This window comes from Peromyscus maniculatus, chromosome 9, assembly GCF_049852395.1.
Source record: "Peromyscus maniculatus bairdii isolate BWxNUB_F1_BW_parent chromosome 9, HU_Pman_BW_mat_3.1, whole genome shotgun sequence".
Classification (NCBI taxonomy): Eukaryota; Metazoa; Chordata; class Mammalia; order Rodentia; family Cricetidae; genus Peromyscus; species Peromyscus maniculatus.
In genome coordinates, this window is record NC_134860.1 from 43054293 (window position 1) to 43115297 (window position 61005).

At 40.9% G+C, this 61005-nt stretch overlaps 2 protein-coding genes and 1 long non-coding RNA gene across 10 annotated transcripts; 1 reads left to right on the plus strand and 2 right to left on the minus strand.

The window, feature by feature from the left end:
- Positions 1-1984: 1984 nt before the first annotated feature.
- LOC102921505 (glucosamine 6-phosphate N-acetyltransferase) lies at positions 1985-15676 on the minus strand. Of its 4 annotated transcripts, none has more exons than XM_076544828.1 (6): positions 15569-15676; positions 10222-10389; positions 8789-8851; positions 6544-6671; positions 5643-5704; positions 1985-3251 (listed from the first exon to the last, which is right to left on the minus strand). In XM_076544828.1, the coding sequence occupies exons 2-6, from the start codon at positions 10373-10375 to the stop codon at positions 3104-3106; spliced, it is 555 nt and encodes a 184-aa protein (XP_076400943.1). In that variant the 5' UTR covers positions 10376-10389; positions 15569-15676; the 3' UTR covers positions 1985-3103. The 4 variants fall into 4 exon arrangements, with proteins under 4 accessions (XP_076400943.1, XP_076400944.1, XP_076400945.1 ...); XM_076544829.1 differs by having other exon boundaries at positions 15579-15666; XM_076544830.1 differs by having other exon boundaries at positions 15574-15660.
- LOC143267355 (uncharacterized) lies at positions 14125-33767 on the plus strand. Of its 2 annotated transcripts, XR_013042352.1 has the most exons (4): positions 14125-14831; positions 14921-15052; positions 28460-28553; positions 30404-33767. It is a non-coding gene; the product is annotated as an uncharacterized LOC143267355 (long non-coding RNA). The 2 variants fall into 2 exon arrangements; XR_013042351.1 differs by having other exon boundaries at positions 14198-15052.
- An 865-nt stretch (positions 33768-34632) lies between these two features.
- On the minus strand, positions 34633-49853 carry LOC102909736 (glucosamine 6-phosphate N-acetyltransferase). Of its 4 annotated transcripts, none has more exons than XM_076544825.1 (6): positions 49676-49853; positions 44779-44946; positions 42980-43042; positions 39084-39211; positions 38137-38198; positions 34633-35746 (listed from the first exon to the last, which is right to left on the minus strand). In XM_076544825.1, exons 2-6 carry the CDS (start codon positions 44930-44932, stop codon positions 35599-35601), a joined length of 555 nt encoding a protein of 184 aa, XP_076400940.1. In that variant the 5' UTR covers positions 44933-44946; positions 49676-49853; the 3' UTR covers positions 34633-35598. The 4 variants fall into 4 exon arrangements, with proteins under 4 accessions (XP_076400940.1, XP_076400942.1, XP_076400939.1 ...); XM_076544827.1 differs by having other exon boundaries at positions 49671-49843; XM_076544824.1 differs by having other exon boundaries at positions 49666-49806.
- Between the last annotated feature and the right edge of the window lie 11152 nt (positions 49854-61005).

Below are 61005 nucleotides of genomic sequence, written 5' to 3' on the forward strand. Positions count from 1 at the left end.
CGTGAAGTGCCTATCCAGCACGATATACTGGAGATAGTCTCACACACTCGAGACTGCCATCGTGTTGAGCACAGTTGATGTGAACAGTGAGGTTCCTTCTTTCCTAAGAAGCCTGCAAGTTTCTTGTTTTCTTCCACTGTGTTTACTAAGTAGCTGTCTTAGGTTCCATTTCCAGTGATGTTTGATAACAGCCAACTATGATAAACTTAACCAATCACGTCTTAGTCTCTAGAACTGAATAATGAATGTCCACCCAGTTTCAACACTAAATATGTAGTCTGGGTTCAGAATTAAAAGTACATTTTTATCAAAACATAGGGAACTTCATTATCCTCATTTTGAAAGTTTTGAGATAGATACTGGAAACTTTGGAGTGGGGGTGGGTCTTCTCTTAGTTTGACTGGTTCCTGCTAATTTCTTGTCTAGTAGATGTTGACTTGTACCAACTGTGGTAGGAATGTTCAAGTGTGATAGCTTTGCTATGAACTTTCAACCACTAGCAGAGCAGAATATTCATTTGCAGGGGTATGGGGTTGTGCTTAATCTGAGTCTAGAAGTAATGTCAGAAAATGCTTAAGCATGTCCTTTGTAAGAAAACATAAGGTTCCTAATTGTTTAATTACTATGGTAATTCAAACTAATTAGAAGTTTTTAAGTGCAATCTTGAATTATGAAGTTGAGATGTATATATTAGGATCTCAATTTGATGTAAAGTAAATGAGCAGTTACCTGACGGATTTTTTTTTTAAACTGGTTTAATCCATGAGTCTAAAGCATAGCTTCACTTCAGTATTTACATTATCTTTGTCCATTCAACACCACTCCAATAAGGAAATGATAGGAAATAGCTGAGACTTACACAAGGATTTTATTTATTTATTTTTTTAATTAGGAAAATAAGTTTCTAGAGTCTTGAGTGCTGGATATTCTTTGTCTTTCCCATTCATGGCAGCTAAAGAAAAAAAAATCACTCAAAATATTCAGGTTTACATGTTAAGCTCTCTCACAGGGAGCTGCCATACCTCACAGTTCAAAGTGTTTTCTCAATCAGTAACATGATACTGACATGTAATTGCAATTTACTATGCAGCAAAAAGTGATTCAAGAAAAATAACATACAGTGTCTCTTTACCTCTGTATAGGCAATGGCTTACATTACTCTGCTTTTAACATTTGTACTCAGATGCTTCTGTATGTATAGGAATGTCACAGATGCAAGATGCTGCTAGCCTGGGCACAAAGTATTAAAATTATTTTGTGAAGACTGGTGGTTGTATTAAAACTGTTGTGCCATTGTACCTCAACAGATGATTGAGAAGCTCTTTCATACTCCTTATGCCTCAAAACTTCTTTGCCTTCTGGGTAAAAGTAACCCAGCTTTACTCCCACATATTAAGAAGGGTGAGTGAACATTTAATATTGAAACTGTTTTCAGTTGGTGACATAATACAACTGTTTCTGTAAAGGGGGTTTAAGAGAAGATCTCAAAGACTCCATGGGATTATTGAAATACTAACATAGTAGATGGTTTTACCCCAGAGTTTGAAGGTAAGCGATAGAGTAAGATACTCAGTTTTCACTTTGGGGGAGGCTTATTTGACATGGGTAAAACTTAATGAAGCCCTGTCAAGGTTACAGGATTTCTGAAGACAAAACTTATTTTCATTAGTGACAGGTCACTTAGTTCACTGAACTTACTGTCAGAGATAAAGTCTGTAGCCAAAGTATTTCTATTTTGGAAAATCAACCTATTGATTAGAGGGAAATCCAAATCCAATTGAAGTAACCAGCAAAATACTAAAAACTAACTAGGCTGTTATAAGCCCTATCTTAACCTCAGCGACTCAAGCCGATCATGGTGGTGCATGCCTGTAATACTAGCTCTTGGAATGTGCTTGGGAGTTCAAGGTTCTATCTTCTATTACGTGGTGAGCCTGGGTTACAGATTACCCTGTCTCAACAAACAAGAAAACACAAGACAAGATTCTAACATGAGAAACTATTCATATAAACAAGTTTAATGTAATAACATGGAATGCAAAAGATTAGAACCATTGTTAATAAAGTATCTACATCTTCTACTTTAAAAAATTAAAATATGCCAGGCGATGGTAGCACACGCCTTTAATCCCAGCACTCAGGAGGCAGAGCCAGGCGGATGGCTGTGAGTTTGAGGCCAGCCTGGGCTACCAAGTGAGCTCCAGGAAAGGCGCAAAACTACGCAGAGAAACCCTATCTCGAATAAAAATAAAAATAAATCATTAAAATAAATAAAACAGGACATTGATCAGAATAACAGTACCATTATAATCACATTAAATAGAAAAGCTACTGTTATTTTAAGGATGTATCAAAGGCAGTACCATACATATTTTGTGACTCAGAGGCTTCAGATGGCCATGATAAACCAGGGTAAAAGTACCCCATGGACAGCTGCTCACTCACTGAAGAAAAGAACCTTGGTTCTCAAGATCTGCCCTTGGATGATTCTAACATCATGTGACAGGTGAGACAGGTGGGTGGGCATTGTCTGCACAGAACTCTACACTTAGTAAAATAGTTACTTAAACTGTTGTACCTTGTCACAGTTTTCATTTCTCTTGTTTCTTTAAAAGACTGTCCAAGTTGTGTGCGATTTTAGGTTCAACCATGTTTACACGTGCAGATATGTATCTGGTTGTAACAACAGATGGGTCTGACTCCCTGTGATGTGAGAAACGGTGCACCCTTAAGTCTGTTTAGATGTATGAGACTAAAATAATTTTGTGATAAGAAACAGCCTTATTCAATATATATACATATATTTAAAAATGAGCAGTAAGGAGCAGACATAACTACTCATACCCTTGACAACCAGGAAATGACAATAAACTTTAGAAAAATACAATGCAAGAAGATATTCAAGTTGAAAATATATTCCTTTGGCTAAAAATCATCCCCTTTGTGATCATTTATACTCTTAACTCAGAGCAAGTCCAAGCAGCTACAGGCATGCTCTTGTCACTACTACATTGCACACTACAGTCTAGGGGGTATGGAGCTCACTGGCTGCAGCAACAAAAATGAACCGGAAAGCCTTGGAGCATCATCTTGATGGTCATCTTTACTTCTGGTTCCTCAGACACAGGTACTTTTCTTCAGATACTGTATAGCCAAACTTTTTGTAGAAGCCCACGTTTTGTGGTAGACATTCAAGGGTGATCTTGTAACAGTTCAGCTTCTTGCTTAGCAAAGTGAGAGTTGATAATAACCTGAAATTTTGAAAAGGGAAGTGTGGGAGACAGTGTGAACCAAAATGGGCCTTGATGATGCTACAGATTAGTGATATATACAAATAAAACTAGTATTTATTAAGCACTCCTTTAAGTATCAAATGATGAAGTTGATAAGCATTTAAATTACTGAAGCATTTCTGTCTTGTTTCCGACACCACCCCCAGCCTATTAACTAACAGCCGACACCTCTTTATGGGAGGAGGGCTCCAGTGCAGCATGGTGGGGGGCCGTTTTGCAGCTCTCCTTTAGATGGGCTCTAGAAATCACTGCAAGTGCGGTCACTCTCTCGCCCATCTCACCAGCCTCTGAACATTTTTTTGTGTGAGGGGCTGGAGAGATGATTTTCCAGAAGATGGGTTCAATTCCTAATACATACATAGTTTCTAACTGTGTCTGCATTTCCAGGTGATCTGGAACCTGGCCTACATAGGTACCAGACTTATAAGTGGTACACAGACATACATGCAGGCAAAACACCTATATGCATAAAATTTAAAAAAATTCACATGCAGGACTAGAGAGCTGGCTTGGCATTAAACGAAGCACACTGGCTGCTCTTGGATCTGACTCCTGCTTTGGTTCCCAGCAACCACATGGTAGCTCACAGCCATTTGTAACTCCTGTCTCAGGGCATCTAATGCTGCCGTCTGCCTTCTGAGGTACCGGGAACGCAAGTGATACACAGATATATATGCAGGTGAAATACCCACTGAAGTAAAACAATTTTTAAAAGTTCACACGTGAGCATAGGTATAGTGAGTGGCACACTTGTAATTCCACCATCTGAGAGGCTGAAGCAGGAGGATTGCTGTGAGTTCAAGGAAGGCCAGCTAAACTAACTGCACACATGTGTAAGACAAGCACAGACTCAGAGACTGGGGTATAAAAATACCAAGGACTGAGAAAGCAGCAGTGAGGAGTGCTTGCCAAGCATGTGTGTGAAGTTCTAGGTTCAATCCTCCGTACTGGGATTGCAGAACCTGAACACAGCCAAATAAATAACTAACAACACTTTTTTTAAATACTAAAGACTATCAAATTGTGAGAACAATGACCCGAATTATTTTTATGTAAGGACTCTAACTGGCTGTGGTGTTACACCTGTAACAGCACCTAAGAGGTGAAGGCAAGAGGGTCTGGAATTGAAGGCTCTCTTCTACCATAGCAAACCAGATCTTATGTCAAAAGACAAACCCCAAAATATGTTTGTGCCAGGGGCGGGGGATGGAACTCAGCGTTCAGGTTTGCCTAACATGCAGAATGTCCTCAATTCCTTATGGAACACTGTAAGGTTGCAGGTGGGGTGCCTTTGTTCTAAATGTACCCAAGTAAACACTTGCCATGTTCACATATATGAGTAAGTAATAGGTATAGTCTTGAAACAGTCTCCTATAGCCTTGGCTGGCCTGGAACTGGCCATGTAGACCAGGTTAACTCACAGAGATATGCCTGCCTCTGCCTCTTATGAGCTGGGATTAAAGGTATGCCACCATGCCAAGCTTCATTAATCACCTTAAAAGCTGATTTTTGAAGATGTGGGTCAAATAAACTTGATTAGTCTGAATAATACATGTATGTATTATTCAGAAACCATCTTACAAAGCCCAAGGAATAAGAATCCTGCATAAATATGTAATCTAAGGTGGGCCATGATGGTGCACACCTTTAATACAAGCACTCAGGAGGCAGAAGCAGGCAGGAAAAAAAAAAATCTAACTGCTGTAAGATATTAAATACACCAAAGGTGCTAACTAAGAGGTTTTCTCCTGTTGTGTGTGCTTGTGCATTTAGAAAGATCTTGTCATTAAAAGTTAAAAGAGGTTACTTTCCATAAGCCAGGCCTATTCTCCACTACTCCAGAGGCTGAGGAAGGAGGATCACAAGTTCATAGTCATTCTGAACTTAATGATACCCTTGTCTCAAAAAGAGAAAAAAGCCAGGCGTGGTAGTACATACGTTAACCCCCACAGTGGGGAGCAGAGGCAGGCAGATCTCTGAGTTCGAGGTCAGCCTGGTCTACAGAGTGGTTCCAGGACAACCAGGACTACATAGGTAAACCTTGTCTCTAAAACAAAAAGGTGCGCAAGTGGGGGCGACTAGTGACATAACTCAATGGTAGAACACAGTTCGATTACTTGCTACTCTGATAAATGGAATATGTTTTCAATTCTCAAACTTGGGGGGGGGCTAAAAACTAATGGCACTATAATTTTTTATTAAATTCAGTCTAAGATATAAAGTGAGAATGAGTTCAGAAACCAAAGGTCAGAAATAACAACCAGGAAGACCTTATGAAATAAGTTTCTTGCCAAGAGACCAAACAGGGACAGGCCATCCTGTCTTCCAGGGTTCCAGGTGCCTACTCACAGTTCGCCAAGCTGCTTCCCTCTGCCCTCGTCACTAATGACAAATTCTTCTATTCTTCCCCTCTACAAAAAAATCACAGTGGGACAGGATGAGCGTTCAGCCTGTTTTCCACTAAGCTAGCAATACCAGTTATAATTATAGTCTTTATCATAGAGAAAACAAAAAGTCAGGTGTGCCTCAGATTTTTAGTTATATCTCCAACCTCTCTTCTGTTTAAAACTCCAATCCCAATCATCATAATGAAATCTTGTCATAAATACAGTACATCCAAAGTTGCTTACTAACAATTTACCACTTTGAAGTGCTGAAAACAAAACCCATAACCTACAGATCTCTCTCTGTCTCTTTGTCTCTATCTCTCTGTCTCTCCATCTCTCCCTCTCTTCCCTCTCCCTCTCTCTCCCTCTCTATCAAGGGTTTTGGGTGACTCTGTGTAGCCGGGGCTGTCCTGGAACTCACTCTGTAGCCCAGGCTGGCCTTGAACTCAGAGATCCACCCGCCTCTGCCTCCCGAGTGCTGGCCCCACCACACCTGACCAGAGAACTTTTCTAAATGCTCCTTTTTTCCTACATTCAGAGAGCTTGTGTGTGAATGGCTTAGGGCATCTGTGGAGGTCAGACTACACCTTGTAACAGTTCTCTCTCCACCATGTGGGTCCCAGGGATGAACTTGGGCGGTTCGACTCGGCACCGACCTTTACCACTTGTGTTATCTCACTAGCTCATCTGTCTGGTTTTCATTGATTTGTAACTCACAGAAACTTGAGGAAAGTGTCTTCTGCTGAAGAATTCCAGCAAAGAAAAATTATGGGAAAACCGATTTTTTCTAATGAAGCTTCTAAGCTGGTTTCATTAGAAATCATCTCTGCACTTTACTCGTAGGCATTAAAGTGATCACATACCTTAGCACATGAATGGATAAATTTATGTTCTATGATCAGAGTTGCTGTAGCAACAATTTGTCCTAGGGTCACATCTTCCACAACTATAACATAGTAATCCCCAGTCTTCTTCTTGTGCTCAAAAGAATCTGGGGAAATGTTAAAAAAGTGTTAGATGGTAGACAATAAAGAAAAGTTCCAGGCTTGTCTGACTTCATCTTTGAATAGTAAAGCTATTTTGCCATAGGGCTTTAGTGTCCATGTTAAAAAAAAAAAAATACAAAGCAAGTGAAGTAAATTGAGCATAAGATATTTGTTTATTGACACAGGGTGTCACTATTTCCCTCTGGCTATTTTAACATTCAATGTGTAGACCAGACTGGTCTCAAACTCAAAGACACCCACCTGCTTCTGCCGCCCTAGCGCTGGGATTAAAAGTATGTGCCATTGCCAGGCGATGATGGTGCACACCTTTAATCCCAGCACTCGGGAGGCAGAGGCAGGTGGATCTCTGTGAGTTTGAGGCCAGCCTGGTCTACAGAGTGAGTTCCAGGAAAGGCGCAAAGCTACACAGGGAAACCCTTCTTGAAAAAAACAAACAAACAAAAAACAAAAAAAATTATGTGCCACTACACTCGGCTAGTTTAAACTTGTAAAACTACTCTGTTATTTAAAATACCAAGGAGTTGAAATACCATCAATTAGCACTGAATGGTCCACACATAGAGATGTAACCCAGAGGGAGGGCTTGCCTCTGTGCCCAGAAACACACACATAAAATCTAGTAGCAAAGTAAGACTTGGGTCTTTTAGGTGAACAACACTGTATTACAGATAAATAGTACATGTAGCCAGTTGTGTGACTAAATGTCAATATCTGCCGATTTAATATACATTTATTTAAAACTAATACTCAAAAATACTCAAAGAACATAGCTGCAGGTTTTTACAAGAGCCCATTATGGGTGGGAGGGATGGCTGAGAGGTTAAGAGCACCTGCAGCTCTTCTAGAGGTCCTGAGTTCAATACCCAGCAAACATTGGCTCACAATCTATAATGGGATCTGGTGTTTTTTTTTCTGGCATGTAGGAATATACGCAGACAGAACACTATACATAATAAATAAATCTTTAAAAAAAAAGATGAAGCAAGAGCCTATTATATCCACGATTCACAGTCTTGGTTTCAAAATATTTTGACAAAACAGTTTTCTGTTTGTTTTTCCTATGTTTCAGGATTACATGTTTGTTCTTTTAGAAATAGGATCTTTGTTTGCTTTGAAAGCACCTTACAAAGATAACACAGATATGTCCCCATTTAAGCAGTTTTTCCAAAGTTATACAACAAATAAAAGCAAAGCTGTGTTCCTGCAAATAATGTTTAGCACTTTATATTGCTGGGAAAACTACAATTTTCATCTAATCTGATATGTATGCAAACCCTAGGAGTTTAAAAGCCAAGTTATGTAGTTCTCAGATACTGTTTAGTTTCAAAGTCTCACTCTATATAGGTCTGAAGTAGGAAAAAAAAATTCAATAAAGGAAACTAAACAGTAATGTAGATGTCATTACATGTAGCCTGGTTGGAGAAGTTACCTACTAAAGGAAGGGCATTAGTAGGAAATGGGAACAGGCTGTGTTGAAGAAGAGAAGAAGGTTCCTGCTGTCCTTCCAGTGATTAACTGTAATCTTGGGAACGCTTCTCTCTGGGAACCCATTTTCTCATGTCTCAAAGCAGGAAGGGGATTGTTAGACTAACTCTTAAGATGCCTGCCAACCCTAAGTCCAACAAACCTTTAAACATTGAGGAACAAAAAGAATAGGAACATAAATTTTTTTTTGTAGTTATTTGCATTTGGTATTTTGCCTGCATGTGTATCTGTGTGAGGGTGTCAGATCTTGGAATTGGAGACAGTTGTGAGGTGCCATATGGGTACTTGGAGTTGAACCCAGGTCCTCTGAAGGGCAGTCAGAGCTCTTACCCACTGAGCCATGGCTTTTGCTGTCAGAACACAAACACTGAAGTTTTTTTGTTTGTTTGTTTCTAATTTCGTAATGTAATTTCTGTGCTTAACATAACCACATAGAAAGAGATAACCACAATAAACGGAAGTAACCCTATAGTGGTCCCCCAGTAACTATCAAGGTATCGTTCAAACATTAGGATTCTATAAATGAGGATTGCTAGTTCATAATTTTCAGCTCTTTGAATAAGTGGGTACTGAACAGAGTTCTAACTATACAGACAAGGTACCCCATGGTACTTACTCATGAACTGCTCAGGGCTGACGATGCCAATCTCTGTCAACTGACCCAGTAACTTAAAAAAACCTAGTTTTAAAACATTTCAAGTCAAGAGAAAAGCAAAAGAATGATTAAAATATGTAAAGAAGTAAAATGTTCACTGGGTAGGTTTAAGGAAATTACTTTTTCAAAACTCCATAATCATGTTTCCATTATAATCCTTAATCAAGTTTTTGTTGATTAAACATGCAAATTTCCAACAGAGTCTGCAGTGTGCATTCATTGCATATAGTACTGAATTACATAAGGACATTTTTATACAAGTACCTATTGCATTATTTTTATTAAACTTCAACCTATTCTTTTTATAATCAGAAAGCAAATGACAGCTCTCAACAATATTTGCATGATATTTTAGAATAATGCAGACCTTACTATCAATAATTACAAAACCAGCATATACATTGTTCATTGCTATTAAAGATTTATGTAAGGGATACCACATTTTCCTTAACACTTGAAGTGCAAGATTCTCACTTCCACCGATTATCATTTGTAAGCTACAATGTAACTGATACAACCCGGTTGAGACAACTTTCTAAATTTCTAAATTTACTAAAGTTAATGCAGCCAAGGCGTAGTGGTGCATGTCTTTAATCCCAGCACTAGGGCGGCAGAGGCAGGCAGATCTCTGAGTTCAAGGCCAGCCTGGTCTATATAGAGAGTTCTAGGATAGCCAGGGCTAAATAGACCCTGTCTTTAAACAATAACAAAAGACCCTAATAATAATGCTAAAAGTACATTGAGAACTCTGAGTTATAATTTTTCTCTTTTTACATTTTCTTTTTTTTAGATTTATTTATTATGTACACAGAAAAGGGTGTCAGATCTCATTATAGATGGTTGTGAGCCACCATGTGGGTGCTGGGAATTGAACTCAGGACCTCTGGAAGAGCAATCGGTGACCTTAAACTCTGAACCATCACTCCAGCCCCGAGTCTTAATTTTTCAAAATGCAGTAATTCTAACCGAAGTTACCTTCCTCAAATACCTCTGAAGAAGAAAATAGTCTGGTAAAATGTTGATTTTAAATCACCAAAGTTTCAGAAAATTATTTTGGATAATTTAGATATTAAAGAATTACATTGGAGTACATAAAACCCCTTCAATTTGTGAATATTATCTGCATATCTAGCTTCTTAGAGAAAACTCTTTTCCATGTGCTTGGACAGTATAACTTCATTTTTGTTTTAGAGGCATCCTTTTGGAAGGAGTACTACTGTATTTAGTTATTTTAAATACATCATAGGAGTATCCTGCCTCCATGATACATACCTATTACAACTGAGTGCTCCAGTCATTACAAGGACAAAATCAAGTACTCTGTAAGTTAGCATCATGCTTAGGAAGAAAGCATGGATTTCTAGTCAGGTTTGCAAACTAAATTGGGCCCATACCTTTATTCAAGTCACCAGTACAAAGAGGCCTCAAAACCAAGCCTTCTCCAGGATTCATTGGAGAAATGGCTGGAGAAAATGTAGCTGTATTCTGACTCCAGTCCACTTCTTTGAGCAGACTTGGGTCAAACATAGGTGTTTCGTTGGGCTTCATCTTTCCAGTAAAGTCTAAAATAAAATTTCAAATGTTAAAAGGCTTTATTAGTACAGAAAACGTGTGCTGGATGTGGAAGTTAATTTCATATAAATGGATTCTATAACATATGAGCTACTTTAACTTTAGCTACCTAGACTACAACTGTAAACATGTAAAAAAAAAAAAACAATTTTACTATCAGATGAAAAATGTGTTGAAACTAAGGGTGACAATAATGGACAATAATAAGAAGACAATATAATAATAAAAGACAACAATAAGAAGTTGAACAAGAAGAAAACTTGGAAACTCCATTTTCCAGGTCACTGGAGACATTTTATCCCCGTGGGCTGGTGCCACTAGTGCAGTGGTTCTCAACCTGTGGGTTACAACCCCTGTGGGGAGCCACGTGACCCCCTCATAGGGGCCACATACCAGATAAGCCTGTATTCCAGAGACCTACATTACGATCCCTACAGGAGCAAAATTACAGTTATGAGGTAGGAACAAAAGTAATTTTGTGGTTGGGGTCAGCACAGCACGAAGAACCAAAAGGTCACTGCCTTAGGAAGGTTGAGAACCAGTGCTCTGTCTGTGTGACAGTGACATCTTGTGGATCGTGTTTGCACGATTCCAATCCTGCACTTTATTACTAGGCTCAGAAATCATGTGGTATCCCTGCACTAAAGACCCACTGGAGTATGTGAATGTGACTTGTTTCTGTCATGTGAACCACGAACAAGATAACTGGGCAGTTATTCAAATGACTTCATTATTCTCTACAGTCACAGTAGTATTTGTCCTTAGCCATGACAGATACTGAGTGTCTGCATTTTGTTTTCATGACAGTTTTCTAAAAAGCCTATGTTAGCTGCTTCTAAACATTTTAAGAATAACGTGTGTGTGTGTGTGTGTGTGTGTGTGTGTGTGTGTGTGTGTGTTTGATGCTGTGGACCAGACACAGTGGAGCATGCTTGTAATCCCAGAATTTCAGGCACCCAATGAAGAAGTGTTTTAGGTCAGTCTGGGTATGTTGTGGATTACTGTCTCAAAACACACATATGACAAATGTGATATGAAACCCTGTCTCAAAACAAATTTATGAAGTCATAATAAATTTTAACTAGTTAATAGTTTCAGTTTTCTGTACATTTCTTTAGATTATTCTATTCTGTGGATAATCATAAAAACATGTAATATTAATTTGGTGAGTACTTTATATTTGTTCATTCTTTAACAACAATAAAAGATGTATCCTGATTTATCCCCAGGATAAAATAAACAGACCAGGCAGTAGACAGGAGCTTGCTCAAGGCTCCTGGGTCAATAGGAATAACAAGGCAACGGATGGCTTTACATGTGCCAGTGTGGAGGTTACTCTGTTTAATGCTTGCTATTTCTAACCCTGAGCTAGCTCTTCATTTGATTCTGTACATTACCACGTTACATCACTGAGGCAGAAGGATGTCACCTCCTTAACTACTAGGCTAGTATAGTTCAATTCTGCATGCCATTGTTGTACAAGAGTTAGACCAGCACTTGTAATCTCTATTTTGGAAAAGAGAATTTCAGACTAATTAAAAGTGTAATAAAAGTATTCTGGAAAGACCTGGCACTAGGGAAGCAGAGGCAGGCAGATCTCTGTGAGTTCAAGGCTAGCCTGGTCTACAGAGTTAAGTTCCAGGACAGCCAGGGACACAGAGAAACCCTATCTGAAAAAACCAAACCTAAAGAAAAAAAAAGTATTCTGGATAGAACTAAGAACCAGTTGTCCAGGCACCAAGAAATAACTATTGTGTTGTTTTAAGAAGGTGTTTGCAATACAGAGGCAGGTACATTTGGGTTCACCTGAATGCTCTTCAAATAGTAAAACCCTCCTGGTGCCCAGGGAAGGGGATGATGTTGGGAAAGGGAAGGCAAGATGTGATAGACACCAGATCCCCAAAGGGTTATCAATAGTTGATTTCCAAAAGAAATGTCTTGAAGGCCCCCAGATAAAGCTCCACTCTCACTCAACTGCCTAGCTCGTGTCATCCCACAGTTAAACCTGCAGCTCCCAGGTAACTAACACATGGAGATTCTCAGGGGGTGGGCCTGCCAGGAAGGCATGCATGCTGTGTCCCTTCCCCCTGGCCCCACCCTGCAGTTCTCTCTGGGGCTCTTCCCCCGTGGCTCCCACTCCCCACCTCCCTTTGTCCTTTGCTAAAGCCAGTTACCACCCATCTGAAAGGCCATCTTAGATAAGCTACCCTCCTGGCAAAGGTCAGAGCTCAGGGAGCAAGCAGATATGGCATCTCATGATAGGCATGGCAATTTGGAGCCACCCATGTCCAAAGTCAGTGGGTGAGAAAGCACATTATCTACAAGGAAGCCACATAAATGATGAAGGAAGAACTAAACAAACGACATGATCATCACTTTCATCATGTAGCTTAGGTTGCCTTCCCACTCTTTGCTGTATGTGTGCACATGTGTAGGCATGTTTGCATGTGTGTTGGGTACATGTGCACATGCATGGCTGTGAGTGTGGAGGCCCATGGTTGACATCAGGTGCCCTCGATCACTCTCCACTTTAATTTTTTTTTTTTGGTTTTTCGAGACAGGGTTTCTCTATGTAGCTTTGCGCCTTTCCTGGAACTCGCTTTGGAGACCAGGCTGGCCTCGAACTCACAGAGATCCTTCTGGCTCTGCCTCCACATGGAGATTCTCAGGGGGTGGGCCTGCCAGGAAGGCATGCATGCTGTGTCCCTTCCCCCTGGCCCCACCCTGCAGTTCTCTCTGGGGCTCTTCCCCCGTGGCCCCCACTCCCCACCTCCCTTTGTCCTTTGCTAAGCCAGTTACCACCCATCTGAAAGGCCATTTTAGATAAGCTACCCTCCTGGCAAAGGTCAGAGCTCAGGGAGCAAGCAGATATGGCATCTCATGATAGGCATGGCAATTTGGAGCCACCCATGTCCAAAGTCAGTGGGTGAGGAAGCACATTATCTACAAGGAAGCCACATAAATGATGAAGGAAGAACTAAACAAACGACATGATCATCACTTCCATCATGTAGCTTAGGTTGCCTTCCCACTCTTTGCTGTATGTGTGCACATGTGTAGGCATGTTTGCATGTGTGTTGGGTACATGTGCACATGCATGGCTGTGAGTGTGGAGGCCCATGGTTGACACCAGGTGTCCTCGATCACTCTCCACTTTATATACTGAAACAAGTTCTCTCCCCAAACCCTGGACTCACTTTTTAGGTTGGTGTAAATAGCCAGTTGACTCAACGGATTTCTGTCTCCTGGTGCTGTAATTCCCAGCCCACCCTACTTCTTTACATGGGTTCTGGCAATCAGTCAAGGAATTCTGGTCCTCAGTCTTGCAAACGATTTACCCTCTCAGCCACCTCCCCAGCCTACCTGATTCTGTCTCCATGTTCCCCACGTTGACCATGTTGAGAGTACAGAAGTGTTCCACCATACCAGACCCCTGAAGCAACCTTAAATCAGTTTCTAGCACCCATTACTAAGTAGAGGGGGACAGCCATTGGTCCAGTTAAACCCAAAAGATCTGAAAGCAGTCAAACTCCTTTTAAAACAGGCTTCTTCCTCTTTGAGGTTTTTTAAATCCCATCTTCCTAGTCATAAAGACATGATGCTGACAGAGGTCATGCCTCATTACAATCTAATAAAAATTCAGGTGAGGTGGCTGACACCTGTACAGTACACCCAGTACTAGGGAGGCTGGGGCATGGGCTGGGGCATGGGCTCTGGGAGGTCAAGGCCAGCAGGGCTACCACAGTGGCACCTGCCTCAAAGAACAACCCACACACGAAAACTAACTATGGAAACTGGAGTAATCGGAAAATTCTTTTTAAAGTTGGTTTTAAGATATCCCCACACCCACCCTACACCCGGGAACTGGGTGGTGGAAATTTAAGGCTAGCCCTGGCTACATGAAAACTTCATTCTTTAGCACTTAAAGATTCATCACCAGCTAACTAAAGTTCGGTTATATAAATAGAAATATACAAAATGTAAACTCTAATTCAAAGCACCGTCCCCCCAACCTGTTGTGTGTAACTGCTAAATAAGCGTTCCTTTACAAGGCTGGAGTACCGCCTTGGCCCTAGTCTGGTAAGTCTCTAGTCAATGAATAATGAATGACGTGAGGTCTCGTTTAGCAATCATATTTCAGAAAGGCACAAAGAAAAAAGACTGCCACATTGCCACTAGTGACAACACAAGTGTCATACATCAAACTATGTTTATAATAGTACCGAGGGGTGGTTTTTTCCCCAAATGAATACATTTTAGAGACCATTTCAAGTTTGGCTTTCCAGCCTCTGAATGAGATTGGATACAAATGGGAAGCAGCTGCTTCTAGGAAGACAAAACAGAGCAACAAGTAGTGAACACTGAAGACCAAGATTTACAAATTTCTAAACATCATCTACAGCCATATCAAACTCTCTGTGATGGGTGACCGGTAGGTAGATAGCTCTCAAGTGTCTTCAATGCATGAATTATTTCTCGATAGTGTATTTGATCTACACAATCTTTTTATCTCCAATCTAGTTGGATAGTTGGAGCTCGGAGTTCCCAAGACAAGCCTAAAGGTCAAATGAGCAGCCTGTGATGAGGGTCCTCTCGTTTTTCCCGTTAAGTTCTACAGCAGAAAACTCAACAGATGACAATCTTTGCATCACGGTATCTGTTTCTACCATACGAATCCTGCCTTAAAATATCTCAATTTCCTGAGACCCATTCTTGGATTAATTAAGGGCTGATTACCCCAATAAAACGAATCCTTATGTATTTTTACTTTAACAAATTTTGCGTTTGCCTCACATAAACATTAGTTCCTGCACACAATAGAAACCACACAGTGTTTCTAGGGGTACAAGTCCCAGGTCCCCCACCCCAGGCTTCATACAGTCTGTGCAGGGGTTCTTTAGAGCTGGAGCCAGTCTTCAGCCGCTCTGACCGCTGGACCGGTAAAAGGGAACCCAGGGTTAGCGCCGCTTCACAGCGAAGGCGGCAGAGTCCCCAAGTCCCACGCCACGGACACTCCGGTCTCTAGGCCCTCCAGGACCCTGCCCGGCCGGACCGCGGGCCACCGTGCCTAGGAGCCAGGCTCCTGAGCAGGGGCGTTCCGGACTCCGGGGTCTGCAGCCTCAAGGCGGTCCCAAGCCCGCCCTTCCTCCTGTCCCAGCCCCGGGTCACCTCACTGCACCGAAGCGATCCACGTTCCCCTCCAGGCGCGTCAGTCTCCACGCCGGTCACAGCGCTGTATCTGGATCCGGCTGCAGCGCCAGCACCACCCCCTTTTGTACCCCACTCCCTCCTCGGGCCAAAGGTGACAGGACCAACGCCTTTGCCCTGCCCCGCCCTCACGCACGGGCTGCACAAGCACAGTGCAAGCCACACACTCCACTCTGGGACTCCCTGGGCAAGGGTCAGTCTCAGGGCTAAGGGACATGCCTCTGAGGTGCAAGAGAGTTCGATGGGGCGGGGCTCCAGGGTGCTTAGGGGACTCTGGGGTCTGGGGCAAGGACCAGGGCAAAGCTTGAGATGCCAGTTACCTTCAATCAAGTCCTCTTTCTTTCTTTCTTTCTTTCTTTCTTTCTTTCTTTCTTTCTTTCTTTCTTTCTTTCTTTCTTTCTTTCTTTCTTTCTTTCTTTCTTTCTCTTTCTTTCTTTCTTTCTTTCTTTCTTTCTTTTTCTTTCTTTCTCTTTCTTTCTTTCTTTCTTTCTTTCTTTCTTTCTTTCTTTCTTTCTTTCTTTCTTTCTTTCTTTCTTTCTTTCTTTCTTTCTTTCTTTCTTTCTTTCTTTTTCTATCATCAGCTTGATACAGTACAAAATCTTGTCCTAATAGTGAAATGTTTCACTGAAGCTTGCCCAGTGATTGAGTAAAACCAAAACTTATAAGCCACAGTCATCTTAGGGTCTCCCCTGCTAGGTAGCCTCCCTGGATCTGTGGGTTGCAGTCTGATTGTCCTTTGCTTTACATCTAGTATCCACTTATGAGTGAGTACATACAATGTTTGTCCTTCTGAGTCTGGGTTACCTCACTCAGGATGACATTTTCTAGTTCCATCCATTTACCTGCAAGTTTCATGCTGTCATTGTTTTTCTCTGCTGAGTAGTACTCCATTGTGTATATGTACCACATTTTCTTAATCCATTCTTCGGTTGACGGGCATGTAGGTTGTTTCCAGGTTCTGGCTATTATGAATAATGCTGCTATGAACATAGTTGAGCATGTATTTTTGTGGTATGATTGGGCATTCCTTGAGTATATGCCCAAGAGTGGTATGGCTGGGTCTTGAGATAGATCGATTCCCAATTTTCTGAGAAACCGCCATACTGATTTCCACAGTGTTGTACAAGTTTGCACTCCCACCCACAGTGGAGGAGTGTTTCCTTTGCTCCACATCCTCTCCAACATAAGCTATCTTCAGTGGTTTTTGATCATAGCCATTCTGACAGGTGTAAGATGGTATCTCAGAGTTATTTTGATATGCATTTCCCTGATGATTAGGGATGTTGAGCAATTCCTTAAATGTCTTTCATCCATTTCAGATTCTTCTTTTGAGAATTCTCTGTTTAGCTCTATAGCCCATTTTTAAATTGGATTGTTCAGTATTTTGATGTCTAGTTTCTTGAGTTCTTTATATAATTTGGAGATCAGTCCTCTGTCAGATGTGGGGTTGGTGAAGATCTTTTCCCATTCTGTAGGCTGTCTTTTTATCTTATTGACCGTGCCTTTTGCCCTACAAAAGCTTCTCGGTTTCAAGAGGTCCCATTTATTAATTGTTGCTCTCAGTGTCTGTGCCACTGGTGTTATATTTAGGAAGTGATCTCCTGTGTCAATGCATTCAAGAGTACTTCTACTTTCTCTTTTATTAAGTTCAGTGTCGCTGGATTTATGTTGAGGTCTTTGATCCACTTGGACTTGAGTTTTGTGCATGGTGACAGATATGGATCTATTTTCAATCTTTTACATGTTGACATCCACTTATGCCAGCACCACTTGTTGAAGATACTGTCTTTTTTTCCATTGTATAGTTTTGGCTTCTTTGTCAAAAACCAGGTATTCATATGTGTGTGGATTAATGTCAAGGTTTTCAATTTGATTCCATTGGTCTGTATGTCAGTTTTTATGCCAGTACCAAGCTGTTTTTATTACTATAGCTCTATAGTAGAGCTTGAGGTCAGGGATCGTGATGCCTCCAGAGGTTGCTTTATTTTATAAGATTCTTTTTAGCTATCCTGGGTTTTTAGTTTTTCCATATAAAGTTGAGTATTGTCCTTTCTAGGTCTGTGAAGAAATGTGTTGGGATTTTAATGGGGATTGCATTGAATCTGTAGATTGCTTTTGGTAAGATTGCCACTTTTACTCTGTTAATCTTACCTATCCATGAGCATGGAAGATCTTGCCATTTTTTGATATCTTCTTCAATTTCGTTCTTTAGAGCCTTAAAGTGCTTATCATACAGGTCCTTCACTTGTTTAGTTAGTGTTACCCTAAGGCATTTTATATTATTTATGTCTATTGTAAAGGGTGATGTTTCTCTGATTTCTTTCTCAGCCCTTTTATCATTTGTGTATAGGAGGGCTACTGATTTTTTTGAGTTGATCTTGTATCCTGCCACTTTACTGAAGGAGTTTATCAGCTGTAGGAGTTCCCTGGTAGAATTTTTGGGGTCACTTATGTATACTATCATATTGTCTGCAAATAGCAAAAGTTTGACTCTTCCTTTCCAATTTGTATCCCTTTGATCTCCTTTTGTTGTCTTATTGCTCTGGCTAGAACTTCAAGTACTATATTGAATAAATATGGGGAAAGTGGACAGCCTTGTCTTGTTCCTGATTTTAGTGGAATCACTTTGAGTTTTTCTCCATTTAATTTGATGTTGGCTGTTGGCTTGCTGTGTTCTTGGATTCAGTTTGCCAATATTTTGTTGAGTATTTTTTACATCAATGTTCATGAGGGAGACTGGTCTTTAATTCTCTTTGTTACATCTTTGTGTGGTTTGGGTATCAGGGTAAACTCTAGTCTCATAAAAAGAGTTTGGTAATGTTCCTTCTGTTTCTATTGTGTGGAACAATTTAAAGAGTATTGGTATTAGCACTTCTTTGAAAATCTGGTAGAATTCTGCACTGAAACCATCTGGTCATGGGCTTTTTGTTTGGAAGATTTTAATGACTATTTCTATTTCCTTAGGGTTTATTGGTCTATTTAAATAGTTTATCTGGTCTTGATTTAACTTTTGTATGTGGTACCTATCCAGAAAATTGTTCATTTCTTTCAGATTTTCCAATTTTAGGACGTACAGGTTTTTGAAGTATGAGCTGGTGATTCTCTAGATTTCCTCATTGCCTGTTGTTATGTCTCCCTTTTCATTTCTGATTTTGTTACTTTGGATTCTCTCTCTCTCTCTCTCTCTCTCTCTCTCTCTCTCTCTCTCTCTCTGCCTTTTGGTTAATTTGGATAGGGGTTTGTTTATCTTGTTGATTTTTTTCAAAGAACCAACTCTTTGTTTCATTGATTCTTTGTATTGTTCTCTTGGTTTTTATTTCATTGATTTTAGCCCTCAATTTGATTATGTCCTGGCATCTATTCCTTCTGGGTGAGTTTGTTTCTTTTTGTTCTAGAGCTTTCAGGTGTGATGTTAAATCATTAGTATGAGATTTCCCCAACTTCTTTATGTGTGCGTTTAGTGCTATGAATTTTCCTCTTAGCATTGCTTTCATAGTGTCCCATAAGTTTGGGTATGTTGTACTTTCATTTTCATTGAAATCTAGGAAATCTTTAATTTTATTCTTTATTTCTTCCTTGACCCACTTGTGTTTCAGGTGGGCATTATTCAGTTTCCATGAGATTGTAGTTCTATAGTTTTTGTTGTTGAAATCTAACTTTAAGGCATAGTGGTCCGATAAAATACAGGAGGTTATTCCAATGTTTTTGTATCTGTTGAGATTTGCTTTGTGACCGAGCATGTGGTCAATTTTTGAGAAGGTTCCATGGGGTGCTGAGAAGAAGGTATATTCTTTTGTGTTAGGGTGGAATGTTCTGTAGATATCTATTAAGTCCATTTGAATCATAACATCTGTTAGGTCCTTTATTTCTCTTTTTAAGTTTCAGTCTGGTAGATTTGTCCATTGGTGAGAGTGGTGTGTTGAAATGTCCTACTACTGGTGTGTAGGGTTTGATGTGCAATTTAAGCTTTAGTAATGTTTCTTTTATGGATTGGGTGCCTTTGTCCTTGGGGCATAAATGTTCATAATTGAGACTTTATCTTGGTGGATTTTCCCAGTGATAAATATGTAATGTCCTTCCCAATCTCTTTCAATTGATTTCAGTTTCAAGTCTATTTTATTAGATATTAGGATAGCTATACCAGTTTCTTAAGTCCATTTGATGGGAAAAAAAAAGGCTTTTCCCAGCCTTTTACTCAGAGGTAGTGTCTGTCTGTGAAGTTTAGGTGTGTTTCTTGTATGCAGCAGAAGGATGGATCATGTTTTCATATCTTTATTATTATGTTAGCCTGTGTCTTTTTTTTCTTTTTGTTTTTGTTTTTGTTTTTGTTTTTGTTTTTGTTTTTTCAAGACAGGGTTTCTCTGTGTAGCTTTGCGCCTCTCCTGGGACTCACTTAGTAGTCCAGGCTGGCCTCGAACTCACAGAGATCTGCCTGGCTCTGCCTCCCGAGTGCTGGGATTAAAGGCATGCGCCACCACCGCCCAGCTAGCCTGTGTCTTTTTATAGGTGAATTGAGACCATTGATGTTGATGGATATTAATGACCAGTGATTGGTAATTCCTGTTATTTTTTTGGTAGAAGTGTTGTGTTTCGCTTCTTTGGTATTTGTTGGTGTAAGATTTTCTGTTGCCTGAGTTTTCATGGATGTGTTTAATTTCCTTAGGTTGGATTTTTCCTTCTAGTGTTTTCTGTAGGGCTGGATTTGTAGACAGGTATGGTTTAAATCTGGTTTTATAATGGAATATTTCTAATTAATTAATCAATCAATCAGTTAATCAGTTAATTAATTATGTATGTATGCAGTATTCCGGCATGTATGCCTACACACCAGAAGAGGTGTGTCAGAAGAGGGCACCAGATCTCATCCTAGATGGTTGTGAGCCACCATGTGGTTTCTGGGAATTGAACTCAGGACCTCTGGAACAGCAGCCAGTGCTCTTAACCTCTGAGCCATCTCTCCAGCCCTATCATGGAATATTTTGTTTACTCCATCTATGGTGATTGAGAGTTTTGCTGGGAATAATAGTCTGGGTTGGCATCCGTGGTCTCTTAGTATCTACATAACGTTTGTTCAGGACCTTCTAGCTTTCATAGTCTCTAGTGAGAAGTCTGGTGTTATTCTGATGGGTCTGCCTTTATATGTCACTTGGCCTTTTTCTTTGTGACTCTTAATATTTTTTTTTGTTCTGTATGTTTATTGTTTTGATTATTATGTGGTGAGGGACTTTTATTTTTATTTTTTTGGATCCAGCCAATTTGGTATTCTGTAAGCTTCTTGTATCTTCATAGGTATTTCTTTCTTTAGGTTGGTAAAGTTTTCTTCTATGATTTTGTTGAATATATTTTCTGTGCCTTTGAGTTGGTATTCTTCTCCTTTTTCTATCCCTATTATTCTTAGGTTTGGGCTTTTCATGGTGTCCCAAATTTCCTGGATGTTTTGTGTTACGACTTTTTTGGTTTTAGCTTTTTCTTTGACTGACATATCTATTTTTTCTATTGTGTCTTCAACGTCAGAAATTCTCTGTTCCATCTTTTGCATTCTGTTGGTTATGCTTGCATCTGTAGTTCCTGTTCATTTAGTCAGATTGTCTATTTCCATCATTCCCTCAGTTTGTGTCTTCTTTATTGTCTTGATTTCAATTTTTAAATCTTGAGCTGTTTCCTTCTCCTGTTTAATTCTTGGCTTTCTTTCATTTCTTCCATTTTTTTGTTTTGTTTTTTTCTTCCATTTCTTTAAAAGATTTTTCATTTCCTCTTTAAGGGCCTCTATCATCTTCTTAAAGTCACTTTTAGGATTGATTTCTTCTGCTTCTTCTGTGTTGGTATGTTCAGGTCTTACGGGTGTAGAATCACTAGGTTCTGATGTCATATAGGTCTTTGCGTTGTTGCCTGTATTTTTGCACTGGTGTCTACTCATCCCTGGGATCCCTGTAAAGGTAAAAGAGAACTAGCTCCACACATTTGTACTCTATCCTCCACATGTGTGCTGTAGCAAGTATGCTGCCACATGCATGTACATATAGACAAGAATAATAAATACAAAAAGATTGGATTAAACAAAAGTGGTAGCAGAGGGAAAAGAGATGAGGTACTGGGTTTATTTGAAAGCATTGCTAGCTGGCAGGACTTGATATTTGATGGATATAAGTTCTGAGGGGGTGAGGATAAAGATGAATCTGTCTTTTGATTGAACAACTCCAAGATGGCTCATCAATGTTAGAGAGAGAACAAGGGGTGATTTGCAGAGTAAAATCAGGAGTTGGAGTTTTTTGGTTTTTTTTTCCAGTAGAGAAATGCATTTATTAGTCATTGATAAGGACATTATTATGAAATTATAATACTTCATGGTGTTTATCAGATTAAAATTCTCATTTCTTCTCTTCCTTGGTATTTGCTTAATAGATACACACTCTTATGTGTATAAAATGATCTTATTGGGGAAGGACAATTGAAATGCTATAATCATAAGAGATAAGAATGTCTGTTAACAAGAAACTGGTTAAACAAAACATGGTGTATGCATAAAATGGAATATTATACAGAAGACAAGGGAAGGTTTTTAATGAAAAGATTTTATGGATGTTATTGTTAAGTTTTAAGAAGTCACAAAAGGTTATTCATAGCACAATATCTTATTTGTATGAAGAAATGAAAATACATATAAAAAGGAATATATACCTTGAAATGGTATGTAATAAATTTATAATGGTGGCAACCTTCACTGGAGGAAACTAAGTTTCTAGAACAAGGGATAAAAATCAAACATGCTACCTCATTGGTACTCTTTCATGTGATATTACATTCACTCTATCATCTATTCATACAACAAATCAATTTTTGATTAAGAGATAAGATGTCTTTAAGATATTCAGGCTACTCACTGACAAAACCAACTTGAAGTATGTTAGAGGGTTCCTTGCAGTTTAAGTGTTGGGAGCCTAGAATGCCAGAGATGTTGTGTTTTCTGTCCATATGCGTATGGAACAGGCTAAAGTCAAATAATGTCGAGTTATTAGCAACTGAAATATAGATGAAGATAGAGTGGATGAAGAATTGCCTGTGAGCTATTGGTTTGGATTTTTATGATCCTCAACCTAATTAAGCTTACAAACTCACCGTTCTTCAAAAGTGTACATATGAATACATACAACACCATCATGAGACCATTAAGATAGAATCATAGGAAATGTTCTGTTAAACAGATCAGGAAAAGAAAAGAGGAAGAAAAAGAAAAGGCCATCGTAGCCAAACTTATGAGAAGCATATGCGTGGCCTCCGGTGGGCAGTCCTCCTAACTTATTTAATTACTTATTTTGATGACCACATGGAAATGCTTTCCTTGTCTTAAAACCAGTTTTAAAAATAAGGGCATATTTCTCAAGATTGGATTATGTGTTGAAGGAAATACTCGTTTGAAGGGAACTGACAGAGAGCTATTTAGCACTCCGTGGCAGAGATGGTTAACTGTCTTCACCGTGGCTGTGCGGTATGTAGGCAGGTATTACTCCATGCCAGCTTTCAGAACAATTCAACAGCTTGTCCTTGGACCACACTGGCTTTGTTGTTTGTGTCCCTTCACAGGCTGACCTTTGGCCTACTGTGGGAGTGCTCAGTTGAAAGATGTTGGGGAAGACAGTGCACTGCTGAGCCAGCAGAGAGCTGTCACTGAGGATCACAAAGGTCAAAACAGTCCTCTAAGTATTTAAGAAACTGTGACACACATGCTTCTCTATTAGAACACCATCCAGAAGTGGCAAAATATCCAGCAAAATGTCAGAGGAGCGAAGCCCACACAGTCTTCAACGCTCTCAATTACCAGACATGATGTGAAAAATAACTTATTTCTAATGGTGACAAAACCACAGCTATTATGGATTCTGCTGTGATATTTATTTTTGTCCATGACTGAAGTAAATTCCAGTTTTCTAGAAAGCATAAGTATACAACATTTTCCCCATCAAAGGGCTCAGATCCCCCGAATTCTATCCATTCACTTTCCTTGGGTTTGAAGTCCTTGAATTAAAGCCTCCCTGTCCACTTCACCCCCCCACCATCCCTCGACTCCTCTGCTTCCAGCTGTCTACAAGGGAACAAGAGAACCAGGAATACTGTCCAGGAGGTTTCAGAGGCAACAGCCGCAGTGTATGTGACTGCTGATCATACTCATAGACCAGAGCTCATTTTCAGGGTCCTACTTGCTGCAAGGGAAGATAGAAAATGCAGCCTAACCGTGTGTCAGTGAGGAAAGGGAAATAGTTGGGTGAATGTTTACACAGTCTCTGTCCTGGGAGACCTCATGATTGAAGATGATGGAAGACAGTCCTGAAATGACACTTACTATACATTCAAAAAGAAATATTCTTTATAAATTACAAGCCTTTTTTGTAAGTGTTTTGATTTTTTATGAGAAATTATTTTGTAATAAATGAACCTAATTAAAAAAGTAATTTAATCTCTGTTTGGTAATTTAGCACCAAGGAAATTGTTTCCTGCTGTCTTCACCCATTTCTTGAAATTCTGAGCCCTGGAGGGAAGGTTCTCTGCATGGTCCTGTTCATCCTCTGCTGATGGTCATCCTCTGTAAGGTCTTGGTCATCCTCTGCTGATGGTCATCCTCTGCATGGTCCTGGTCATCCTCTGCTCATTTGAACTAGCTTTCCTTTGGTTCTCTTGTCTACTCCTGCTCTGTGGCAGAACCTGCTTCTGAAAGCATGAGTAGTTGATCTGGGAGTAGTGACTCCATCTTTATAATCCCAGGACTCAGGAAGCAGGAGCAAGTGGATTTCTGTGAGTTTGGATCCAGTCCTATCCTACATAATAACTTCCAGGCCAACCAGGGCTTTGTAGGGAGACCTTGCCACGTGGCTGGTGGCTTACCGGCGTCTTCACATGCTGCTTCTCCTGGCGGTGGCTGCAGTGTCTCCCCCCCGTTTTTTGGTTTTTTATTTACTTGGTTTTCTGGTGCAGAGCATTAAACTGATAACCTTCTATGTGCTAGACAAGTCCCACACTCCTATCCTAGCCTCTGAGATTTTGATTCTATCAGGGTCAGAAAGAATAGAGAGGAAGTACACAATTACGCGCATGTAATCAGAAGACACACTCCTGTGTGTAAGGATTGGATGAAGAGTTAAGACAGGAATAGCTAGTGGTAGCCTGCTTCTGACCTAGCTTGCTGGCATGGACAAGGCTTCAGGTTCAGATTCCAGTAGCAGGGTAAGGAGTGTTTGATGGAGTTGCATTTGCCATGCTCATACACCTGAAAGCCCAGGAGGAGGGAGGGTCAGATTTCAAGGCCAATCTCAACCAAATGGCACACTGGAAGTCAGCCAGGGTTCTTTGCAACTCTGCCTCCAAAACAAACAAACAAACATTTCAAAGGCAGAACACTAGGGCATTCAGGCATGCAGAGGATGAGGAAATCAAACTAACAAAGAAAGATCCTGGTGGTCTGCTTTCAGAGGTGTTGGGTGAAGACTGCAGAAGGAAGGAGTGGTCCCCTACTTCAAAGACTTTGAAGTCCCTGTGGGACAGTTTGTTCAAGGAAAACTAGGAAAGGAGAATTTTGTTGTTGGTTTTTTTTTTTTTCAGCCTCAAAATTTATTTTGGCTAAAGATCATATGAATTCATATATATTCAGATGCTTTTTAGTATGTGTTTTTCCAGAGCCTCAACATCTACTGTTATATTCAAAGGATTTAAGAGATAAATTGTGCACTAGAAATTTTACAGGTATAAGGTTATTCTGTGTTGTGACTAGGCTTTACCACATTTTTTTTTCATTCATAGTTTTTTCTCCACTATGTGTTCTCTCATGTATTTGAAGATTACTTGATAAACAAAGGCTTTACCACATTGTTTACATTTATAGTGTTTCACTCCAATATGTGTTCTTTTACGCACTTGAAGATTACTATGATCTGCAAAGGATTTGCAACACTGATTATATTCATAAGGTTTCTATCCAGTATGTTCTTTCATGCATTTGAAGATAACTGTGTTGTGCAAAGGCTTTACCATATTGATTACACTCATTGGGTTTCTCTCCAATCTGTGTTCTTTTATGCATTTGAAGAGTATTGTGTTGTGCAAAGGCTTTACCACACTGATTACATCCATTGGGTTTCTCTCCAGTATGTGTCCTTCTATGCCTTTGAAGATTATTGTGAGATATAAAGGCTTTACCACATTGATTACATTCATAGGGTTTCTCTCCAGTATGTGTTCTTTTATGTAATTGAAGAGCACCATTTTGTGCAAAGGCTTTACCACATTGGTTATATTCATAGGGTCTCTCTCCAGTATGTGTCCTTTTATGCACTTGAAGAGCACCATTTTGTGCAAAGACTTTACCACACTGATTACATTCATAGGGTTTCTCTCCAGTATGTGTTCTTTTATGCACTTGAAGAGCACCATTTTGTGCAAAAGCTTTACCACACTGATTACATTCATAGGGTTTCTCTCCAGCATGTGGTCTTCTATACATTTGAAGATTATTGTGACATACAAAGACTTTATTTACCAAATTGGTTACATTCATAGGGTTTCTCTTTAGTATGTGTTTTTTCATGCCTTTGAAGATCACCATAACATAAAAAGGCTTTACCACATTGATTATGTTCATAGGGTTTCTCTCCAATATGTGTTCTTTTATGAATTTGAAGACTTTTGTGATGTGCAAAGGCTTTACAACACTGATTACATTCACTGGTTTTCCCTGCAGTATGTAGTCTCTTATGCCCTTGATGCTGCTTATCACATCCTAAGTCTTTACAACATTGAGTATATACAGAAGGTTTCTCCCCAGGTTGGCTTCTTTCAAGCCTATAAAGATAAGTGGCTCTTGTAAAATCTTTACCATAATCAATATGCTGTTGACTCTTTATATCTCTAAGAATTAATTTTACAATTTGTTCCAACTCGACAGAGGAATCCGATTTTAAGGTTTCACCACTGTGTTTACACTTATGTGGTATTTACACCATCCTAGAACTCAAGACTTTTCTACAGAGTGAGTTTATTGATATATTAACAATGAAGCTAGAAAATGAATTATTTGTATACTTAAATCAATTTTAACAAATATATTCAATGTGGGGACTGCTACTTTTCTTCTAACTGCTCTGAGAGAGAGAGAGGCATCTCATGTGTTTCCATATTCCTATGCCCATATGGCTTGTATACAGAGTGACATATGATATACCTATTAAAGGAATAATAACAAATAAAAGATTTCCACTTTGAATTCAGTTCGACTTTCTGCCCGCATAAACTTGTGGTATAGGAATTAAAGTTTCTCCACAATTTTGCTTGATTCTTGACTAGAACTGCTCCTCTAAATAAACAGCACAGTCACAGCAATTATAAGAGCAGTAGTAGCTTTAGTATGGACTTTTTGCTTACTAGAATGTTTTAAAGATATACTTATCACCTCTTCACTGTGTATAAGTTTTATAATATGAGTAGGATGAAACAAATAGATTGGCAGTTCTATAGCATATCTCTTACAGTGATATGATTCAAATGGTTACATCTCAACCATTTTTTCCTTGTCTTCTTTATTAAAAGAATGGCTTGCAAATACAATTCACATACCTAAAATTGAGGTTTATGCTTTTGTGAGAATTTAATGATCATCCACGCACTTTAAGTGGTTCTTATTTACACTGATGCTTTTGTTTAAATCTTCCAGGACATGTTACAATTCCTTCAGAGGCACATTTGTTTTAGATTGAACATAAAAATTACCTTTCATGTCTTCTAGTGCTTTGACAATATTCTCTGATATTGAGGTCTTTCCAACTGTATCCTATAATGGTGAGGTTCCTGTAGGTCTCCAGCATCACATCTTTGCAGAGATTCTTCTGGGAAGAATCCAGCAAAGTCCACTCTTCCCAAGTGAAACCAACATGCACATCATCATAGGTCACTGCATTCAAGTGATGGTTTCCCAGCTTGGCCATGCTCTCGGCTCAGCTCACTGAAGCAGGACTCATAGCACACCACACAAAACTGCTGGAACCCGAGAATTTTGTTTTTGTTAATTCTTAGAACCATTTAATAAGATTACAGATTTAAGTTTTAGGTCCCTCTACCCTTTGTACTATTATAACATAGAATTAGACCATTATAGCTAATGCCCCAGTGGCAGAACTTCCATTCTGTCTGGCAGTGAGCTATTGGCACTACTGAATTTCTAATGATCAGTAACCGACAGTTACCAGGTAGGAATTGTGAACCTTCATTGTAGATGTAACGGTCTTACTAAATAAGAAACACAGAGCCAAATACAGAGTTAAAAGCCCAAGAGGTCAGAGCAGTAGCTAAGAGCTGAGACTAAAACCCTTTCTTATCCCTTGCTGCTGCTGCTGCCTTCCTTTCCCTCTGAAAGAGACCTACTTCCTGTGTGTCTGTCATTTTATTGACTTTCTGTTCTGCCTTCTCATTGGTTGTAAACCCAACCACATGACCTCCTTGTCACTGGCTGTGTGTACAGACCTCCAGGTCTGTATGGTTGGTATTGAGATTAAAAGCTTGTGTCTCCATGCTGGTGGTGTCCTTGAACACACAGAGATCTGCCTGTCATGTGATCGGGGATTAAGGGCGTGTGCTACCACTGCCAGACTTCTGCTATGGCTTGCTATTAGCTCTGACCCCAGGCACTTTTATTTATTAACATACAAATAAAATCACATTTCAGCACAAATAAAATATCACCATACTTCATTCATGAGACTATGGTACCAGTCCTTTGGCTGTAAACTAAGAATACAAATGTCCACATTAACCATTGTTTGGGTATTTAAGAATATAAATGTATATCTGAACTAATGAAGGTATTATTTTTAGGAATACGAAGCCATCTACTTAGCAAAATTAACAATACAGATGATGTCACCACTCCAGATAGAAAGGTCCTTATCTGTTCATTCTGGTACCACAGGTAAGGGTGTTTCCTTTTTCAGAAAATTGAAGAGAAAGGTATTGGTGGGGAATAGAAAAGCATCTGATAAATGTTCAATGTACTACTGAGCAATGTAAGTTGTTTAGAAATGCTGAATAAACTATTTACAGTTTCAAGGATTAGCTGTCTAGTGAATAAACAGTATATGTACCTCTAATGTGCATAAAAGGGTTACCATAGCCGTTGAAGAGCATGTATCTCCTGGACCACATGGTACAGAGAGAACTGCCTCTACCTTCCAAGTGCTGGAATTAAAGGTGTGTGCAACCATACCCACCTACTCCTTTGCTCTCTCCTCTGATCCACTTATTTCATAGGTAACAGTCTAAGCAAACTCTCAACCTTTTATCTTCTTTTCCAAGTTCTTGCTGCTCATTTGTAACAGTTCTTGTAAGATTAGAGCAGGTTATGTGCCTATTGTTGAGCTGGCATTGAAGCACAAGTCCAGAATGCACCATTCAGGCCAGATGTTCCTTTCTTGGGCTCAGCTTCCCAGTTATCCTTGACTCTTTAATCTTGACCCTCCCTCCAATCACTGTTTCAACACTGTAATGTTTGCCAGAATCTTTAAAGCACACTTCCTTCCAAATAGTACTTTAAACAAAGGCTAGTTAGGTCAACACGAGCCTCTGAACCAGATTATCCTGGTATATTCTGTACATTGTGGTCAAATTTATTTTCTCACTTGTAATGATGTTTTGTTTTGCCAAAGACTTCATTGACTGTTCTCGAAGAAGTGTAGACTGGGAGATCTAATGGTTCTCATGAAGAGCCACAGGTAGCAAAGGTTCCCATATGTAGTAAAGCCCTTCTGGCTTTTCAGTTTGTGTTTCATTGCTCCTCTTAGTGTCTACCCTCCAAAACACTAAGTGGATGGTCTCCTGCAGTGGTTTTCTTGCTGTGCGTAAGATTCATCTTCTCTGTTCTTCCACACAGCTTAGATGCCATCTCCTCAAATGAGGCAGGGTTAGTGCACTCTTCTCCAACCCCTAGTGGGGACTCCTGGAGAAGTGCATCACTGCACCTGAAACTCCTATCAATCACCTGTATTTAGCTTTAGGACTTTCTTTCCACTTTTACTCTGTTGATGCTATATTTACACCTGGTTAGAATTTGCATTCTGAATTATATTATGATTTACCACAACTCTAAATCTACAGCCAGGCTGTCGTTAGTCACAGAGCACAGCCGACTGCCAGTTTAACTCTTCCTTCAGCTTTCCCTCCAGGAGACCCCTTTCTCAATGTAACTGCAGCCATGTAGAGATAATTTTCTTTCTTTGTGGGATGTTTCTGTACAGTCGTCTCTGGTGTAGGAAATCAGTCAGATCTCTTTATCTGCTATATACTTTCCTTGCTCCTAACCCATCAGTCTGGATGAGAAAGCCACAGCTTTAGCAGAAATATATCTTCAACTGCTCTTCTTCATAACAGCCACTATGTGAACAGAAAATTATATCTAAAAATCATACAAATGCAAACTAGCCTACTAGATGTGGTGTCCTACGACATATTACGCGTTGCCTCAACAGCATAAAGTTGGTGATAAGCAGATTTAATGTACCACTGACTCTTGAAAAGTTCTACTTTTCATTCTATTTTAAAACGGATGTTTATTATGAGCAATACCTAAGACATTAAGTTGCCAATGTAACTTTACTTTATGATGCAACATAAAGAACTGACTAAAGTTTGCCCTAAATTCAAGCATGAAGTTTTTGTGACACTTGTACATATCACATAGTGAAAGAACAGATTTTTGCTGCCTGTAGTCTTAACATGAGCTCACATAAGTTTTCCCTTTATTTTATATCACTCGGCAACCATTAGGTAGTCTGAAGAGAACACATGAAGAAGACGATGATTTTGGAAACATGCAAGTGGCGGCAGCACAGAATGGCTGAGCTCTGAGGACTGTTCCACGGATGTGAATTTCCATTTGGACAGGAGAGAATCCTAGTGATAATTGTAAAGTGGTAAAAACACAGATAGTTTCTTTTCAATTATATGTTGCTTCCAGACATATTTCTCTGCAACTTGTTGAGCAACACTTAAGATGTTGGACTTCTACAGTAGATGGCGCTGATGGGTGATGGGTTTACTTTACAAACAACACAAACAAAACAAAACAAAAAAACCACTTTACGGTTTTATTGTAAACCAAGAATTTTGAACTTGCAAAGAGGTATTATTGCAATAATGCACTTTTCATACTTGAAATTTATTTGTATGATATAAAGTTATTACTTTAAGCAAACTGCAAGTTGGGGGGACTTGTTTATAAATTTTGGATAATTTATAACAAATTTCCTAATGTTTCCTAAAAGCTCATTTTGTGTTATATATATATTACATTTAAAGTAATTTTACAGTTCACTTTTCTGATGGAGCCTCTTACAGAAACATTAACAAAATGTAGAACTTTCACATTTTTTAATATAATTCAGTAACTTAATTACCATTTTTTGAAATTTCTTAGCCCTTTATTTTTAAATCATGACTTTTGCCAACTACTTTACTAATCCAGTGAATACTTCCTTTCCAATTGCCTTCCTTATTCTAAACAAGAAAAAAAAGTTGTAATGATCAAAGAAAGAGGTCTTACTTCCAAAACCAGATACTCAAATATAAGGGTAGTGTTCTATTTCCATCTCCATTTTTTTCTTTTTGTTGTTTGTTTAAGCCAGAAGTTGACTCGGTCTTTTCAGAGTTGCCCAGCCCTTTTTACCTTTGTCCAAAATGGTTCAAAGTCGACTCTTAAGAAACCAAACTAATGTAGCACTGTTTCTTCAATATGAAACCCCCAAAAGAAAAAGTGCCTTGAATCAACAATTAAATCCTCATGACCTCTAAATTAGTATCTAGAGCAGTGAAAAGCTATTCACATTTTCTGTAATCTGTTTTTAAACCATAAATTAAACTGAATCTGTGAAGCTTGAAGAAAGTCGGTGATTTGGAAGGAGACATTTACTTCTTCGTTTCACGTTGTCTTGCTTCTGTGAGGCTGTTCAGCTGACAGCTTTGCCTAGAAGATCCATTGGAGAAAGCAGTTTGTGGATGGCTTCAGGGTATTGTAAATTACTGTTTTGACTTGTTCTTACATTTGTTCAAACTTACCCCATAATTTGCATTAGCAAAGTAACTTGATGGCTCTTTAGTTTTCCATGTTTTTATCTATATGTATAAAAGTTGTTCTACAAAACCCATTTTGCTATTTTAAGTGTGATGTGCAGAAGAGAGAAGTGTTTTTAACCTTTTGTATCTGATGACTTTAGGGTAGCACAAACACAGCTCCTTTATAGTTGACATTTCTCAGTCCTCTCTCGAGGTGCTTTCTTGTTGGGAATGAGAGCTATCCATTTCCAGGGTACCATGAGGCACTGTGCAGGCAGCCTGTCAGACTTAGTTAGTTACTGTAACAGTACGGAGAAGGCTCAGTCCTGCACAGTGGGAGCCTGACTATAAACCAGAGTTACTGTTAACTAGAGTTACTTCCTCTTTGGAGTTTGCATCCCATCTCCTACCTTTCCCCCCTAAAACCAGCATTGGGATCCACTCTTCTGCTGTGTCACTGGTGTGCTGGGCTAGTAGAGTCAGGATTACATTCGGCGTTCAAAACTTCCTAAGTACCCACCATCAATGGACAGGTCAACAGAAGATCTCTCTTGCAGTCAACTCATAATCTAGGACTCATTGAACAGAAATTGTGCTTAGAGTAATCTCCATATAAAATGACTTTTCAAGATGAGACATTTGAAATATTCTTAATTTTCATAAAAATATATGCTCCTCTTTAGGAGTCTGGCCAAAAATACAGAGTAGGCTATTGATAGTAATTTGTAGCTGGTAATCTTCCATTTTTCTAACCAGTCATTTTTATGTTCTCACGTGAAGTGCCTATCCAGCACGATATACTGGAAATAGTCTCACACACTCGAGACTGCCATCGGGTTGAGCACAGTTGATGTGAACAGTGAGGTTCCTTCTTTCCTAAGAAGCCTGCAAGTTTCTTGTTTTCTTCCACTGTGTTTACTAAGTAGCTGTCTTAGGTTCCGTTTCCAGTGATGTTTGATAACAGCCAACTATGATAAACTTAACCAATCACGTCTTAGTCTCTAGAACTGAATAATGAATGTCCACCCAGTTTCAACACTAAATATGTAGTCTGGGTTCAGAATTAAAAGTACATTTTTATCAAAACATAGGGAACTTCATTATCCTCATTTTGAAAGTTTTGAGATAGATACTGGAAACTTTGGAGTGGGGGTGGGTCTTCTCTTAGTTTGACTGGTTCCTGCTAATTTCTTGTCTAGTAGATGTTGACTTGTACCAACTGTGGTAGGAATGTTCAAGTGTGATAGCTTTGCTATGAACTTTCAACCACTAGCAGAGCAGAATATTCATTTGCAGGGGTATGGGGTTGTGCTTAATCTGAGTCTAGAAGTAATGTCAGAAAATGCTAAGCATGTCCTTTGTAAGAAAACACAAGGTTCCTAATTGTTTAATTACTATGGTAATTCAAACTAATTAGAAGTTTTTAAGTGCAATCTTGAATTATGAAGTTGAGATGTATATATTAGGATCTCAATTTGATGTAAAGTAAATGAGCAGTTACCTGACGGATTTTTTTTTTAAACTGGTTTAATCCATGAGTCTAAAGCATAGCTTCACTTCAGTATTTACATTATCTTTGTCCACTCAACACCACTCCAATAAGGAAATGATAGGAAATAGCTGAGACTTACACAAGGATTTTATTTATTTATTTTTTAATTAGGAAAATAAGTTTCTAGAGTCTTGAGTGCTGGATATTCTTTGTCTTTCCCATTCATGGCAGCTAAAGAAAAAAAAATCACTCAAAATATTCAGGTTTACATGTTAAGCTTTCTCACAGGGAGCTGCCATACCTCACAGTTCAAAGTGTTTTCTCAATCAGTAACATGATACTGACATGTAATTGCAATTTACTATGCAGCAAAAAGTGATTCAAGAAAAATAACATACAGTGTCTCTTTACCTCTGTATAGGCAATGGCTTACATTACTCTGCTTTTAACATTTGTACTCAGATGAAATGCTTCTGTATGTATAGGAATGTCACAGATGCAAGATGCTGCTAGCCTGGGCACAAAGTATTAAAATTATTTTGTGAAGACTGGTGGTTGTATTAAAACTGTTGTGCCATTGTACCTCAACAGATGATTGAGAAGCTCATTCATACTCCTTATGCCTCAAAACTTCTTTGCCTTCTGGGTAAAAATAACCCAGCTTTACTCCCACATATTAAGAAGGGTGAGTAGCCGGGCGGTGGTGGCGCATGCCTTTAATCCCAGCACTCGGGAGGCAGAGCCAGGTGGATCTCTGTGAGTTCGAGGCCAGCCTGGACTACCAAGTGAGTCCCAGGAGAGGCGCAAAGCTACACAGAGAAACCCTGTCTCGAAAAAAAAAACCAAAAAAAAAAAAAAAAAAAGAAGGGTGAGTGAACATTTAATATTGAAACTGTTTTCAGTTGGTGACATAATACAACTGTTTCTGTAAAGGGGGTTTAAGAGAAGATCTCAAAGACTCCATGGGATTATTGAAATACTAACATAGTAGATGGTTTTACCCCAGAGTTTGAAGGTAAGCGATAGAGTAAGATACTCAGTTTTCACTTTGGGGGAGGCTTATTTGACATGGGTAAAACTTAATGAAGCCCTGTCAAGGTTACAGGATTTCTGAAGACAAAACTGTTATTTTCATTAGTGACAGGTCACTTAGTTCACTGAACTTACTGTCAGAGATAAAGTCTGCAGCCAAAGTATTTCTATTTTGGAAAATCAACCTCGTGATTAGAGGGAAATCCAAATCCAATTGAAGTAACCCCCAAAATACTAAAAACTAACTAGGCTGTTATAAGCCCTATCTTAACCTCAGCGACTCAAGCCGATCATGGTGGTGCATGCCTGTAATACTAGCTCTTGGAACGTGCTTGGGAGTTCAAGGTTCTATCTTTTATTACGTGGTGAGCCTGGGTTACAGATTACCCTGTCTCAACAAACAAGAAAACACAAGACAAGATTCTAACATGAGAAACTATTCATATAAACAAGTTTAATGTAATAACATGGAATGCAAAAGATTAGAACCATTGTTAATAAAGTATCTTCTTCTTCTACTTTAAAAAATCATTAAAATAAATAAAACAGGACATTGATCAGAATAACAGTACCATTATAATCACATTAAATAGAAAAGCTACTGTTATTTTAAGGATGTAACAAAGGCAGTACCATACATATTTTGTGACTCAGAGGCTTCAGATGGCCATGATAAACCAGGGTAAAAGTATCCCACGGACAGCTGCTCACTCAATGAAGAAAAGAACCTCGGTTCTCAAGATCTGCCCTTGGATGATTCTAACATCATGTGACAGGTGAGACAGGTGGGTAGGCATTGTCTGCACAGAACTCTACAGTTAGTAAAATAGTTACTTAAACTGTTTTACCTTGTCACAGTTTTCATTTCTCTTGTTTCATTAAAAGACTGTCCAAGTTGTGTGCGATTTTAGGTTCAACCATGTTTACACGTGCAGATATGTATCTGGTTGTAACAACAGATGGGTCTGACTCCCTGTGATGTGAGAAATGGTGCACCCTTAAGTCTGTTTAGATGAGACTAAAATAATTTTGTGATAAGAAACAGCCTTATTCAATATATATACATATATTTAAAAATGAGCAGTAAGGAGCAGACATAACTCTTTACTACTCATACCCTTGACGACCAGGAAATGACAATAAACTTTAGAAAAATACAATGCAAGAAAAGATTCAAGTTGAAAATATATTCCTTTGGTTAAAAATCATCCCCTTTGTGATCATTTGTACTCTTAACTCAGAGCAAGTCCAAGCAGCCACAGGCATGCTCTTGTCACTACTACATTGCACACTACAGTGGTTTTCCAGTCTAGCAGGTATGGAGCTCACTGGCGGCAGCAACAAAAATGAACCGGAAAGCCTTGGAGCATCATCTTGATGGTCGTCTTTACTTCTGGTTCCTCAGACACATGTACTTTTCTTCAGATACTGTATAGTCAAACTTTTTGTAGAAGCCGACGTTTTGTGGTAGACATTCAAGGGTGATCTTGTAACAGTTCAGCTTCTTGCTTAGCAAAGTGAGAGTTGATAATAACCTGAAATTTTGAAAAGGGAAGTGTGGGAGACAGTATGAACCAAAATGGGCCTTGATGATGCTACAGATTAGTGATATATACAAATAAAACTAGTATTTATTAAGCACTCCTTTAAGTATCAAATGATGAAGTTGATAAGCATTTAAATTACTGAAGCATTTCTATCTTGTTTCAGACACCGCCCCCAGCCTATTAACTAACAGCCGACACCTCTTTATGGGAGGAGGGCTCCAGTGCAGCATGGTGGGGGGCCGTTTTGCAGCTCTCCTTTAGATGGGCTCTAGAAATCACTGCAAGTGCGGTCACTCTCTCGCCCATCTCACCAGCCTCTGAACATTTTTTTGTGTGAGGGTTGGAGAGATGATTTTCCAGAAGATGGGTTCAATTCCTAATACATATATAGCTTCTAACTGTATCTCCATTTCCAGGTGATCTGGAACCTGGCCTACATAGGTACCAGACTTACAAGTGGTACACAGACATACATGCAGGCAAAACACCTATATGCATAAAATTTAAAAAAATTCACATGCAGGACTAGAGAGCTGGCTTGGCATTAAACGAAGCACACTGGCTGCTCTTGGATCTGACTCCTGCTTTGGTTCCCAACAACCACATGGTAGCTCACAACCATTTGTAACTCCTCTCTCAGGGCATCTAATGCTGCTGTCTGCCTTCTAAGGTACAGGGAACACAAGTGATGCACTTGTAGGTGAAATACCCACTCAAGTAAAACAATTTTTAAAAGTTCACACGTGAGCATAGGTATAGTGAGTGGCATACTTGTAATTCCACCATCTGAGAGCCTGAAGCAGGAAGATTGCTGTGAGTTCAAGGAAGGCCAGCTGAACTAACTGCACACATGTGTAAGACAAGCACAGACTCAGAGACTGGGTATAAAAATACCAAGGGCTGAGAAAGCAGCAGTGAGGAGTGCTTGCCAAGCATGTGTGTGAAGTTCTAGGTTCAATCCTCCGTACTGGGATTGCAGAACCTGAACACAGCCAAATAAATAACTAACAACACTTTTTTTAAATACTAAAGACTATCAAATTGTGAGAATAATGGCCCGAATTATTTTTATGTAAGGACTCTAACTGGCTGTGGTGTTACACCTGTAACAGCACCTAAGAGGTGAAGGCAAGAGGGTCTGGAATTGAAGGCTCTCTTCTACCATAGCAAACCAGATCTTATGTCAAAAGACAAACCCCAAAATATGTTTGTGCCAGGGGCGGGGGATGGAACTCAGCGTTCAGGTTTGCCTAACATGCAGAATGTCCTCAATTCCTTATGGAACACTGTAAGGTTGCAGGTGGGGTGCCTTTGTTCTAAATGTACCCAAGTAAACACTTGCCATGTTCACATATATGAGTAAGTAATAGCTATAGTCTTAAAACAGTCTCATTATATAGCCTTGGCTGGCCTGGAACTGGCCATGTAGACCAGGTTAACTCACAGAGATATGCCTGCCTCTGCCTCTTTGAGCTGGGATTAAAGGTATGCCACCATGCCAAGCTTCATTAGTCATCTTAAAAGCTGATTTTTGAAGATGTGGGTCAAATAAACTTGATTAGTCTGAATAATACATGTATGTATTATTCAGAAACCATCTTACAAAGCCCAAGGAATAAGAATCCTGCATAAATATGTAATCTAAAGTGGGCCATGATGGTTCACACCTTTAATACAAGCACTTAGGTAGAAGCAGGCAGGAAAAAAAAAAAAAAGATCTAACTGCTGTAAGATATTAAATACACTAAAGGTGCTAACTAAGAGGTTTTCTCCTGTTGTGTGTGCTTGTGCATTTAGAAAGATCTTGTCATTAAAAGTTAAAAGAGGTTACTTTCCATAAGCCAGGCCTATTCTCCACTACTCCAGAGGCTGAGGAAGGAGGATCACAAGTTCATAGCCATGCTGAACTTAATGATACCCTTGTCTCAAAAAGAGAAAAAAGCCAGGCGTGGTAGTACACACGTTAATCCCCACAGTGGGAAGCAGAGGCAGGCAGATCTCTGAGTTCGAGGTCAGCCTGGTCTACAGAGTGGTTCCAGGACAACCAGGACTACACAGAGAAACCTTGTCTCTAAAACAAAAAGGTGTGCAAGTGGGGGCGACTAGTGACATAACTCAATGGTAGAACACAGTTCGATTACTTGCTACTCTGGTAAATGGAATATGTTTTCAATTCTCAAACTTGGGGGGCGGGGGGGAGTAAAAACTAGTGGCACTATAATTTTTCATTAAATTCAGTCTAAGATATAAAGTGAGAATGAGTTCAGAAACCAAAGGTCAGAAAGAACAACCAGGAAGACCTTATGAAATAAGTTTCTTGCTGAGAGACCAAACAGGGACAGGCCGTCCTGTTTGCAGGGTTCCAGGTGCTTACTCACAGTTTGCCGAGCTGCTTCCCTCTGCACTCGTGACTAACAACGACGTCTTCTACTCTCCCCCTCTACAAATGATCACAGTGGGACAGGAGGAGCGTTCAGCCTGTTTTCCACTAAGCCAGCAATACCAGTTATAATTATAGTCTTTATCATAGAGAAAACAGGAAAGTCCGTGTGCCTCACATTTTTAGTTATATCCCCAACTCTGTTCTACTGTTTAAATCTCCAATCCCAATCACCATAATGAAATCTTGTCATAAACACAGTACATCCAACGTCGCTTAATTACATTTTACTAATTTCAAGTGCAGAAAGCAAAATCCATAACCTAGATACTCTCCCCCACACACTTTGCCTCTCTCTCTCTCTCTCTCTCTCTATATATATATATATATATATATATATATATATATATATATATATATATATATATATATATATATATCTCAAGGGTTTTGGGTGACTCTGTGTAGCCGGGTCTGTCCTGGAACTCACTCTGTAGCCCAGGCTGGCCTTGAACTCAGAGATCCACCCGCCTCTGCCTCCCGAGTGCTGGGACCAGAGGTGTGCCCCACCACACCTGACCAGAGAACTTTTCTAAATGCTCCTTTTTTCCTACATTCAGAGAGCATGTGTGTGAATGGCTTGGGGCATCTGTGGAGGTCAGACTACACCTTGTAACAGTTCTCTCTCCACCATGTGGGTCCCAGGGATGAACTTGGGCGGTTCGACTCGGCACCGACCTTTACCACTTGTGTTATCTCACTAGCTCATCTATCTGGTTTTCATTGATTTGTAACTCACAGAAACTTGAGGAAAGTGTCTTCTGCTGAAGAATTCCAGCAAAGAAAAATTATGGGAAAACCGATTTTTTCTAATGAAGCTTCTAAGCTGGTTTCATTAGAAATCATCTCTGCACTTTACTCGTAGGCATTAAAGTGATCACATACCTTAGCACATGAATGGATAAATTTATGTTCTATGATCAGAGTTGCTGTAGCAACAATTTGTCCTAGGGTCACATCTTCCACAACTGTAACATAGTAATCCCCAGACTTCTTCATGTGCTCAAAAGAGTCTGTGGAAACGTAAAAAAGTGTTAGATGGTAGACAATAAAGAAAAGTTCCAGGCTTGTCTGACTTCATCTTTGAATAGTAAAGCTATTTTCCATAGGGCTTTGGTGTCCACTTTTTTTTTTTTTAAGACAAAGCAAGTGAAGTCAATCAAGCATAAGATATTTGTTTATTGAGACAGGGTGTCACTATGTCCCTCTGGCTATTTTAAAATTCAATGTGTAGAACAGACTGGTCTCAAACTCAAAGAGATCCACCTGCTTCTGCCTCCCAAACTCTGGGATTAAAAGTATGTGCCATTGCTGGGCGGTGGTGGTGCACGCCTTTAATCCCAGCACTCGGGAGGCAGAGGCAGGCCAATCTGTTCAAGGCCAGCCTGGTCTACAAAGTGAGTTCCAGGAAAGGCGCAAAGCTACACAGGGAAACCCTTTCTCAAAAAAAAAAACAAAAACAAAAACAAAACAAAACAAAAAAATTATGTGCCACTACACTTGGCTAGTTTAAACTTGTAAAACTACTATGTTATTTAAAATTCCAAGGAGTTGAAATACCATCAATTAGCACTGAATGGTCCACACATAGAGATGTAACACAGAGAGGGGGCTTGCCTCTGTGCCCAGAAACACACACATAAAATCTAGTACAAAGTAAGTCTTGGGTCTTTTAGGTGAACAACACTGTATTACAGATAAATAGTACATGTAGCCAGTTGTGTGACTAAATGTCAATATCTGCCGATTTAATATACATTTATTTAAAACTAATACTCAAAAATACTCAAAGAACATAGCTGCAGGTTTTTACAAGAGCCCATTATGGGTGGGAGGGATGGCTGAGAGGTTAAGAGCACCTGCAGCTCTTCTAGAGGTCCTGAGTTCAATACCCAGCAAACGTGGCTCACAATCTATAATGGGATCTGGTGTTTTTTCTGGCATGTAGGAATATACGCAGACAGAACACTATACATAATAAATAAATCTTTAAAAAAAAAGATGAAGCAAGAGCCTATTATATCCACGATTCACAGTCTTGGTTTCAAAATATTTTGACAAAACAGTTTTCTGTTGTTTTTCCTATGTTTCAGGATTACATGTTTGTTCTTTTAGAAATAGGATCTTTGTTTGCTTTGAAAGCACCTTACAAAGATAACACAGATATGTCCCCATTTAAGCAGTTTTTCCAAAGTTATACAACAAATAAAAGCAAAGCTGTGTTCCTGCAAATAATGTTTAGCACTTTATATTGCTGGGAAAACTACAATTTTCATCTAATCTGATATGTATGCAAACCCCAGGAGTTTAAAAGCCAAGTTATGTAGTTCTCAGATACTGTTTAGTTTCAAAGTCTCACTCTATATAGGTCTGAAGTAGGAAAAAAAAATTCAATGAAGGAAACTAAACAGAAATGTAGATGTCTACAAATGGCGCCCAACGTGTTGGCAAGAGTTTCCACCTAAAACTTGAGAAAAAAGATTCTAAAATGGAACTAAAAACAGCTTCTTAATTGTCTCTCTCAAATGAGCAGCAGCTGCCGGTTTGAGTTACTGGCGGGTTCCTGGCGTGTGCGCTTGACCTGCAGTATGGCGGGAATGAGGCCTCTGCAAATGGAACATTAAGCTGCGTGGCGGATTTAGCCTTTGCTAGTACAAAACAAAAAAAAAGAGGTTTCTGGGCTACACGCTGCTTGGATAAAAGTGTAGACCCACTATTTCTGAGACTTGATGGCTCCCAGAGCTGGTGGAAAACGTACCACCGCCAAGTTGGGAAATTGAAGGGGGCGGAGCCAGCAGCCACAGAGCCGTTTCAGGCTTAGAAGGCTACAGTTTAAAGCAATAAGTTCGCAATAAGACAGATTCAGATGGAACAAGACTTTAAATGCTTTACAATGTGTGTAAAAATGTACATAGGCTTGGAAGAGAGAGGAAAAGGAACATAGACAGCTATATAAATAGAAAGTTTAAAAAAATAAAGTCTTTAAAGAGAAAGTAAAAGTAATATAAAAAATAAGCCACATAAAGATGGCTATCACACAGAGAATCTGGATTATGTTCTCTTTGATATTTGTAGCTGAAGAAAAACATTTGATTGCAAAGGCTGTTGAGTTATGCCAAAATGTATATTTTAAAGGTACCTTGACTTCAAAATTTAGATGTAAGGATACGTTGCTTTGGAAAAGAGGCTCTATTTTTGTCTCTACAGAAAGCCAGAGGCTATGGATTTGTTCCAGATTAAGATACATCAGGTTTGACCAGCCAAGACCCCCTGAAAGGTCTCCGATGACACCATGGCCCAGATGATCCAACATCCAAAATCGTTTCAAGGCAACTGGCTCAGACGATACAGTCTCACGGACTACTCCATGAACCTAAAATTTTCTTTGTATCTCCATAAGATACTGCGCCCCCCTCCAGCAGGAAGTAGTAACAGAAGCTACGCCCAAATTCCCAAATATACCAAGCTGGCTTTAAAGATGTGTAAAAGTTAAAACCTTCCTTTTTAAAAAAAAGAAAAGGGGAAGTGCTGTGGGATGTTCTGTATGTCCTGTGGGAGCCCTTCTTGGGTTCTTTGTGGCGTTACCCAGCAGGTCCGCATAGAGGATGATTAGGACCATGGGCCTGAGTGCAGGTGTCTGAGATGGTCTGCACTTGGCTGTGCTGGAGGATGCTCTGTATGTCAAGTTGTTCTGATTGATCAATAAATAAAACCTGATCGGCTGTGGCTAGGCAGGAAGGATAGGGGGACTAACAGAGAGGAGAAATAAAAGGACAGGAAGGCAGAAGGACTGACTGCAGCCGCCGCCATGACCAGCAGCATGTGAAGATGCCGGCAAGCCACCAGCCACGTGGCAAGGTATAGATTTATGGAAATGGACTAATTTAAGCTATAAGCACAGTTAGCAAGAAGCCTGCCACGGCCATACAGTTTGTAAGCAATATAAGTCTCTGTGTTTACTTGGTTGGGTCTGAGCGGCTGTGGGACTGGAGGGTGACAAAGATTTGTCCTGACTGTGGGCAAGGCGGAAAACTCTAGCAACAGATGTCAGCCTTCGCTCAGCCTGGTTGGAGAAGTTACCTACTAAAGGAAGGGCATTAGTAGGAAATGGGAACAGGCTGTGTTAAAGGAAGAAGAGAAAAAGGTTCCTGCTGTCCTTGCCTGTGATTAACTGTGATCTTGGGAACGCTTCTTTCTGGGAACCCATTTTCTCATGTCTCAAAGCAGGAAAGGGATTGTTAGACTAACTCTAAGATACCTGCCAACCCTAAATCCAATAAAAAAAAAAAAAAAAAAAAAAAAAAAAAAAAAAAAAAACCTTTAAACATTGAGGAACAAAAAGAATAGGAACATAATTTTTTTTGTAGTTATTTGCATTTGTTATTTTGCCTGCATGTGTATCTGTGTAAGGGTGTCAGATCTTGGAGTTAGAGACAGTTGTCAGCTGCCATATTGGAGTTGAACCCAGGTCCTCTGAAGGGCAGTCAGAGCTCTTACCCACTGAGCCATCTCTACAGCCGCCAGAACATAAACATTGTAGTTTTTTGTTTGTTTGTTTTGTTTTGGTAATGAAATTTCTGTGCTTAACATAACCACACGGAAGGAGACAACCACAATAAACGCAAATAACCCTAAAGTGGTCCCCCAGTAACTATCAAGGTATCGTTCAAATATTTGGATTCTATAAATGAGGATTGCTAGTTCATACCTTTCAGCTCTTTGAATAAGTGGGTACTGAACAGAGTTCTAACCATACAGACAAGGTACCCCATGGTACTTACTCATGAACTGCTCAGGGCTGACGACACCAGTCTCTGTCAACTGACCCAGTAACTTAAAAAAACCTAGTTTTAAAACATTTCAAGGCAAGAGAAAAGCAAAAGAAAGATTAAAATATGCAAAGAAGTAAAATGTTCACTGGGTAGGTTTAAGGAAATTACTTTTTCAAAACTCCATAATCATGTTTCCATTATAATCCTTAATCAACGCCGGGCGTTGGTGGCGCACGCCTTTAATCCCAGCACTCGGGAGGCAGAGGCAGGCGGATCTTTGTGAGTTCGAGGCCAGCCTGGGCTACCAAGTGAGTTCCAGGAAAGGCGCAAAGCTACACAGAGAAACCCTGTCTCGAAAAACCAAAAAAAAAAAAAAAAAAAAAAAAAAAAAAAAAAAAAAAAATCCTTAATCAAGTTTTTGTTGATTAAACATGCAAATTTCCAATAGAGTCTGCAGTGTGCATTCATTGCATATAGTACTGAATTACATAAGGACATTTTCATACAAGTACCTATTGCATTATTTTTATTAAACTGCAACCTATTCTTTTTATAATCAGAAAGCAAATGACAGCCCTCAACCTTATTTGCCTGCAAAGATTTTAGAATAGGGCCAGGCAGTGGAGGCACACACCTTTAATCCCAACACTAAGGAGGCAGAGCCAGGTGGATCTCTGTGAGTTCGAGGCCAGCCTGGGCTACAGAGTTCCAGGAAAGGTGCAAAGCTACACAGAGAAACCCTGTCTCGAAAAACAAAGACAAAAAACAACAACAAAAAAAAGATTTTAATTACAGAACCAGCATGTACATTGTTCATTGCTATTAAAGATTTATGTAAGGGATACCACATTTTCCTTAACACTTGAAGTGCAAGATTCTCACTTCCACAAATTATCATTTGTAAGCTACAATGTAACTGATATAACACTGTTTAGACAACTTTCTAAATTTCTAATTTTACTAATGTTAATACAGCCAAGGCATAATGGTGCGTGTCTTTAATCCCAGCACTCAGGAGGCAGAGGCAGGCAAATCTCTGAGTTCAAGGCCAGCCTGGTCTATATAGAGAGTTCTAGGATAGCCAGGGCTAAATAGACACTGTCTTTAAAAAAAAAAAAAATACCCTAATGATAATGCTAAAAATATATTTAGAACTCTTGAGTCATAATTTTTCTTTCTTTTTAATATTTTTAGATTTATGTATTTATTATGTACACAGAAAAGGGTGTCAGATCTCATTACAGATGGTTGTGAGCCACCATGTGGGTGCTGGGAATTGAACTCAGGACATCGGGAGGAGCAGTCAGTGCTCTTAACCTCGGAGCCATCTCTCCAGCCCCAAGTCTTAATTTTTCAACGTGCAGTAATTCTAACCGAAGTTACTTTTCTCAAATACCTCTGAAGAAGAAAATAGTCTGGTAAAATGTTGATTCTTCATCACCAAAGTTTCAGAAAATTATTTTGGATAATTTAGATATTATAGAATTACACTGGAGTACATAAAACCCCTTCAATTTGTCTGTGAATGTTATTTCTGCATATCTAGCTTCTTGGAGAAAACTCTTTTCCATGTGTTTAGACAGTATAACTTCATTTTTGTTTTTGAGGCATCCCTTTGGAAGGAGTACTACTGTATTTAGTTATTTTAAATACATCATAGGAGTATCCTGCCTCCATGATACATACCTATTACAACTGAGTGCTCCAGTCATTCCAAGGACAAACTCAAGTACTCTCTAAGTTAGCATCATGCTTAGGAAGAAAGCATGGATTTCTAGTCAGGTTTGCAAACTAAATTGGGCCCATACCTTTATTCAAGTCACCAGTACAAAGAGGCCTCAAAACCAAGCCTTCTCCAGGATTCATTGGAGAAATGGCTGGAGAAAATGTAGCTGTATTCTGACTCCAGTCCACTTCTTTGAGTAGACTTGGGTCAAACATAGGTGTTTCGTCGGGCTTCATCTTTCCAGTAAAGTCTAAAATAAAATTTCAAATGTTAAAAGGCTTTATTAGTACAGAAAATGTGTGCTGGATGAGGAAGTTAATTTCATATAAATGGATTCTATAACATTATATGAGCTACTTTAACTTTAGCTACCTAGACTACAACTGTAAACATGTAGAAAAAACAATTTTACTATCAGATGAAAAATGGGCTGAAATTAAGGGCGACAATAATGGGTGAATAAGAAGTTGAACAAGAAGAAAACTTGGAAACTCCATTTTCCAGGTCACTGGAGACATTTTATCCCCGTGGGCTGGTGCCACTAGTGCAGTGGTTCTCAACCTGTGGGTCACAACCACAGTGGGGAGCCACGTGACCCCATCATAGGGGCCACATACCAGATAAGCCTGTATTCCAGAGACCTACATTACGATCCCTACAGGAGCAAAATTACAGTTACGAGGTAGGAACAAAAGTAATTTTGTGGTCGGGGTCAGCACAGCACGAAGAACCAAAAGGTCGCAGCCTTAGAAAGGTTGAGAACCAGTGCTCTGTCTGTGTGACAGTGACATCTTGTGGATCGCGTTTGCACGATTCCAATCCTGCACTTTATTACTAGGCTCAGAAATCATGTGGTATCTCTGCACTAAAGACCCACTGGAGTATGTGAATGTGACTTGTTTCTGTCATGTGACCCACGAACAAGATAACTGGGTAGTTATTCAAATGACTTCATTATTCTCTACAGTCACAGTAGTATTTGTCCTTAGCCATGACAGATACTGAGTGTCTGCATTTTGTTTTCATGACAGTTTTCTAAAAAGCCTATGTTACCTGCTTCTAAACATTTTAAGAATAACCAGTGTGTGTGTGTGTGTGTGTGTGTGTGTGTGTGTGTGTGTGTGTGTGTTTGTGTTTGATGCTGTGGACCAGACACAGTGGAGCATGCTTGTAATCCCAGAATTTCAGGCACCCAATGAAGAAGTGTTTTAGGTCAGTCTGGGTATGTTGTGGATTACTGTCTCAAAACACACATATGACAAATGTGATATGAAACCCTGTCTCAAAAATTTATGAAGTCATAATAAATTTTAACTAGTTAATAGTTTCAGTTTTCTGTACATTTCTTTAGATTATTCTATTCTGTGGATAATCATAAAAACATGTAATATTAATTTGGTGAGTACTTTATATTTGTTCATTCTTTAACAACAATAAAAGATGTATCCTGATTTATCCCCAGGATAAAATAAACAGACCAGGCAGTAGACAGGAGCTTGCTCAAGGCTCCTGGGTCAATAGGAATAACAAGGCAACAGATGGCTTTACATGTGCCAGTGTGGAGGTTACTCGGTTTAATGCTTGCTATTTCTAACCCTGAGCTAGCTCTTCATTTGATTCTGTACATTACCACGTTACATCACTGAGGCAGAAGGATGTCACCTCCTTAACTACTAGGCTAGTATAGTTCAATTCTGCATGCCATTGTTGTACAAGAGTTAGACCAGCACTTGTAATCTCTATTTTGGAAAAGAGAATTTCAGACTAATTAAAAGTGTAATAAAAGTATTCTGGAAAGACCTGGCACTAGGGAAGCAGAGGCAGGCAGATCTCTGTGAGTTCAAGGCCAGCCTGGTCTACAGAGTTCCAGGACAGCCAGGGACACAGAGAAACCCTATCTGAAAAAACCAAACCTAAAGAAAAAAAAAGTATTCTGGATAGAAATAAGAACCAGTTGTCCAGGCACCAAGAAATAACTATTGTGTTGTTTTAAGAAGGTGTTTGCAATACAGAGGCAGGTACATTTGGGTTCACCTGAATGCTCTTCAAATAGTAAAACCCTCCTGGTGGCCAGGGAAAGGGATGACGTTGGGAAAGGGAAGGCAAGATGTGATAGACACCAGATCCCCAAAGGGTTATCAATAGTTGATTTCCAAAAGAAATGTCTTGAAGGCCCCCAGATAAAGCTACACTCTCACTAAACTGCCTTGCTCATGTCATCCCACAGTTAAACCTGCAGCTCCCAGGTAACTAACACATGGAGATTCTCAGGGGGTGGGCCTGCCAGGAAGGCATGCATGCTGTGTCCCTTCCCCCTGGCCCCACTCAGCAGTTATCCCCATGGCCCCGACTCCCCGCCTCCCTTTGTCCTTTGCTAAGCCAGTTACCACCCATCTGAAAGGCCATTTTAGATAAGCTACCCTCCTGGCAAAGGTCAGAGCTCAGGGAGCAAGCAGATATGGCATCTCATGATAGGCATGGCAATTTGGAGCCACCCATGTCCAAAGTCAGTGGGTGAGGAAGCACATTATCTACAAGGAAGCCACATAAATAATGAAGGAAGAACTAAACAAACGACATGATCATCACTTCCATGATGTAGCTTAGGTTGCCTTCCCACTCTTTGCTGTATGTGTGCACATGTGTAGGCATGTTTGCATGTGTGTTGGGTACATGTGCACATGCAGGGCTGTGAGTGTGGAGGCCCATGGTTGACATCAGGTGTCCTCGATCACTCTCCACTTTAATTTTTTTTTTTTTTTTGGTTTTTCGAGACAGGGTTTCTCTATGTAGCTTTGCGCCTTTCCTGGAACTCAGTTGGTAGCCCAGGCTGGCCTCGAACTCAGAGATCCGCCTGCCTCTGCCTCCTAAATGCTGGGATTAAAGGCGTGCGCCACCACCGCCCGGCTCACTCTCCACTTTATATACAGAAACAAGTTCTCTCCCCAAACCCTGGACTCACTTTTTAGGTTGGTGTAAATAGCCAGTTTACTCAACGGATTTCTGTCTCCTGGTGCTGTAATTCCCAGCCCACCCTACTTCTTTACATGGGTTCTGGCAATCAGTCAAGGAATTCTGGTCCTCAGTCTTGCAAACGATTTACCCTCTCAGCCACCTCCCCAGCCTACCTCCAACTCCTGATTCTGTCTCCATGTTCCCCACGTTGACCATGTTGAGAGTACACAAGTGTTCCACCATACCAGACCCCTGAAGCAACCTTAAATCAGTTTCTAGCACCCATTACTAAGTAGAGGGGGACAGCCATTGGTCCAGTTAAAACCAAAAGATCTGGAAGCAGTCAAACTCCTTTTAAAACAGGCTTCTTCCTCTTTGAGGTTTTCTAAATCCCATCTTCCTAGTCATAAAGACATGATGCTGACAGAGGTCATGCCTCATTACAATCTAATAAAAATTCAGGTGAGGTGGCTGACACCTGTACAGTATACCCAGTACTAGGGAGGCTGGGGCATGGGCTCTGGGACGTCAAGGCCAGCAGGGCCACCACAGTGGCACCTGCCTCAAAGAACAACACACACACACACACACACACACACACACACACACACACACACACACACACACGAAAACTAACTATGGAAACTGGAGTAAACGGAAAATTCTTTTTAAAGCTGGTTTTAAGATATCCCCACACCCACCCTACACCCGGGAACTGGGTGGTGCAAATTTAAGGCTAGCCCTGGCTACATGAAAACTTCACTCTCTAGCACTTCAAGATTCATCACCAGCTAACTAAAGTTCGGTTATATAAATAGAAATATACAAAATGTAAACTCTAATTCAAAGCACCGTCCCCCCAACCTGTTGTGTGTAACTGCTAAATAAGCGTTCCTTTACAAGGCTGGAGTACCGCCTTGGCCCTAGTCTGGTAAGTCTCTAGTCAATGAATAATGAATGACGTGAGGTCTCGTTTAGCAATCATATTTCAGAAAGGCACAAAGAAAAAAGACTGCCACATTGCCACTAGTGACAACACAAGTGTCATACATCAAACTATGTTTATAATAGTACCGAGGGGTTTTCCCCAACTGAATACATTTTAGAGACCATTTCAAGTTTGGCTTTCCAGCCTCTGAATGAGATTGGATACAAATGGAAGCTGCTGCTTCTAGGAAGACAAAACAGAGCAACAAGTAGTGAACACTGAAGACCAAGATTTACAAATTTCTAAACATCATCTACAGCCATATCAAACTCTCTGTGATGGGTGACCGGTAGGTAGATAGCTCTCAAGTGTCTTCAATGCATGAAGTATTTCCTGATAGTGTATTTGATCTACACCATCTTTTTATCTCCAATCTAGTTGGATAGTTGGAGCTCGGAGTCCCCAAGACAAGCCTAAAGGTCAAATGAGCAGCCTGTGATGAGGGTCCTCTCGTTTTTCCCGTTGAGTTCTACAGCAGAAAACTCAACAGATGACAATCTTTGCATCATGGTATCTGTTTCTACCATACGAATCCTGCCTTAAAATATCTCAATTTCCTGAGACCCATTCTTGGATTAATTAAGGGCTGATTATCCCAATAAAACGAATCCTTATGTATTTTTACTTTAACAGATTTTGTGTTTGCCTCACATAAACATTAGTTCCTGCACACAATAGAAACCACACAGTGTTTCTAGGGGTACAAGTCCCAGGTCCCCCACCCCAGGCTTCATACAGTCTGTGCAGGGGTTCTTTAGAGCTGGAGCCAGTCTTCAGCCGCTCTGACCGCTGGACCGGTAAAAGGGAACCCAGGGTTAGCGCCGCTTCACAGCGAAGGCGGCAGAGTCCCCAAGTCCCACGCCACGGACACTCCGGTCTCTAGGCCCTCCAGGACCCTGCCCGGCCGGACCGCGGGCCACCATGCCTAGGAGCCAGGCTCCTGGGCAGGGGCGTTCCGGACTCCGGGGTCTGCAGCCTCAAGGCAGTCCCAAGCCCGCCCTACCTCCTGTCCCAGCCCCGGGTCACCTCACCGCACCGAAGCGATCCACGTTCCCCTCCAGGCGCGTCAGTCTCCACGCCGGTCACAGCGCCGCATCCGGATCCGGCTGCAGCGCCAGCACCACCCCCTTTTGTACCCCACTCCCCCCTCGCGCCGCAGCCGGAACCGCCGGGACAAACGTGGCCGGACCAACGCCTCCGCCCTGCCCCGCCCTCACGCACGGGCTGCGCACGCGGAGGCCGAGCCACGCACACTACTCCGGGGCTCGGGGGGGGGGGCAAGGGGCGGGGCTCCGGGCCTGGGGGCGGGGCTCCGGGAGACAACGGAATACTATTGGATGGGGCGGGGCTCCGGAGTAAGGGGCGGGGCTCCGGGAGACAACGGAGTACTATGGGATGGGGCGGGGCTCTGGGGCAAGGGGCGGAGACCGGGGCGGGACTCCGAGGCACAACAGAGTTCTCTGTGGCTCTGGGGGCGTGGCGTGGCGGCGCTCCCGGGCCTTTCAGGCGATTCCGGCCTGTGGGGCAAGGACCAGGGCAAAGCTTGCAGGGACAGTTTACCTTCCAGGCGTGTCCTTGGCTCGATGCGCCCTTGTGCCACCGTCACCCTCACTCCTAACCTGAAAATAAATTCGTAAGAGTATAATCAGCGTATTGCGATGACCACTGTGGGTTCCTTTGATTCTCAGAGCCCCAAGGCTCCTGCCCGATTAGTCTGCTCTGTCCTCTCTCCTCACATGCAGTCCATTAATCAGGACTTAGGTTGCTCACTAGGGATCGTGGTCTCTGATTGCCAAATGTCTGATACATGGCTCTTGTCTTCTAGAAACATGAGTTGGGACCACTCCTTCAAACCCGTCTAGACTGTTCTCTCTCTCTCTCTCTCTCTCTCTCTCTCTCTCTCTCTCTCTCTCTCTCTGTCTGTCTCTCCCTCCCTCCCTCCCTCCCTCCCTCCCTCCCTCTCTCTCTCTCTCTCTCTCTCTCTCTCTCTCTCTCTGTCTGAGACAGGGTCTTTCTACATATGTATGGCTGTCCTGGAACTTACTATATCTAGACCAGGGTGGACTGGGCCTTCTCTGCCTCCCAAATGCTGGGATTAAACGTGTGTGCCACCATGCCTGGCTCCCTCCTATTTTTTTTTTTTTTTTGGTTTTTCGAGACAGGGTTTCTCTGTGTAGCTTTGCGCCTTTCCTGGAGCTCACTTGGTAGCCCAGGCTGGCCTCGAACTCACAGAGATCTGCCTGGCTCTGCCTCCCGAGTGCTGGGATTAAAGGCGTGCGCCACCACCGCCCAGCTGAATCCACTTTTAAAAGGCAACTACTAATTTTAAATATTTTACATTGGATTGGATTTTTGTATATTGTATACAAATTATGTATATTGATACAAATTTGAGATCGATTTTGTTAGAAAATACTGTACATATGTTTCTAATCTTGTTCAAGGTATTGTATCTATACAGTTCATTTAACAATGTAATGTAATTTGCTAGTCCTTAAAAGTTATTATTACCAATTAATTAGGATATAAGGAAATGAAAGCAGTCATTACAATCAAACTTTTAGTCATATTAAGCATGTTTTCAAGGTCAAGCAGAGATATATTTTAGACAGATCATCTCCAAACACTTCAGAGATCTGCAGAATATGCCATTTGAGATGTTTTAACAACATAGGTTTTTTTTTTTTGTTTTTTGTTTTTTTTTTTTTTATGACAATGAGACATGTCGGCTCCTGGCAGTACCAATCTACTCCAGAGAGGATGATGGGCATTGAAGAAACTCCTTATGAAGTTTACTTCCTTTGTGGCAAAAGTTAGCCACTGGGCAAGAAAATGTCCTTGACTCAACTGCTGACAGTATGCTGTCCAAAATGGACAAGCAGGACACAAGAGAAAGGACTGCCAATCCCCAAGACAAGGTAGGAAAGCTCTTTAGAAAATCTTGCTTCACAGATGAGTCTGTCAGATATGCTAAGCCTATAGGCTGAAGATGACGCCCCAATGTTGCAGAGAAAAATCGGGTGACTGACCAGGCATCCAGCTGTTTCTGTCGTTGTTTGCATTTCTTAGAAGTCACTTGTCTGCACTTCCTGTTTAACTAGGTAATATTATCTCCTCCTCGGGTCTCTGAGAGAGTTGAAGATTAGATAGTTATAGTTTTCCTTGTTAACAAATTCAGAAAGGAAACTCACTAAAGTGTTGTAAAGTATATAAGTTTGAAAGACATCAAAAGATAGTTTTTGGTTGGTAATAGAAGTTAGGATAGAAAGTGAATTAGGTACATTTTGGACTCACCAAGATAGGATAGATAATGGAATATTTTTGCTGAATTTGTCAAATGCAAATGGACTAGACATTGTTGATATATTTATTGCCTGTATATACTGTATATAGTTATCATACTTATTGTATATAGTGTTTCTTATATTAGTTATAACTGCCCCCACCCTGCTTTAGACAAAAAAGAAAGGGGAAATGTGGTGATATTTTATTTGTGCTCTAACAAATAAAGCTTACCTGGGGATCAGAGTAAAAAGCCAGCCACTATATTAAACATAGAAGTCAGGCAGTGGTAGCACATGCCTTTAATCCCAGCACTAGTTAACCATAGAGGTATGGATGAGACAGGAAGTGATAGAGCTGAGAGGAAAGAGGAAGGATGTAGCTGGGCGGAGAGAGGAAGTAAGATGGCAGGGCACAGAAAGGTATAAATGAAAAGATGATAACCGGCACTGTTTGCGGTGCTGATTACCGCGTGGAAAGGTCACGGTCACAACAGAACCCAGTGTTAGTTTTCAGAGCTTTATTAGGAGGGAAAGGTGGGGAGGGGAGAGAGAAAGATGGTGGGGTGGGGGGAGAAGGGAGCAGAGGAGAGAGAGCAGAGAGTGTGGGGTCTGTATCTGGCTTTAAGGCACAGATTGTGTGACCACGCCTCATGTATGTAGTCGCCAGCGCCCTCTGATGACATAAGATGCAAGACACCGAGCTGTGCATGTGCAAACAATATAGGCATGAGGATACAGGAAGTATTTCTCTTGGGCTAAGGATTTCCTAGTGGTAAGAACTTGTGGATGGTTTGTTCTATTCCTCCGATCTTTCAGCTTTCACCCCAATATCTGGTCCCGGATTTTTTTTACTAATAAGACCGTTTAGCAATTCATGTTACAGAAGTCCTTTTCCCAAGGTCAGACATTTAGTTAAGGGTCTCCATTCCCTATGGGGCTTGAGCAAAGTTCCTGCTTGCTAAAGCAGTCATTCTCCTTATCTCTGGCAAGAGAAACTTGTGGCCCTTCATTAACATATGACTGGTGCCTGTTGTCAAGGTGAATGCTAGGTTCTTCAACCCCGATCTCAGGCTATACCCCAGCTCATAGGCACTTTTCCTCCCTTTTAATCCTATGTGCAACCATAGAGTGTAAAGGTATATTCTTTTTTTGTTGTTTGCTTTTGGTTTTTGTTTTTCCAGGGAAGGGTTTCTCTGTGTAACAGAGTCCTGGGTATCCTGGAACTTGCTTTGTAGACCAAACTGGCCTTGAACTCATAGAGATCTGACTGCCTCTGCCTCCCAAATGCTGGGACTAAAGGCGTGCACCACCACTTCCAGCTCAGAAACTTTTCTTAGTCACATATTTGTAGCTGAAGTTTTCTCCAGTCCTGCCTGGCCCACAGTCAGGACAAATCTTTCACCTGCCAGTCCTGCTCAGACCCAACTGAGTAAACGAGACTTATATTGCTTACAAACTGTATGGCTGTGGCAGGCTTCTTGCTATCTAGTTCTTCTATCTTAAATTAACCATTTCTATTAATCTATAAGTCGCCACATGGCTTGTGGCTTACTGGTATCTTTACATGTTGCTTGTCATGGTGGCGGCTGGCAGCATCTCCTTGACTCAGCCTTCCTGTTCCCAGAATTCTCTTCTCTGCTTGTCCTGCCTATACTTCTTGCCTGGCTACTGTCCAATCAGCATTTTATTTATACAGAGCAATATCCACAGCACTTCCCCTTTTCTTTTTTTTTCAAAAAGGAAAGTTTTAACTTTCATATAGTAAAATGATATATAACAAAACACTTATCAAGCAAGAATTACAGTTACAATATCTAGTCTATTTGTAATGTCTAGTCTATTTGTATTTGGCAAAATTAAAGAAGATATCCTATCTATCCTATAGTTGTAAGTTTAAGGTTTCATATCTAACTTGTCTTTTATCATAACTGAGGAAAATTATAACTATCTAGTCTTCAACTACATCAAAGACTCCAGAAGAATATAATATTACCTGAGAAATGGGAGACGGATGTAAGCAACTTTCGGGAGTCTTGCAAGAGCAGACAGAGGCAGCTGGCAGCCTGGACAGTCATCCAAAGTTCCTTTGTAAAGTTGGGGCATCTGTCTTTAGCCCACAGGCCTAGAGTCTCCCAGACATTTTTCTCTGTGTCCTGTAGAATGTCTGGCAGTTTCCTCTGCGAAGCAGGAACCTGAAGGACCATTTTTCCAAGCAAAGTTCAATGGTCACCTTCCTATGGGTCTTGCATGTCCAGTCAATCAAGCAGTCCAGGCAAGAACAGTTTCTTGCCCAAATGGCTATTTTTGCCAAGAAGAAGATAAACTCCATATAGAGTGTCTTCGATGTCCATCCTCCTCTCTGAAGTAAATCAGTGCTGCCAGGATCAGACGTGTCTCATTGTCCAGAAAGTCTAAATTTTTTAAAACATTTTAAACGCCATATTCTGTAGGTCTTTGAAGTATTTGAAGATTACCTACCTAATTGAATTATATCTATGTATACCTAGTGAAAGACCCTAACCCTTCAGGCTTACACCCCCAAACCCCAGGAAATGAGAAACTAAAAATCTAGTTCCAAGGGCAAGCTGACTCAATCATTATTCAACCACCCCTGTAACAATGTAACAATGTAAAAAGATTTCTGTTAAGAGATGTGCTCGACTGTGACTTGGATAGTTGCAGTGTTCCAGGAAGGACCACTGTGACCTTTGTGTAAACTCCACTCCTGCCCTGATACCCCCCTTGAGGTTTCAGGAAGAATGTACATGCGGACATGACTGTACCCACTCTGTGATCAGACCATGATCTTGTGAAACGAAATTGTATGGGAATTGTAATCTTATGGCTTTTGTGGGTTTTTCCTTTAAAAGCCCCCATGTGGCTACAGTAAGATGCGACTCTTGCTCTCAGGACAAGAGTAGCCTGTCTGTACAGTCGCCTCAATAAAAACCTCATGCTGTTGCATCAACTGGACTGGAGTCTGGGTTCTTGGGGTGCCCACTTGAGACCCTAGATTTTGGGGTCTAACACTAGAAAACTTAACATGACTATAAGTTTGACTATCATAGAAGACTAATTGTTAATCTGTATTTCTTAATTGTCCATTACAATCTAAATGAGATACATAAACATAACACCGCAAACGAGAGTAGAAATATATATACAGTATAACAAAATCAACTCTAAATTTGTATCAATAAACTAAAATCTATAGCAATGTAAAACATTTCTAAACAAGTTGTTCTTTAAAAGTAGATTCAATAATCTACCCTTTCATCCTATCATATCTATATCACGTATTTGTGATTCTTCTACTTAAAAATGTTCTTACGTGAGTTGATTTCTGTTGTCATAGAAATCAGCTACAGCACATCAACATTTCAGTAATTTCCATCATATTTGGCTAAAATGACCCAGAGGCTCAAGAGCTAAAAGGCGATGACTGAGGCAGAGAATGAGATCAGCCTGGGCTGGGCCCCAAGCGTTTGCTTGGCTCACACTGGGCTGACTACATTGTGGAGAAACACCCAGATGCACAGGGAGTGTCGTGGAAAGATCATGAAATGGTGACAGGATGGTCACTTAGTGAGGAAGAACTCCTGTCACAGACATGCTTGTCACCATTAGTAACACAACTGAAACACAGTGTCTGAAGGAAGACACACCACTTGTTGAGGAGCTGTATTAAAACAGCCGTGGCAGGCAGGGTGCACGTAGCTTAGCGTAAAAATGTCTGTTCCCATGTGTGAGGGCCTGGGCTTCATCCCCAGCCTGAAGGGACGGGGAGAATGTGGGAGTGATACCCACAGGTTGAACTTCATGACACTGGAGGAGCTGGAGGAGGAGGAGGAGAAAAGAGAGGAAGAGGAGGAGGGGGAAGAAGAGAGCAATCAAACCAAGTAGGAACTCCAAACAGATCCCACCCTAATTTGTAACGGGCAGCTGTGGACTGAGTACCATCTGTCTCCTTGACCTTCTGCTGTTAATGGAGTCACGAGGGCCTAAATCTACTCCAGCCCTGGTGTTTCTTTTTTTTTTTTTTTTTTTTTTTTTTTTTTTTTTTTTTGGTTTTTCGAGACAGGGTTTCTCTGTGTAGCTTTGCGCCTTTCCTGGAGCTCACTTGGTAGCCCAGGCTGGCCTCGAACTCACAGAGATCCGCCTGCCTCTGCCTCCCGAGTGCTGGGATTAAAGGCGTGCGCCACCACCGCCCGGCAGCCCTGGTGTTTCTAGGTGAGGCCTATCGAAAGTGATTCAGATTAAAAAGGGCCTCTGGTAGAGCCCGATGGCAGAGTCCTGGTCACTTTATTTATTTTTATTTATTTATTTTATTTATTTTTTTAAAAGATTTATTTATTAATTATGTATACAGTATTATGCTAGCATGTGTCCCTGCAGGTCAGAAGAGGGCACCAGATCTCATTACAAGTGGTTGTGAGCCACCGTGTGGTTGCTGGGAATTGAACTCAGGACCTCTGGAAAAGCAGTCGGTGCTCTTAACCACTGAGCCATCTCTCCAGCCCCCTGGTCACTTTAAAAGAGGGACAAACCTGACACATAGACATAGACATGCATGCTCTCTTTCTTCTGCAATATGATGCCATGAACACTAACAGGGCAGTCATAACCAGTACTGAGCCAACATTAATGCTAAGCCTTTGAAAATCCAAAATCATTAGCCAGCCAACTAACCACACACACACACACACACACACACACACATGCACACACACACCACACATATACACAAACACACAGACATACACACAAGCACACATATATCACACAATACACAAACACACACACACACACACACAAACAGATGCATACAACACACACAGGAAAAATATGATGACATTGGAGTCAGTCAGAAATTTCTTTCTTTTTATTTTTTTTATTTTTTTTATTTTTATTTTTTTTATTTTTTTTTTTTTGAGATAGCATCACTACCTAGCCCAGGTTGGTCTCAGATTCCCTGTGCAGCACGTGACAACCTCATACTAAAGATATTACTGCCTCGGCCTCCCAAGCTTGGGGTTACAGGTGTGCACCACCGTAATTAGTATAACTCAAAAGACAGAAAGATGCTGAAAGTGATGATCAAACCTGGAGGATTCCTACTTCTCAGTTTCAATCTGTATAATCAGACATGCGGTCACAGAGCAGTCCCTGCACCCGGGAGACAGAGGCAGAAGGATCTCAACTGAGAGGCCAGCCTGGGCTACACAATGAGGCCCTGTCTCAAGAAAAACAAACCACACACCACACACACACACACACACACACACACACACACACATACACACACACACACACACAACACCTTGGTATCCTAGGGACACTGGTCCCAGGACACACCTAAGATGGCAAAACCGTGGCCAGTGAGATGGCTCAGTGGGTAAAGGCACCCGCCACTAAAGCGTGACAACCTGAGTTCAATCCCTGGGACCTACATGGTGGATGAGAGAACCGAGTCTCATAGGTTGTCTCCTCTGGTCACCACACACACACACACACACACACACACACACACACACAGTCAATGCAGTTAAAAAAAAAAGATGCCAAATCCGTAAGAAACCAACTCCCTTGTATTTGCATACGGTTGTATTTGCACAACTTATTTCACTAATAATAAAATATTAGTATATTTTAAATCACTAAGAGTACCTATGATACCTAATAAAATGCAAATGTTGTGTGACTATTTGCTATATAATACCATTTACAGAATAATGACCAGAAGTCTATATATATATGTAGTACAGACAATTCCAAATTACTTTAAAATTTTATCTATTGTTACTGTATTTGTGTGCGTGATGTATGTGAGTATGCATATAGGGTCGGAGGATGCATTTTTGGGGTCCATTCTCTCCATCCACCTTTATCTGGTCTCCCAGCATGCACCATAACTGCCTTTATCTGCTGAGCCAGCTGGCTGCCTCTCAGACACACTGTCTCAAAACATTTTTTTTAAAGGTTTATTTATTTATTACGAATATAGTGTTCTGTCTGCATGTGTCCTTGCAGGCCAGAAGAGGGCGCCAGATCTAATTGCAAGTGGTTGTGAGCCACCATGTGGTTGCTGGGAATTGAACTCAGGACCTCTGGAAGAGCAGTCAGTGCTCTTATCCACCGAGCCATCTCTCCAGCCCTTCAAAACCTTTTTTAACTTGTGTGTGTTTTAATCCAAGGATGTGAAACCTGTGCAACTGAAAGCTGCTGTGTAGAGGTCTTTGTCCTCCACCCACAGCATGGAAACTCCTACAGGTCTCAGGATTTCCTGAGAGATGGACAGTAGGAGCACATTCTGTGGTTCTTGATTCTTTTTTTTTTTTTGGTTTTTAGTTTTGGTGCCTGTCCTAGATCTCGCTCTGTAGACCAGGCTGGCCTCGAACTCACAGAGATCCACCTGGCTCTGCCTCCAGAGTGCTGGGATTAAAGGTGTGCGCCACCACGGCCCTGCTGTAATTTGATTCTTGTACAAACTTCTAAGAGCCTCGAAACTTCAGGGGGATGCTATTCTACCAACTCCCTTGGGCTCACACCCGAGTGTATGCTAATGAGATGACTTATATGACATTGGGGCTGGTCTCCTGAATGACCCAGTGCTCAGAGGATGACAGGGTTGGAAGTTTCAGGCCTTTCAACCATAGGAAATGGGGATGGGACCTGGAGCTCATGCTCTGTTAAACTTTGGATATGAGATTGCTGAGCTTCTGGGCTAGGAGGGCTGTGCACCCCAAGTCCAGCAGGACAAGGGCTGGATTGCTCAGAAACCTGCACACATTGCTCCGCATTGCGAATGAAATGGCCTCGACAGGCTGTGTGGAATGCTTGGTCCCCAGTTGGCCACGCTTTCTGGGGAAAGAGTAAATCTGCAGGAGGTGAGCTCATCTGAAGGAAGTCAGGACATGCCTTTGAAGGCTGGGACTTATCCTCGGCCATTTCTCTCTGCTTCTTGTCTGCCGTGGGGTGAGCAGCCCCAAGGGCTCAGGGATGCACTTTATGGCCTTCTCTTTGGCATACCCAAATCGCCAACATGACCACTCTTGGTGTCATTATTAACTAAAACAAAATCTACTTGAACACAACCACTGTGGCTCTATGACTGCGGAGCCGATGAGGAAGAAGGGCCTAGCTGATTCACCTCCAGGGCAGACTCAGCTGGCGTTGGCTACAGATCATATCCTGTGGATAATATACTGATAGTATATTATAGTATCAAGCAGGGTGTGATTTAAAACTTATGGGTTGTTTATGTTTAGAATTTTTTATTTAATATTTTTTGACCATGATTAACCAGAAATAACAGAAACCTCAAAGAGACATCTGCATCCATCAAGAAAATGAAAAGACCACTGGGTGTGGGTTTTATGAATTTGCATGAGGGTACCCCACAAATGAGGGAAAACATGCTGGGTAGATGCAGCCGGGGTGGCGGTGTGTGGAAAGTCACTCACACCCAGGAGCTGCATCTACAAAGAGGGTTTATTATAATAGAGAGATGAAGAGAAAGCTGGAAAAGGAGACAAGGAAGAAAGAGAAGGGAGAGAAAGCAGAGGTGTGCACCCCTCGTGGGAATGGAGAGAGAGGAAGAGAGAGAGAAAGGAAGGGGAAGAGAGAGAGAGAGGAAGGGGAGTTTTTCCTTAAAATGAGGCTTTTACATCAGGACACAAGGTGGCCCCAAGGGGCGGGGTTTCAAGGGGCAGGTCAGAATATTAACAGTGGAGGGTACACACTCGTGATCCCAGCACTCCAGGCACAGAGACAGGAGACTGCAAATCGGAGACAAGCCCGAGGTACCTTGTAAAACAGCATCTCAAAAACGTTGAACTAACTAGATAATAAACAAGCAAAAACAAATAAAGCAAGCTGAATTCGGAGCCACAGACGTGTAATCTCATTGTTTTAGGGGGTGGGAACAGGAAGATCAGGAGTGCAAGGTCATCCTTGACTACAGCAGTGAGTTTGAGGTCAGCCAGGATTAAATGACCCCGGTGTCAAACAAAAGAAGCCAGGCACAGCGGTATCTAGACATCTCTCATCCCAGCCCTCCGGAGCCAGAAGCAGGATTGCTGCGATTGTGAGGCCAGGCTGACCTACATAGAGAGTTCTAGGGCTAAGCCCTGAGATCTCGTCTCAATATGTACACTCCGTGTGTAAAATTTGAAAAAGAGGAAATGGAAAGACAACAAGCCGCACAGAACAGAAGGACATAATGGCTCAGGGTGACACAGCCCTCCAGCAGAGGGTAGGTCCAGGGTGCACAGGAGCTGGGCCCAAAGCACGCACCCGGGCAGAGGGCCTGTGGCATCAGCTGCGGCCTGTTTTCAGCGAGACTAACAGGTTCCAGTTTTAGTTAAGGTTTTCCCTAGCATAGGGCTGATGTGCTCTACTCAGGAGAACTCGTGCAAGCATCAGGTGTAAGAGAGGGAAGAACCACGTGAAATGGCTTGATGGAGCTGACGTCAGCAACTGTTTCGTCTCTTGGGACTCTCTCCTTAAGAAGCCTGACAGAATGGAAGGCCTTGAACTTCTGTACCTGAACACTCAAAACTATAGAAAATGTTGAATGAGAATTAGCTTTCCCTTGTAGGCATTGTAGTTAGATCGTCTGTATCAGGCTCCCTTTCCCCACCAGCCAGCTCCTAATTGGTAGTAATGGGTAGCAGAGCTCACAGGGCTCCATAGAAGAACAGCTGCCATTCAGTGAGCACAGGGCAGATTGAGATGGTGCTTGGCCCACACAAAATCCCCTTAGTGATAGCGATCACATTAATGCCCAAGCTGAGATTCACCAAACTGAGAAACGTGGCCAAGTCCACAAACGTAGTAAATAGCTGGGTGGGTTTCAAAGTTAGGTCCAGAAAAACAAAAACAAAAACAAAAAACACAAGAAGCAACCTCCAAAACCAAGGCCCTTTGCCAATGATGCCTCTTGGAAGAAAGGATTAAGATTCTCAAATTTCTGCTCAGCCAATATGTTGATTTTATTTTCAAGTGGGCCATAGAATCACTTAGTGCATAACTCAGCAAATGCAAACAGAAAGAAGCCGAGTGTTGTGGCACACACCTGTCG

What these genes read in the sequence shown, in the direction of transcription:
- LOC102921505 (XM_076544828.1), bottom strand. Translation starts at nt 10,375, where the DNA reads ATGAAGCCCAACGAAACACCTATGTTTGACCCAAGTCTGCTCAAAGAA. An exon ending in TTATCCATTCATGTGCTAAG is followed by an intron (nt 5,705 to 6,543) that starts GTATGTGATCAC and finishes ATTTTTTTGTAG; the next exon opens with AGGGGAAGAATAGAAGAATT. An exon ending in GGGAAGCAGCTTGGCGAACT is followed by an intron (nt 3,252 to 5,642) that starts GTGAGTAGGCAC and finishes TCAAAATTTCAG; the next exon opens with GTTATTATCAACTCTCACTT.
- LOC102909736 (XM_076544825.1), bottom strand. Translation starts at nt 44,932, where the DNA reads ATGAAGCCCGACGAAACACCTATGTTTGACCCAAGTCTACTCAAAGAA. An exon ending in TACTGGTGACTTGAATAAAG is followed by an intron (nt 43,043 to 44,778) that starts GTATGGGCCCAA and finishes TTTTAAAACTAG; the next exon opens with GTTTTTTTAAGTTACTGGGT. An exon ending in GGGAAGCAGCTCGGCAAACT is followed by an intron (nt 35,747 to 38,136) that starts GTGAGTAAGCAC and finishes TCAAAATTTCAG; the next exon opens with GTTATTATCAACTCTCACTT.